Source organism: Cavia porcellus, unplaced genomic scaffold (assembly GCF_034190915.1).
Source record: "Cavia porcellus strain 051 isolate PalLab524CR breed Dunkin Hartley unplaced genomic scaffold, mCavPor4.1 scaffold_4, whole genome shotgun sequence".
NCBI lineage: Eukaryota > Metazoa > Chordata > Mammalia > Rodentia > Caviidae > Cavia > Cavia porcellus.
The window spans coordinates 28,518,917-28,591,005 of record NW_026947487.1 but is presented as its reverse complement, the minus strand read 5'-3'; positions in this window follow the sequence as shown (position 1 = coordinate 28,591,005).

Below are 72,089 nucleotides of genomic sequence, written 5' to 3'. Positions count from 1 at the left end.
AAGGACAGAACTACTGGAATAGGTGAAGAAAAATGGAAGAAAGGAAAAGATTATATGGATTTTGGTAAACATATATAAATCTATATATGTATATGTACGTTAGATACGTAATTGTGCTAGTAATCTCTCTTAGTTCATCAAAAAGAACAATTTGTGCTGTCATTGTTTGATCACTTGTATCTAGATTTGGAACTTGGGAAACTAGCTCTCATATAACAATGTGAAATATATTAGCTAGTGTTAATTCCCTACTTTTTTCTTTTGCTTTTTGAAATTTTATATCATTTCAATCCTTTTTTTCTGTTTTGATTTTTAAAATAATTTTTTAAAAAAATAGCCCTCTATGTATCAAGATAGGATCTTGTTAGATTGTATAGTGTTGGTTCAAACTCGCAATCCTCCAGCTGGTATTATAGGCATGGGAATTTATAGAAGCTTCTATATTTAATAACTTGGATGGTAATCATATTTAGCACATTAGTTGTGAAATTAAGATATTAATAGTATTACAGTTGAACTCAAACACAAAAATATTTAAAATCTGTGACTCCCAAAATCATCATTATGAAATAAGTAAACATGTCTTGCTTACCTCTTAGACCTCTCTCCCTATTGTTCACCATGAAAATTTATAGCTCATTATGTTTACACATTTTAATCATGGTTTATTGTTTAACACTTAAATATTCCTAATAGAAAAAGAAAATAAGGGGAGAAGGAAATTAGAACAGAAAGAAAAATAACAACAAAAACTGTAAAAAAGTGGAAAAAGAAAAAAATTTGAGTGTTGATATTTTTATAACTAACTGTACCATCCACATTAGAAATGTTTGTTTGTAAATAATAAAAAATCCAGTTGGAGATTTTCTACTTCTAGGAAAAGTTTCTGTGTAAGTTTCACCATAAGTCGTTTCTAAAAAGTTGTAGCAAAAGTAACCTTTGGGGAAGCAAAAGATGCTGAGTGGCACTTTTATCTTTTATTGGAGCATTTCCGTACAAACAAAGTAAATTAGAATTTACTCCACAATAATGGATAAAATAGATACATTTCAATCCAGAGGGAGTAGAAGATATACTGCATTATCCCCACATGCTCTTTGGAAACTATATTTCTTACTTTAGTATTCAAACAAAGAGTAATTTATAAAGGTTGCATGCTCTGCAGAGCCATTTTGTCAAATTGCTGAAGCTCCTGATTTCTTCAGGGATTGGCTCAACTGCCATGCCATTCCGGACACATTCAGAAGGCAGCTTATTTGACTGTACTTCAGGGAAACACATTTCTGAGTATCAATTTCCTGTCACTTTACGTGGTAGCTCTGTAAATTATTAAAGCAACTGTAAGAATAGAGAAAGTGATTTTTGAGATGTTTTTACATTTGTGCTTTATTTGACTGTAATAAGTAAAAGACTTCCAACACAAGTAATAATCTATTAAATCTAGTATTATTTGGACTATTTCTTAAAACCTTTCTTATAAATCTCCCCTAGTTTCATTGGGTTTTTCTCCAAAGCATGATATAAAGTCTCACATATTTTTGAATGACTTAATAAAAAAATCAATATTTATTTTGTATCATTTAGACTTGACAGAGGAGAAAACCGCTAAAGAGTTAAATGATTGCTATAATTGCCCAAGTAATTATTCTTTGTGGCAAAGATGAAGTCTTATTTGAATTCCATATTCTCAAAATCTGCTTTTATTAAAATCTAAACCCATTTTTACCACAATGTCATTCAAAATTCTTGAATCCTGGTGATCGAAAAACAAGGGCTTTAAAGTAATTTTACAGAGCAATATTGGTTAGATATTCCAACCTTGACCAAGTGACTTAGCCTGTCTCCATTTTCTCACCTATAAAATTTAAATTTGATATAGATTAATTCATTTAATTAAATAAATTACCAAGAGTTTTAATTTTTAAGTGCATTGTGTGTCCTGTATATCAAACTCAAAATGTCAGTTATTATTATAAGCATTGCATTGCCTATAAAATGTAATGTACTATTCTAGAATTTGCCTGCTTGTAGCAACAAAAATATGTTACTTTATTCATGAACTAGAAACTTGAGGTTATATTAGCAGTGTCTCCATAGTTCTCACAGTCACCTGAGGTGTCTAGGATATGTTTAAATATACTTCTTGAATTGCCTGAAATTTCTGGGATCCTCGCAACTTTCTTTAATTCCTGAAAATTCCTCTTCACAAATATTTTCTTATACTATCACCTCCTCAAATTATCTTATCAGATATATAAATGCCAATCTTTAAGTGTTTTCTGCATTTTTCTAACCCTTATTTTGTTATTTTCATCTCTCTATCACTCTGTTGATTCTGCAGATTATTTTTCTTGTTGCATCTTTTCCTCATCTCTGTAAAAAATTTCCACCAGTTTGTTATCTCATCAATGCTTCATAAGTTTTTTAATCGGCCCCATGAGTAATTTTTGTAACAATATGTTCACTTAACTACTTTTTGTTCAACTTAATGCTTTCTCCACACTTTCTGTTATTAATAATTTCGACTCTCTGTCTTTTTCTGCTTATTGAAATGTGCATGCCCCTTTCACATTGTTTTCTATATTCAAAAGGTTTGAATGATATTGTTATTATAACATGCTAAATATTCCTAATAGCATAAGCTTTTATGTCTTTTGATACTGAGTTCAATTCTGTAAGAGTTGATTTTCCTGTAGAGTACAGCATGTGCTGTATACTGCACTGCTACAAAATTTTGTCTTTTTCAAAGATGTAGTTTTCTCCATTTAGAGAATCAGCTCTCTTGTTATCTTCATACTTTAGAGTTGCATTGAAATGGAAGACATCATGCTATTTCTTATGGTATAGACAACATTTCGTGTAATTTTTTCTCAGTCACATTTTCTTTGCCAGATTACAAGCAAGAGAATGTAAACCTTTCCTAAGTACTAAGCATCTTACTGATAAGTCAACTTTACACAGAAGGCTGGAGGTAGTTCTTTCTTAATTGCAAGCTGATCCATCTCTTAGATAAATGTTATTATCCACTACCACCATTAGCTCCCAAGACGTTAGTTTTCTTGTAGTGTAAAAACATTCTCTGATGTCTGGTGTTGACTTCATCCTATTCACTTACAAATTTGCATTTATACTATTATAATATTAACTCCAGTATATTGTTTTGTACATATGTAAAGGAAAGGAATAGTTTGTCATTTTGTTCAAAAATTTATAAATGTATTTTTATTGCCTACTTTTCTTTCCACAATTAATTTGGGTAGATTTTTAATATTGAAATATATATCCAAAGACATAATACCTTAATGAAGTCAGTGTGAATTAGAGTCTAAATGATCAAAACAATAACTACTAGTTTTGGAACCAGGCAGGATCTGAGTTTGTAAAACACTTCCATGACAAAAAAAATCTTATCTCTTTTGCAATTTCCTTTTTAAGGTATCTTGTCTCATAAGGTAATGACAGTAAAATTTACATTCTATGAATGAATAAAAATGTAAAGCATTGAAATACTAATGATATTTTAGTTCACAGTGAATTAGTGGTACAGTACAAGTTATAGCTGACAATGCTTCTACTTAATGATTATAGTAAGGAAAGATACAAAAATAGAGAAAAAGATACTATTATTAAAAGTTGCTGAAATAATATTTCATGAAATTTTTATTTTTATACTAGCCACATATCAGGCATATTTTGTAATAAAGTTATTTAAATTGTACATCAAAAATTTTAAAGTACTTTGATGAGATCTAAATCTTTTAGAAATGATGTAAAATTACAAATCCATTGGTTTAAAGCAATAGAAATCATTTTTTCTCAGAGTTCTGAGATTTGAAATCCAGAACTGTGCATTGTCCCCGACACCCCACAGGAGGCTTTCTCCCAGGCATTTCTCTTAGCTGCCAGGGTGGCTCACAAAGCGTGGCAGTGTAGATGCTCACTCATCTGTCTTGTGATCACAGGTTGTTTTCCTTTTCTGTCATTGATTTTTGACCTATTATCACAAGGCATTCAACTTTTTTATCATTTTCTCTATCTTCTCTTTGTATGAATATATAAATCATGGTGGATTAAAGATCCACTCTACTGCAGTATGACTTCATCCTAATTTAATCACATCTACAGAAACCCTGCAGTATGACTTCATCCTAATTTAATCACATCTACAGAAACCAAATTTCCAAATCAATTTGCATACTGCTTTTAAAGTTTAGGACCTGTTCATATCTTTTGTAAGATATACAATTTATTCTATATTCCCAGGACATGAGAAATATTATAAATATAAACATCTCTATGCCCACAGATTTCATAGATTAGGCAAAAGAGAACAATTTATTCAAAGACAAAACTGCTGAAGTTTAATCAAGAGTAGAACATCTGAATAACCTTTTATGCAGTAAAAAAAAAATGAGTTATTAAACACTTCCAAACAAGAAAATTCCATCATGTCTTTCAGGAAACAAAGTAACATTTACTTCCCAAATCCCTTTACAAGACTAGCATTACATTAACATCAAACCTAGAAAATGTGGACAAACACTTCTTGTGATCATACAAACATTCTGAAGAAAAATACTTGGCAACTAAAACCCAGAAATATATTAAGTGTTGATGGCACGTGACCAGTGAGGTTTAATTCATAAACACAAGGATGATTCAACAGCCATAAGCAAAATTTATCTTGTTAACAATCTGAATGAAAAAAAACTATGACCATTTCATGGAAAAAATCATTCAAAAAATTCGATACTCAAATAACTAGGAGTGGAAGGAGGTATTAATTTAATAATAAAAACAGGGAAATGTAAATTAATACTATACATTAAATGAAGGGATGCAAACTTTCTAGGAAAACAGGCAAGAATTTTCTCTTCCATAAATTCTCAGTGTTGTGCTGGAGCATTTAGGAAATACAGTTGGTTAGGTTTAAAATATCAATGAGAGCATCAGATATTTCACCTTGGAAGAGTTCTGGTTTTGGGTGTTGTTGTGCACATTTACCTGTGATTCCTTCAGGCTTCCAAGCTAATTTGTTCAGCCTTCCAACAAGGACTCGATTTCCTGGCACAAAATCATACCATAGACTGCAGTGAGCTTCCAAGTCTTTGACCTTCTAGATACTGCTTCTAGATACTCCATCTCTGCAGCATTCCACCTGTGATTCTACCAGTGACAATTAAGACTCCTCCCCTTCTAATCCTGTAAGCCTATCTACAAGCACTTTTATAAGGATACATATATTTTATATTAACTGTTTCTCTACTGAACCTTAATAAGAAGGGAGATGAATTTAAGATTTTTACTAGCAAGAAGCAAATGAATAACTATACATGCATTAGTTGAATAGAATGAAAATTTTGTTTTCCGCCCAACCTACTATAGATGAAAAGTGTAAAGGACATTTCAAATGAAAAACATTTCTGAGATATTCTAATATACATAATATTTAAAGTAAAACGAGAAATAAAGAAGTGTTTTCTGTGTTAATTGCTTTGTCTTGTTTTGTCTTTTGAGACAGGGTTGTGCTATGCAATTCAGGTTGGCCTTAAACTCACTCTATCGCCTCAGATAGCCTCAAAATTGCTTGGATTCTCCTGTCTTAGCATCTCAAGTGTTGAGATTACAAGCACACATCACCACACCCAGCTTTAATATATTTTTGACTTACTGAATTTCTTTTATAAAGATATTGGATCCGTCTCATCCACTTTTGATTCTGCTGTAATTTTTTTTAAATATATCCATAATAATAATAGACTCCAAATGGTTTGTCATGTAAGTTAAAGTTAGTTTCCAACTTGTGAGAAACAGGATGACTGTTATAAGAATAGAAATTTATTTATTATTTATTTATTTATTATTATTATTATTATTTATTTATTTTAGGGTTAGAAATTTAGAAAAATTCCATTCATTTCTCAGCGATCCAATTTCTACAAAATACAATAATAAAACTGAATACTGTTTTCTTTTTACAAAGCTTCCTATTAGTAATTATTTAAATATTGTAACAATTACATGTGGTCATTTTCCTCCATAACAGGGAGTGATAGAGTATTATCTTCTTAAATCTCACATGTGTCTTGTACCATATTTATTAAACAACACAATATGACTGTTAGTTCCCAAAATATTTTAGTTTTAGCTTTATACTATTCATTTGCCCTCTATCCTTAAAAGTTAAGAAATAGTCAAATACATAGTTACTTGTGATTTAGATGAATAAGTAACTGAATTATCATAATAGTTCATATTTTCATACTTGCATGTAATTAAATGACATTGGAGAAAATGGTTCATCAAATTCAGTGTAATTATGAAAGAAGAGAAATAAAAGAAATAATTAAACACAATTATAATGTTGCCATTCTGTCACACATTTATTCTTTCATTATTTTGTACAACTAATATTTATTGTATTTCTTGGTGAAAAGAAGCATTCAAGTAGAAGCTGATAAATCAAAGTTTAAAAAAGGTATTTTAATATTAAGTTGCATTTTAAGCTATTTAAGGTATTTGTAGCTTAAAGCTATTTAAGGTATTTTAATATTAAAACTAGGCTAAATCTTGTAGCTTAAAGCTATTTAAGGTATTTTAATATTAAAACTAGGCTAAATCTTGATCCAAGGAAAGAAGGTATAATCAAGGTCCTATAAACTAGAAAAATATTTCCAGGGCTTGCTGCTGGGACTTTTGCCTTTGGACAATCATTTACAAACTAGTGGCCAACATTTGTTGGTAGAAGTTTAAATATTAGACTCTGAGGCTGGATTGTGTGGCTATGGGTGAATACTGAAACACTCTCTCACTTTAGGAGTAAACCCTATGGCCACTGAAATATTTTTCATAAAGTTCATCATGGGAGTCTGGTGGTACATGCATGTAATCCCAGCACTTGGAAGGCCAAAGAAGGACGATCACTGAGTCTGAGGTCGTCCTGAGGCTACAAATGAGTTTAAGTCCAGCCTGAACTTCATAACAAAAGCTTGTGTCAAAAGAGAGAGAGAGAGAGAGAGAGAGAGAGAGAGACAGAGACAGAGAGACAGAGAGAGACAGAGAGAGACAGAGAGAGAGACAGACAGAGAGAGAGTCAGAGAGAGAGAGAGAGAGAGAGGGAGAGAGAGAGAGAGAGAGAGAGAGAGAGAGAGAGAGAGAGAGAGTTCAAGAATGGGGTGAACTGGCCCAGAAAAGAGATGAACACTTTAATGTAAAAATTTAGAAACCATACAAGTAATGTGGGAGGAAAAGTTTCAGCTTTGGAATTCATAAATGAATAAACAACTTTAGTTTGTAACTGTACCAATATAACCAACCTAGTTTATAACTATACCAATTTTCCAAACCTATTTTATAAATCTATTAATTTCTACTCCTTATATTTCTTTTTTCTTCTACTCATCAAAGGAAGCAAAACTCCAACAAATAAGTAGGAGAAAAAAGTAAGTATAACTACAACAACCATCCCACTATTCTATACTGAAGAATTCACAGTGTGAACAAGTGTAAACTAGGAGAGAAATATTAATCTGCATGAATATTTGGAATATTTTTGCTAAATTGTAGAAGATTTTTAATTTTTACAAAGTCTCAAACACCTATTCATTTTCTTATCCAATAGTTAGGGAGAAATAAGCTCAAAAAGTATATTTGGATGAGAAGGGGTCTCTGATGAGGAAAAATTGTGCATTATATTTTCCATGAAAGCATAAAATGTACACCTTTTATAATAAGCTAATAAGACTACGAAAGTTAATTTATATGTCATTTCAAAATTTATATGCTGATCACAGTCATATGTATTCTAATTACTGATTTACTTAAAAAGTAAATAAATTAAAAGTAAAAATAAAAAGCTTACAAAATTCTAAGAATACATTCATATACACATGCCCAAATCATGCAGGATATTGTCAAATAAATAACAAGGATTATAAAGTTGAAAAACACCCAATAAAATCTAGCCATATTTTGTCTATTACAGTCATATCTAAAACAAGTGAATAAAGAAGTATGGAAAATGAAATTATTAAAGGCCACTTACTAAGCTAATACTAACCAGAGTAAGGAAAATACGTTTAACAAAACAGACTTGAAAAGCATGGCACAGGAAAAAATGATTATGTAGTTGTTCAGAATTATAATGAGATAAAATTTGTCTATTTTTAAAAAAAGAATTACTCTGGGTGTTTAATCTCATCTTTGTCTAATTAAAGGTTACAAAACTTTTCTCTTGTGTTTCCTTCTAAAATTTTATAATTTTAGCTTGAACATTTCAAGTTAATTTTTATAAGCTGTGTATTCTATGGATTAGACATTTTTTTCTCCCTTATATATTTCTAATTCTTTCCAGTACTATGTGTTGAAATGATCTTCTCAACTGCTTTTTGTTAGTATGTATGCATTTATTTTGTGCTCCCTATGATCTATTCATCTTTTGTATCTTCATACCAATACTATGTATCTTAAATGGCTGTAGCTTTATATTAGCTTCTGAAACATTTTTTTTTTCAGACTCCCAATTAATTTTTCCCCAAAACATTTTTGGCTATACTACTTTCTTTGCATTTCTAAGTAAATTTTAGAATTAGCTTGTGACTTGCTATAAAAAAGTCTGCCAAAATTTTTATCGTAATTGCAATGAATCTGTAGAATGATCTGGAAAAACCTGAAGTCTTTGGTCACTACTGTTTCCTCTGATCTCTGATCAAGTTACATCTCTACATGTACATAGTTATTTTATTTTTCTTGTGTATATTTTGTTATTTTCACTGTGGTTTCTTTCAACATTTTTGTCTGGGTTGTCCTTAGTACTATGATTTCATAAATGATATCTCCAAAGAACTACAAATGGAAATCTAATATATCTTATTTTATTGATTTCTACTTTAAATGTGTTAAATAACAATGTGATGATAATATTAACTTCCTGAAATTTATGGACTGAGCTCATAACTCGGCAGCACAGCACCTGCCTGGCAAGCGCAAGATCCTGAATTAGATTTCCAGTACCCCTCCCCAAAAAGAAAAAGAAAAGAAATTTATTGGGCTTTTACTTTTAGCCCAAAATGAAGTTTATCTTGGTAAACATATTCTCTATACTTAGCAGAAAGGAGTGTTTCACAATTGCTGAGACCATGTTCAGTGTCAGTTATTTTGAGGCAACTGTCTGTATAATTAAATTTGCCAGATCGTGGTTCCTCAGTTCCCAGACCATGAAACAGTACCAATGCATGTCCTGTTATGAACCAGTTGCATAATAGGAAGAGAATAGAAGGTAACCGAGAAAAGTTCTGTCCATATTTACAGCAGCACCTCGTCACTGAAATTACCACAATCACTAAGTTCCACCTCCTGCGAAATTAAGTTAAATTCTCATAGGAAATGGACTGCACATTTGAACAATCCAGGTTACATACTCCTCCTGGGAATCTAATACTTGATGATCTGGAATGGAACAGAGGTGGTGATGGTATCACCGGGGAAACACAGATTAAAATTAAACCACAGTTTTGAGTGAATAAAGACCATAATAATATGAGCCTGCTTTACAGACTCACATCAAAACCCTACAAGTGAGAACTGAGATCATTTAAGCTACATGTAGTGGCCAATGAGTTTATATACTTCATTTACAGAGCTTCATCTAATGCCAGCCTTTAAAATACTGTGACACTTATTTTTCCTATGCATGGCAACCTGTTTTTTCTTTATTTCTCCCACCCTCATCTCTTTCCCACACTGCCCACTTGTATTAGTCAAAGCGTTGGCAGGTCTACAAGATAAACCAAGCCAAAATGAGTAAAAACAGCAAGAATTATTAGAGAGTGTATTTTTAATGATGAAAAACACTAAAAATCTAGTCTTTTAGCAGAAAATTATTTAACATTTTACAAAGTTTTCAAATAGACATGCAATTCATTATAACATGTAAATAAAAAGCTCAGTAGGTCAAATAGGTTTCCAGTTTCCAATTTTGAAAATAAACAATAATTATTTTTATTTTACATTTTCAGTTTACTCCAATATCCCAACTCTTTTTATATCTGTATATCATAATATATCTTCCTCTTTTTTCCCAATTTCCTCCTCTTTATTGATCTCTCTTCCTCTCCCTTTTTACAGTTTTGTTTCTATTGCATTCCTTTTTATCCTTTTCCCCTTTTCCCTTCCTTTCTGTCCCCTTTCCCTCCTGCTTTTCCCTAGGTCCTCTTTCCTATTGAATAATTTCTCCCTATTTCACAATATCTATTATACGTTTTGATTTTATTTGCATTCCAGTTTCTCACACCAGGAAAGATAATGTGATGTTTACATGCGTATGTCTGGTTTATTTCACTTAACAGTACTGTCTTAAGGTACATTAATTTACCTAAAAATGTCTCAGGTTTATGGAGAGTGTCTTTGAAAATGGAAAAGAACCCAATGATAAGACAATAAGATGCTCCAAGACAGTCAATAAGGGAAAGCTTCATTTAACAGAAGATACCAAGGGTCTTACTTAAATTGTGAGTTCATTTTAATGGGGATTCACATACTCCCAAGCCACTTTGTGTAATATGTTGTGACCAGCTGTTCAATGAAGTCATAAACCCCTCAAAATTGCGTTGCCAAATGGAGAGAAAGTGCTCTGTCTTTTAAGACAAGATTTTGGAGTTTTTCAAAAGTAAAAAAAAAATCAACTCGAAAGAAGCAGTTATTGAAGCATTATCAAATGTCTATACTGGGAACATCAGTTTTAGTGACTTTCCACATCACTAAACCAAATGGTAAAGTTGATCATGTCTCTTGTTAAAAATGTTTGTCTTGAATTTTAGGAGCTACTATAGTTCAGAAGATGGCATGTATTTCTTTTTGGCTAGCATCATAACTAAATAAAATGATGAAATAGCAGGGGATATTGAGACACATTTTTAGGAGAGGCCTGAAAGCCATGTGGTGTGCAACCCAATTGATGAGTCTACCAGGGTTAACAACAAAGCTATGAATTAGAAACATAACCTTAACCATTATGTCTTCCTGACAAGTTGAATTGAATTTTTATTATAAAATATTCTTCTTAACTATAATTTACCTACAAGCTCTTTTTTCAAGAGTCTAATTTCTCAATATTAAGGTAATTCCTACAGCTTTTTATATTTAATAGTTCTATGGTGTACTATTTATTTATTTATTTATTTAATTTCCAACCTCTGTCTTTATTTTGAAAATTTTCACTTGGAATCAACACATCAAGACATCAGTCATGATTTTGTTATCAATTTCTGATAATTTTTGGCATCTACTAAAAAAGAGTAATACATTTGTGTTTCATAGAAAGATCTACATGGTTGATCTTAATCTATCATTTCATTATATGCTTATCACTATTCCATTTGGTTTTTGTTCTTGTCTTTCCTTTTCTGCCTGAATTTTAGTCAAATCAACATTTTAATATTCAATTTCATCTATTGAAATTTTCAATTCAACTTTTCTTATTTTCTTCATTGCTCTATAGACTAAAATATATCCTCAAGTTTTCATAAATTACTTGGAATCATTACGAAACCACTGCATGCAAATTGAGAAAATCTTACAGCTGTATATTTCTATTTTTTCTTTATAATGTGATAGCAGTCATGGGCACTTCATTTAATACATTATAAATCATAGAGAGTGATATTTGTCTTTAAGTTATATGAATTAAAATAAAGAAGAATGTCTTTTATGTTCACTGAGATACATACAATTACGAAGCTCTTAATGTTTTGTAAATAATCTATTCTCATCTTTTCCTTTTGCCTACCTTGTAATCAAGTCTGTTGGCCTTAAGATTTCAATTGAAATTTAAATTTGTGTGGATCAACTGCACATCTTAATGTTTTGGGTCTTGAAAGAGGGAGTACAAAGCCCTTACTATGAAATAGTATAGTTTTGTTGTGGTGGTGTCATGGTTCTTGCCTAGGTAAGTTCTGTATACTTACATACAGAAATTGTGGTCGCATTCTAAAAAATGTTAGAAGTATAACAAGTAAATTTATTTTCAGATTTCTTCTACTAGATGACTTTGATAAAAGTATCAGTATGTTTCAATTTTAAAGTTTAACATTCAGGGATTGGCTATATTTTCTGGAAGTTTGTTCTCAGTATAAAATAAACTTAAATATTGTATCTGAAATATGTTATGGACCTTAAAAGAATGAAAACATAAATATGATTATTGTATAACCATTACTTATATCACTGAAAGATTCTCCTAATATACTGCAATCACTGATTGCTAAAAAAATCATGATGAATAAATAGAATACAAAACTTACAATGTCTATTTAGACTTTTTATTTCAGCCAAAACATAGAGCTTTATTATTTTGCCTGTAACAAAGTATACACAGATCATATTGAAGCAGTAACTAGCAAATAAAACACATTTCTGCTTACCCAAATAATAATTGGACTTGATGCATCACATTGTTACATTATTTCAAACTTAAGAATTTAATTCAGAGATATTCCATTATATTAAAATAACTTAACCTCTAAATTTAGATAGTTTAAACCTTCTGAAAAATAAATTGACAATGACTATCTCAGTAGTATGAACAAATCACAGAACAGCATTGTAAGTTTGATACATGAACAAAAAATGAATGCAGTGACTGAACAATTTTTTACCTGTATACTCATCCTTTATAGAGCCAAGGTAAGCCTATAAGTATGTCAATAAGATGGATTATTAAGACAATAGTGATCCAAATTTATGTACTTCAGTCATGAAGAAACGATAGAAAAGAAAGATAAACCAAACAAACTAGAGTCAATTCTGGGGACATGCAACCAACTATCAAAGATAAAGACAGAACAGAAAACCAAAATAATAACAAAACCAAAGAAAATAAAGCACAGCATCATACCAGATGGGAGTGGTGAATTGAGAAATTCATTTCAGAACAGAACTTTTGCTAGAGCTTTCCTTTTACATAGTTTCTGACATCTAATGGATAAGGCTATTAGTTTGGATTTTGAAATGTCCTGTATAGAATCACATTTCTGGCTTGAGCAAAAAACACTGTTCACATCTCAACATGTGCAACGTTTTCCAATAAGAATAATTTTATATAGTAGGACAGTATCACATCTTGATGAGTTTAGAAGATTCTCACTTAAGTATAAAATAGACAGAAAAATTCAATAGAAATGTGTAAAATTTATTTTTAGGATATTGATGAAGTATGAGAAGAAATATATTAAAATTATAGATTATAGGGCAACAAAATCAGCAATTATACGAGTCCTTTGTGAAGCAGAAACATAAGAATTTATTCTGAACAAAATGTAGAAAATGTACAAGTTCACTCATGGTAATACATTTTACATAGTTTTAGAAAAACTTTATGGAAAATTATCATTAATAAACAATATGTGGCATATAAACATTATTTCTTCATGCTTTCACCTATAATGAGAATGAGTATTAATTTCCCCACTTAAAGGTAAAGTTATAGCTAGAGGCAAGCCTCTGTTCACGAGGCAATGCCATTCGTAGACTGAGGGGACAGAAAAGTCCACACCAGGAAACAAGCCCAGTCTGGGAAGCAGTGTCATGCCTGGGCTGCTGCTGGACTGGAAACAGCCAGACCACAGCTCCTTCTGGCATGTGGGCTGGCAAACAAGAACTACCAGTCCCCCTCACCCCGACAGATCTCACAAGTGACAGGTTTATCCGGAGAAAAAGAGATCAATGTGAAATGCGATTGGGTACTTGTGGTGTTTTGGTGTTTCACTAACTTTGCAGGTCTATGGCCGGTGGTCTGAGCTTAGCTTCAGAGAATAGTGGTACTCAGTGGTATCTAGGGGGGATCTCCTTCTGAGGGCGTCAGTCTTGTTCAGTCCCTATGTTCTTGTTTTGATGTCCTATATCTTTCCATTGTTTTGTTGGGTTGGGTTTTATTCTCTATTGTTTTGTTTATGTTAAATCGGATGGCAGGAGCAGCTGTTTCAAAGATGCCATGATAATTTACAGGAGCAATTTTGGATTTACTACTGGCTTGTTTTGAGCATCCATTGTCTTGTTTTTATTGTTTTCATTCTATTCCTTTCCGTTTTATTTTTACTATGTCTGAAGTTATCCACAGCTGTTTTGAAGAAATTAAAAGGCATTATGGTAACTATTGTTGATTTGGTAATGTTTTGAAGTCCTGTATCACTTACACTGGTTTGTTTTGATTGGGTTTATTCTGTTTTATCCTCTTTAAAATAATTTTCTTTAAAAAACATAAAGTGGCAGTACTATTTGTTTTCTCAAAACTAGGTGTGGTAAGTAAAGGTACTCATGGTTCAAAGCTTCTATGTGTAATTTTTATAAATTTTTCTTTCCTCTTTGCAGTGATTGGGATAATGCATATCTATCTCCTCAAATATTGTCATTTTATGTGTGATAAACTTATCATTTCATATGATATTGCATTTTTGTGACAAGACCTCATGTTTTACAATAAGTGAGATCATATATTTTCTTTTAATGCATGGTTTGTTTATCCTATCTTCCAGCCCAGCAAGGTTGTGTCATATGGCAGCATCTTTTCTTTGTTATACATGTGTACCACACTTTTTTTATTCATGTGACAATCAAAGGACACTTAGATCTGTTCCGTGTCTTCACCATTGTGAATAATGCTGCAATGAATATGGAGTACAGACAACTTTATGAGATGATGCTTTATTTTCTTATTGGTTTTTACTCAGAAGAAAGGTTGCTGGATAATACGGTAGTTTTATCTTTAATTTCTTCAGGTACCCCACATACTGTTTTCCATCTCTGAATGGCTCTGCCAAACTATCTTCCTGCCAACAGTAGAGTAAGTTTACATCTTCACACTCTTGATAGTATTTGTTGTTTCCCCTTGGGAGTTTTTTATTATTATTGTAACAGTCATGCTACTAGGGCATGAGATAATGTATGATACTGGTTTTAATCAGCCCTTCCCTTATGGTAAGTAATGTTTAAACCATTTCCTTATGCCCATTTTCTATTAATTTGTATTCTCAGGAGAAATCTTCATTTGCTTTAACTTTAAAAATTAGTTTATTTGCTTTTCTGTTGTTAAATTAGAGGATTACATGATATGATTGAATACTAACTGTTATGATATGAGAAGTTTGTAAATATTTTTCCCAGAAAATAAGGTATATATATATATATATATATATATATATATATATATATATATATCTTTTGTATAATAAGGTTTATATAAATATCTTTTATATTTTATTGTTTCCTTTGTCACACCAAAAATCTTTCAGTTTGGGGTAGTCAACATTTTATTTTTGTGTTTGTGGCCTGACCTGTTGATGTTTTTTTTTCCAAAAAAAAAAAAAAATGTATATGTCACTGCCAAGACCAGTGTCAAGAAAATTTTCCTCTATGTTCTCCTCTAAGGGCTTTATAGCTGTCATCCATTAAATGCTATCTTCTGCATTCTATTATTGTGCTTTGTAAAAGACAAGAGTAGTTTTCTGCACACAGCAAGTAAAGGTATATCATCAGTGGACATTTCTGTTATGTTCTTATTCCCATAAATATTAACTTCAGCAAGATCACTTCAAAATAAATTTCTAACATGCATTACATTGTTTATGCTAAGCAGAAAAAATCTAGTGATTCAAATAGAGAGAAGGAAATCAGTCATTATTATTTACATTTCTTATATGCAAGACATTCATGATTCTGGGTGAGTCACTTAACTTCTCAAATGCTGAGGTGTGCAATTAATAAAATGATATCAAGTTACTTTTTTGGTGTAAATGGTTAAGAAGCCAATTAGTTATTTCAAAACGTGATTACTAAAATAAGAGCATTTTAAACATTATCAACTTTTACGCCATTAGGTCAAGAAAGATTTTAAAAACAACTTTGTTTTCCAGCCTGTTTTAAACATGTTCATTTGCAGTATTAATTTTTATTTCTTCATTACTTTTCACACAAGTAAATTATGGTTCTAATTTTACAAGTCAACTGCTGTCAAATTTTCATTGTCCTTTTTTTCTTTTTCACTGTAGAATCAAACATCTTATAATGACAAATTAAAAAACAAACTTCTCCTCTCAAGATGGAGAAATAGAAGCACTCAGGAAGCTGAGGCAGGAAGACCATCATGAGTTCAAGGCCAGCTTGGAAACAGTGATTTTGAGGTCAGCCTTAACTATGTAGTAAGACACTGCCTAAAACTTTAAATAAATGAACAAATAAATAACATATCCTCGAGGTATTCCATTACTTTAAATTCACTGTAAAACATGCATAGTTGCCAAAATAAATTATGTTTATCTTCTATATATGTTATGCTTTCTTCATTTACAATACTTTTCAAAGTTCTGTCTACTCCCAGAGGAAAAAAACTATAATACAAGCTTCTGAAAGATACTACTTTTAGTTGAACCCAGCATCAAAAAGATTTCTTTTTATATTACCTATAAAAATTATAAAAATCTATGGTTGTCTGCCCCTGCTATATGTTCCAACTCAACTATAAATTATACTTTCCTAAGAACAATATTTTTCCTCTTGCTAATACAAAACTCAGGTTGCTCCAAAGCATAATATGTTATTAACAGTACTAATGGAACTGATTCTTAGAAGAAATGAACACAATAATGCCTTCACTGAGTAAGAAATACTGCTAGAGGATGAATCGGAACATGATTTAATTTTCTAAATATCTGTTGCTTTATCTGCAGGGTCCCAGGAGATAACATACTACAGGACTCTATTATTTAAAGTGTATGTAATACGCATATATTTAATATGCATTTCATTTTATTAGTAGATATTTTATAGTAGATATTATATAATCCATTTGAATCCATTTGAAGATTGCAAACATAAATTTAAATGATTAAGTATATTTTTGAGGCATCTGACAATGATATAGAGATTTAAGATAGAATAACCTGATAAAAATTATAATACTGTAAAATAATTTCACTAGTAAATTGTATCTACTTGATATTTATATAATATTTCACCTTATCATAGCAAAATATGTAGCTTTTCCAAGCACCAATGGAAGGCCATATTTTTAGCCATAAAACAGTGTTCAAGAAGAATAAACATTGAGATCATCAAGGTCATATTCCAGTGGAATTAAATTGGAAATAAGGCAAATAGTAGAAAATTCTCTATAATTAGCAACTGAAATTGTACAGTGCTTCTAGAAAATTTCATGAATCAAAAACAAGACATTAAGAAAAAACTAAAAAATTATGGAGGTAAGTGAAAATAGAAATAAAACAAATAAGTTATAGGAAAATATTTACCCAATGCTGAGATAGAAATTAATAGAATTAAATGCTTATGTTAGAAAAAATATGTCAAATAAATAATATAACCTCTGACCTCAAAAAACTAAGAAATAAATTACAAAATAAATCATAATTAACAATAGGAATGAAAATAATAAAATAACAGAAAGCAATAAAATGGAATATAAAAAAACTACAGAAAGTCAGTGAAGCAAGAATCTGGATCCTTGAAAAGTTCAATAAAAATAAAATTGTCTACCAGATTGACAAAAAAATAAAATAAAGACATTTCAAATTATGAAAATGACAAATATAATATCACTATGGACAATGTTGATGTCAAAGATTAAAAACAGAATAAAATGGAAAACTATACAACTACTCAAACAGAAAGCCTCAGGCTTTATTTAGGAAGCCTTCAAAAGACATTAGATGATATGCAAGCAAGAAAACTAGAAGAGTGAGCAAGTGTAGCTCAATAGTGAACAACTCCCTCAAATTCTAAAATGGTTTCAAACCCCAGCAACACAAAAGAAATAAAATGAAATGCACTAGAGGAAAATTTAACCTTGCATAGCACAGATACAGGAAGTATAACCATTGACTAATCAGATAAAAATGAAAGCCCACATTTGCAGAACCTACAAAACAAAATATTGTTTTTTAGATTGGAATATTACTCAAAGTCTAATGTGTTCAGGGGTTGGGCTCTTAAAAAGTATTTGGATCATTGTCAACTTATTCACCCATTGATGATTTTATGTTTGAGTGTGCTATTATGCCTTAAAGTAAAAAACCTTTTGTATTAAAAAATATTTCAAAACCCAGATTTATCAGTAGTCTTCAGCATTGCTTCCACTTCTGTAAACAGGCTTGCTAACCACAAGAAGTACCAGGTACAAGTTTTGGCTAGCCTGTCTGTTTCCCTTTTGTTTCTATATTTGTAAAGTTCCACTCCACTCTGCCTGATAAATGATGTAAAAGTAACTTACTGTACTAGCTCGGGGCTCAGACTTTGGAGTATGCAGCTTCTCTGCGCCCATTGGTATATCAAAGTTGATTCCTTCCACTTCTCAAATGCTGCTTAGTTTCTTTGCTTCCAGAAAACCCAAAATTTATGTAACAGTAGGGCAACAAGTAAAGGTGGATCCATTGGGGAGCAACCTAGAATGGTATATCTCCCTTTCTGCTCTTCTTTTCTCTCTCTCTTTTCAGGCTGCTTTGATAAGACCAGCATTTGTCTCTCATTTCTCTCTGCTATGCCATATCTTTAATGAAGCTGGATAATCCAGAACTGAGACAACTAACCAAAATAAACTTCCCCACCCTGAAATTGTGTGCTTTAGTACTTTTATCTCAATGATGATAAAGTGACTAACACCCTGAGCAAACACAGTAAATTATAATCTAAATAATGAAGTTTGGTTAGTAATAAATAGGCATTGATTCATAATTTACAACCAATGACTATGCAAAAAACAAGATGTTAATAATAGAGGAAACTTGGGGCTGTGGAATTTAGCTCAGTGGCATAAGCACCTGCTTTACAAGCTGGTGGTCGTGAGTTTGATCCCCGGTACCGATAAAAAAAAAAAAAAGAGGAAGAAGAAGAATAGAGGGAACTATAAAGGGTGGGAAAGAGAGAAAATTATAAGAGATTACTTTTTTTAGGAACAAAAATTTCTTTAAAAACCAAATTATCAGTGAAAAGAATGATGAATGTAAACAGTCAAATAATAGTCAATCAGACAATTTTTTCAAAGTAGGTACAGTGAAATAAATATTAAAATGTATGACATAGTCTAGGTTATAGCTCAGCAGTAGAGCACTTGCTTAGCATAAACAGGCCTTAAGTTTGGTCCGCAGTACCGCATAAAAATTATAATAGTCAAATAATTTATAGGCATTAATAAGGAAACAGAAAGCTAAGACAATGATGGAAAGTAAGAATAATTCACATGGAAAAGGAGTCACATTTGCCATCATTTTTTATTTCCTCATTAAATCTTCCAAGCTTACCAGCACTGATGGGTGTCCAAATCTTCTTCGTCTCTTCTGGAGCGGCATTTTGTTTCCTTATGGATGTCTTTACTTAAAATTTCTTCGTCCATTCATTTATAATGGATGATTATGACCACTTGTTTTTTTCTCTCACAGCTAGAGTATCCAATCATCTATCCTCTTTATTGGCAATCCAATTTCCCTGGGCCTTCTTTTCATGAAATGTTTAAAACTTACAAAATACAACTCTTTCCATTGAAACCTATAGGTCATCTTATGAAAAACATCCCTTCATCTGTTTCATTGCTCATAGATGGAGCGAATCATTAGTACTTTCTTTCTCTCTTAGCCCCCTTTCTTGGCTATATTCACACCAAGACTTGTCACTTTTCACCTTTGATTAGCTGTGTGTCACACACAGTCTATACGTCTTCCCAACCATGAACTTCAAGTGAGGTGACATATGTTAAGATTTCAGAACAATGAGTGTAAGTAGCTCAGTTGATCTGAGTTAAACAGAAAGCATTTTTATACATTCCCAGCATCAAGTGTGAGAAAATACAAATAAACTCCAATTGATTTCTCTTAAAAAACTTGCTCTTTTAGCTTTCTCAGTTTAGACCAATTTTATAAACTCTTTAGGATGTTATGCTATAGATTAAAAACTTTGTGGAATAGTAACCTAAATTCTACTTCAAACACATAATTGATTGCATACCCATGTAGCAACTTTGAAAATGTCCCACTTAATATTTTAGTTTTGGCTCAGAGTATAGTTGAAATGTAGTACAATGAGTCATATTAATGTTATAGGTCAGTGGTCAACATTTTTAAAAAATAAAGTTATATAGATAAAAAATTAACCATGTAATTCAAATATTGGGTAGCCTATTTCTGTTTTGTAAAAATATGGTAGACTTTCTTATCTTTTTATTATTACTAGAATGTTCTAAATTTGAGGAAGAGGAGGAGAAAAGAGAGGAGCAACTATTTGGATGAAAGGAAAACAATTGGCCATACATCCGTGGTAACTTGAGGCTTTCTTCTTACCCTACTAATTTCTTCTCCTTATAATGATCAGAAAAAAAGTACCTAAAATCATATATATATATGACATTTTTAACACTCAAATATTTCAGTTATTTTTCAAGGCTTTGTATGATCCTGATCCTCCTCAATTTTTTCTAATGCTTTCATTTCCTAATGTGATGTTTTTATTTAATTTGCATTCTGGAAATAACTCACATTTTTCTTGCCATTATCTTTGCCTGAAGGGACCCATAACTCCATGTATTTTCCATATTTCTCTATTCCTCTTCAGATCTCAGTTCAAATAGTCCTTCTTTAGAGATCTCTACTCTTGAATCCAGTGATAGCAAATCGTAGCACGTGTGCCCTGTGAGCACACAGAACCCTCCCTGTTGGTACATGAATCAAGCAACCCCAGCAGTCAAGCATGTTGTAATGGTTGGTTTTTCTGAACCAAGACCTCTGTATTCAGGTTGAGACAGATAAGTGAGTTTGGGATTGAAGTTTGGCCACTTGATCTATAAAAAGCTTCTCCATGACTGCTCTGGTCTAATTTATTTATTGTGATTGTGTTTGCCCATCAAAGATATGGTATTGTAATTGTATGATAAATTTTCTCACTCTCTACTAGAGTACCAAAGCAGTGTAGGTGGACACTATGCTTATTTTGTTCATTATTTTATCTACTTATATTACAAATATTTTTCCTAAGTAAATATTGGTGTGTGAATGTCACTACAGATATTTAAAGCCTGATTGGCTCTGACTTTGAGTACAGAAAACTATTAAATCTGAAAAGATAATTCTTTTGGTAATTTAAGAAATGAAAACAATATTTTAAAAATAGACTTTAAATATAACTTAGTATTTACTCCCTTCTGTACAGAATCTAGTTGAATTTCTTTTAAAATATTAAAAATAGTTATAATTACTAATAGTTGTTTTAAAATAAATACATTATTTAATTTATTAAATACAGGATATATATCAAGATTCTGGGTTCTTTTTCACCAAAACTTCTAATGAAATAAACTAAATTAATAATATTCTTTAGTGAAGGTCAATAATCTCATAGTAAGAATTATCACACTATGCCATCACATTTTTATTCTTCAGGTAATAGGTTTGGCACCCTGAGGGTTGATTTAGAGTTCAGTCAAGGCTCCTGACTTAAGCCTTCATCCTCCTTTCTAACTTCAATCTCAGTACCATATCCAGAGGCAAACCACTTGCTTTTGCTTTCAGGCATGATGCTAAGGACAGACCACCTGACCCTTCAGAGCATGAGTGACAGAAATTTTTAATCTTTTAGATGTAATTGTATAGAGCCAGAAGGAAGACTAACAACACTCAGGACCAAAGCTTGTGTCTCCTCCCTAGATTCAAATTTGTTCACTTTTCCACCTACTTGCATTTTCTGCTTTATAACAAATGGAAAAATTGATGTTAGTCCACCTCCCTCACATAAATAAAATACTCAGGAGTTTCTGTTTTCATCCATAGAATGTCACTGTCCATGCTCAGCAGCCTACAAAGATGCATTATTTTAATATCAACTGTCAAAGAAATTCTTGTTTGTACCTTTTGAGAGTGCCTCTTGGCCATTCTTAAAGGCTTTTAATGTTTCTTAATGCCACTTAATTCTAGAACTGGCTTACATGTTTTAAAATTGGCTTGCCTGTATTCCTTATAACTCTTTTACCAAACAGTAGGTGAGCTCCTTGAAATTAAAGTGTGCAATGCCTCCTACAATACCAGCATAACAGCTTACATTGATAAAGTTGAGTTTTATAGCTTGTTCTGCCCATATTTTAAGTAAGATGTATAGTCTCTAATTTCCCTTGAACTCAAATATGTATTTGTTTAAAATTATATGCATGTCCTTCTCTGGCAATTTGAACAATGTCTAGACAGTAAAGGACACCTCAGTAGAATGGAAATACTGCTTCCCAGTTCCCTGTGAATATAAATGCCCACCTGACTCCAATTGTGTAAGAACATGTGTCATTCTTTCCTAGTAAACAGCCCCAAGGATCCTGTAGTTTCCTCAAGCTGTTAAAGAATTATTGTACACAATAACTAGTGTGAGAGACTTGCAGAAAATATTTTTCATTGAAAATATAATTGAGCTATTATCAAGAAACCAGGGTTCTGACTTTTTAAGCTTGTTTGTCTTTGTTCTGGTGTATTTATTCACCAATGAGCTTACTCAAAGCCTTCCTAATTGCCGTGGTTGTCTTTTAAATGTAAATAGAGAATGTCAGCGGTTCATACAATTCAAAACAAATTTTTAAAATCTTTTCCTAATTAGAGAACCACATTTTATTATTCTCTTTAGAATTGACGAAAATGAATTGCGAAGGAAAAAGCAAAGAGAGAAAATAAAGCAAACTATTTCTGCTTTCATTTCTCTCCTGGTGTGTCTTATACAAGAGATACCATTGGTATATAATGAGCAAAGGCATCGACAAGATGATCTGAGGGGGAAAAACATTTCTTGAAGTAAATCCATTCGATGTGTTATTTATTTCTTTATTATTTACCAGAGGCCAAGTTGAAAATTTTACTGCATATCCTTATGTATAAAAAATTGTTTTCCTAATGCTATATTTTAGTATCATAGAGCCCCTCTTTGTGCAAATTCTTGTGATTATGTTTGGTTGTTCAGTTCTTCATTAATAATTGCAGTAATTTAATATTTATCTGCTTAGGGAAGCATACTTTAATTTCAAAACTAGAGCTCCCGCAATAGACATGCAGTATAACAGGATTTTGTAAATAATACTAAGCCAAAGAGTTGAATTTCCCTTACTACTTATGGACACTGCTTTAACGTTGCCCTGGATTTTGGTGCACAGCTTATGATTCCATTGATAGCTTAACTCTTCCTAGTTCTTTGTAAACCTCCTTCACTTTCATCTGGTTTGACAATGCCAATGCAGGCCAGGAGGGTACCTCCTCTCCACTGCACGATTACCCACTATGTAAAGACTTCCTAACACAAACAGGCTAGGCTAAAAAACCCCAGTATTTTCCTCTAGAATACAAACTTTCCTGCCTTGGATTTTGAGTACATGAAGCTAGGTTCATATATTAGTTTTTATATCTTCACTGTGTAGTATCACACCTACACTATAGTGGGGATCAATGAACAACAGCGATAAAGCAGGCAAATGACCTCTTGTAAATAAATGAATCAATATGGGATAAATTCAACCTTTAAGTAGTCCATTACTTAGGCAAACATGTACACCTCAAACATTTTTAACATGTATAACAAAGGAAAGTGAGCAAGTGTTAAAAATACAGACACATTTGTTTTTGCTTTTGTACTTTTAAGTTGTTTTACTTAAAAATATGAATTTTAGAATTTAAAGGTCAATCATCATTTCAGTTTTTCAAATGCAATTAAAGTAGTGCTGTCAACTATATACTTAAGAATCTAACTTTCATCCTTGGAATTGCAGAAAAGAGGCAAAAATATTTGTGGATGTGGTAGTGAAACATTCAATAGCAGTGTGGTTAATATGTGAGATGGATCTTAGACTCTGCTATGCATTATCTCTAAAGCCTGGAAAAAATCACCTAATCCTTCTCTGTTTTATCTATTAAATAAAAAACAGAACAATAGAAATACCCACCCAATGTTGTCAGGAAGCTTCAGTAAGTACATATATGTGAATGTATCGGAGAAATGCCTCAGACACAGCAAGCTCTTGAAAAAAGTAGCCATTATTATTTTATAGGTTTGCTTGCAATCAAATGAAAACATTCTAAAATTATTACATACTTACATCTTTAATTTATGGAAAAAAGTATTAATGGTCTGCCTACAAAATGCCTACTTCATAACTTCAACCATGACTCTTACACAGCATATGCTTTGCTTTCTTAAAGTATTTTTGTAAAATAACTGCACAGATATTACCCCAAAATATTTTGTTTTATTTTTGCAAAAGGCAGATTGATTTTATTTACAAATTCATTTTTGTATTTTAGCTTAAAACAACTCTCAAGAATAAAATAGTGCCTTTATTTTAATATATCCCCTAACAATGTAATGATAGAATTATTTTGCCTCTCCAAGGTCCCTTTCATTAACCAACAGGGGTGAAATTATAGAAAAAAGAGAAACAAGCCATATTACGATGCAAGCAAAAGACCCCATGGGGTACTTCATATATTACTGTATGTTATGGTTTAGATCTAAAATGTTCCCTCAAAATTTCGTATGTTCAGAAAGTGACTGGGTCATGGGCACACTCAGAATTCATGCATTCATCCAGCATCTGATTGTGTGATTAGGAGATGGGTTTTCATTGGTGGATCTCCGGGGCATGGCCAGAAAGGTATTCTTTGTCCTCATCACCTCCCTCTACCTTGCCTCATAGCTGCCATGGAGTGAGCGGCTTTCTTCTGCCGTGCCCTTCTATGGCCTACTGCTTCTTCCTTGAAGCCTCCTGACCATGGGCTGAATACTTCAAAACTGTAAGCCAAATTAAACACTTTCTGCTTTAAATGGGGTGTCATCTGTTTGTCCCAATGACAATGAAGGTGACTAACACAATATGTACCTTCCCCTTTACTAAATAAATATATTTTATTACAATTATTTCCCTATGCAAAAACTTGCATGGAGCTACCTCATTGAACAAGTCTAATTTCTGTGTGCACATGTACACAGACATGAATCTAATCAACCCATTCTGTATGTTGCCATTTTATCATGGGCAAGTTTACAGTTTGTTATGTTTTGTGTTGTCTGGTTGCCCTCCCAAAGCACCATGCTGTCATAAAGGTGGCTGAATCTAGATGTGTGTTGCAGGGATCAAAGTTGTGTCATAACTAAATCAGTCTACTGATTGGTTTGCCATGGATCTGGATAGAATTAAGAATGTGAGGACTATGTCTGCCCTAAGTTGGTAGTTGGCATAAAATATAAGGAGTACAAAGAGGGCTAATGTATCCTCATCTGTCTGCTTGCCATGGATTATTTCTCCTCTACCATGCCTCTCTGTCATGTCACTCTGCCTTGGAGCCATCTGGATGAAACCTCTATAAACTTGTGAGCCAAATACACCTTTCCTCCTTTAACATGGGTTTTGGATATTTTGTCTCAGAAATAAGAAAAAAAATGAAGACGTTGAATAAATGTTGATGGTATCTTCATGCTTAACAGAAAATTTGCACTCAAAGTTTTTGTCAAGCTAAACTTAGTTCAAAGAAAACAGAAATGTTATCATGTAAAGAGAGACGTACAGAGATCAAGAATATCTTGATGCACATATAGAGTTAATGAGCCTTGTTGCCTGACTCAAGCATGGCTTCAGACACCAATATCTCTTACTATTCACTTGTGAAATAGCTTTGGGTCCCACAAAACTTCACCTTGACTTCAATGTTCAAATTAATTATAGCATAGTTCAAGCTCAAATCTTTTTATATGTCAAACTCCCAGACATGCTATGACATGCCAAAAATGGAAAAATATATGGGATTAAAAAGGTCATAGACTTCTGATACATAACAGCATTCTCTTTTAGCTCATTTATATTAAAATTAAAATTATAATTCTAAACTATGGTGCACTAACAACTATAAGGAATGACTGCCTTTAAATTATTCCCTGGAGTATCAGTAAAATTTAATCTCTAAATTATATGGGAAATTCACTAAGGGTCAATTTACTAGTTTGCAAAGAGCCTAGATATATTATCATCAAGTGACTTTTCATAACTTTCAATGACTCTAAATCAAATATCAACCTCTGTCTATTTTTTTAAAAGATTAATTGTTCTTTTTTTCATATGTATCATATGAGGCACAGTAAAAGAAAGGAAATAATTAGAGTATAGTATGTCCCCCGGGATTGCTTCTGGAGCTATTTTGCTATATAGATTGCTAACGTTCTTTACTTTCAATTCAATTCAAGGATATTCAAAGTTAAATAAACATAAACTTTCAAAAAATCTGAAAATTTAGTACTTTTTCCTTCACTCTTTCCAAACTCCAAATCATATTTTGTTTTGTTCTAAAATCTCTTGAGTCATTGTAATCATGTGCAATATGTGAAAAACTCACAAATGCTGACTACAGGGAAAAGCTTGATTTCACTTTATATCACACAATTGAATTATTGCTTGAATACAGCACATATGATTAATGATACCTCTTAGCAAAATTTACCAAATTGGAAGTATGCATTCAGCATTTTGTTTACAACAGAGATTCACTTTTAACTGTTAAGGAAAATGATTTTTGTCATTAAAAAAAAAACACTCAGGCACAGATAGTTCTCACATGTGGTGTCAAAGTTCTGCTTTTCAGAATCGCCCTCACAAAGAACACAGTGCCTATATCTCTATTCTCTTTTTTAACCTACATTCATTGGATTCTTGGTATGTAAAGTGTTGCCCATAGTTTGCAGCAGAAAGAAGTAGTTTTTATATGTGGAATATAAAGGGATTTAAGAATTTATTAAAATATTAATAGTCAATGAATTTTCAAGAATTTATACAAGATAAAATATGTGTTATGAACAGTAAAGTTACTTCTCTATATTGAGGAAGTCCTCTATGTAGAAAAAGGAGGGAGACTCAGATAAGTATATTTGTGTTTTTCTTCTCAATTTCATGTTTCGTAAGGTTGACTAAGAGGATGTCACCTTTATTGCTTGAAATCAGCCTTGACTCCAATACTTGTGCTACAGAATTCTCAAGTAGCTTCAAAACAGCTTCAGAGAATGTCAGTGATGAAACTGCAGGTCAAAAGCAGACGCTGTATGAACAAATTTTTTGAAGTTTAATTATGCAGTTACCTAAATCAAACATGAAGAAAAATAAATCTGGTGATAAATATATGCAACTATTTAATTACATTTATAATTCAAATAGAGTTGCTGTATGTTGTTTTCATACAACTGGAATACAGAATTCCATTACATCAAAATGCAAATTGTGTGTGTGTGTGTGTGTGTGTGTGTGTGTATGGGGAGGAGTTGTACTTGTCCTTTATTGAATTCATCCATTTTTGCCTCTTACAGTTATTTGGTGTAGTGCACTAGAAAATTCTAGATTCCTTTCAATGTTTTTGAGTTCTTGTATTTATGCTAGATTTGGAATTAGCACATGAAAGTAATTGCCTAGAAATCTGCATTTTAGCAAGTCTGGATGATTTTATTATCAGAGAGCTTAGTAAAACTCTATTTAAGAAAATACAAGATTGTTTTAATATCTACATCATTTTATTAATTTTTTGGGATGATTATCAGGGATTAAACTAATGATCTCACCTTGCAAGGCAGGCAAACACAAGAATTTTTGCTTTTGGTTCACGACTCAGATGATGCATGACCGAAGTACAGAGCAAACAGATAAAATCTAAGAAGATTTAGAAAATATCTCTTAATATTATCTAATATAGTACAAGTCACGTAGAAGTATGTGGGGAAACATGCTGAAAACTGTCACATTTCTCCTGAGTTAAATATATTTCTGAGTAAAAAAAAAATCATAGAGCAATTGAGTACTGCAAAAGAATTTAGAGTAGGTAAAGACCTAGAACACTTTTATCAGAAGTCTTCAAAGAGTATTTATATTACTTATTATGTTTGTTATAGTTTACCTGCCTTGTGTTTAGAGGCATCATTGTAGTATTTTTAAGAACTTATGTTTTGAAGCAGGACTATTATGTCAACGCATTTTCAAGAGCATTGGATACATTTCTGTAAATATCAGTAACACACTCCTGGGCCCCAAAACTTTCCCTATTATTTCAGGTCACAGTAAAATTGGTCTTCTCAGATGCTCGTAGAAATAAAATCTCTCTACTCTGTATTTCAGCATCAAAGCATATGCCTCAGGGTCTTTTTCCCTTCTGTATGTTTGCCTTACCACATTGCTATATAGAGGCTTTACTCAACAAAAATTGACTAAGAGAATTGAACTAGGCCTGAGGTAAGTTTTCAGTGATAGACTTCCAGTGAAGATCAGCACTTCCTATTCTCTGCCAGAAATAACCTGTGTTACTGAATGACAGAAAAGACAGAGTGGTGTATTTTCAGCTCAGCATTGTATAGAAGTTAGCAAGAATAGTATATATGCAGTGTTCCATGTATATTAGGAAAAAAATCACAAAAATAGCATGTATTTTTCTTGGACATTTCTCAGTATTTTGATATTAACACTTCTTTACGAACTATGTACTTCTTTGACATTTGAATTCAAAGTATGACAATATTTGCCTATTTGTCTTTGAATGCAACTTAGTATTTTCTCTAAACTTCAGCAAATCATTTTAAACACCATTCAATCTTTAGAATCAATTAGTTTTTGATAAATGCAATTTGTGCTTTTGATGAAAAAATAGCAAGTCTTATCTTTAACAAAAGGAAACATTAATTTTAAAAAAGAATAATATCAAATCTTTACTAATGTATTTGTGTGCTAAAATTTATTTTCATAAATTAAGCTAAATATTTGTATAAAATTTTACTTAATAGTGAATTTTAAAAAATATTTTAAAATAAATTTTATTTCAAAAATTTTTCAAAGATCTCTTCATTTTAAAAATTAATTTTATTGTATAAAATTTACATGCTCTAAAGCATAATTACAAAGTTAAAATAATTCTTTTGCCAAGTCTAAACTCCATTAACTTATTATAATTGTTTGCTTTCTTATGTTGGATTTATTTCTATTTCTTTTTTAATGTGCATTGGAATCTACAAGATATGCGTGTGTGTGTGTGTGTGTGTGTGTGTGTGTGTGTATGAACTGATGCAATATTCTAGGCATGCTTCAGTATTTATATGTGAATATTTTATTTTAAAAGATATCATAAATATTTTCTGACCATAGATAGACTTAATAAATATTTTAATGTTTCTATAATATTTCATCATATAAAGTTACTCTTTACCAAGTTCTAAATTTTAAAAATTCATCAATTTCACCATCAATAAATTTGTAAGACGACTGGGGTTAATGATTATTTGGTTTTTATTTTAATTTGTTTCTCTCCTTTTTTTCTCTTTTCACCTCTTATATGCAATTTTGACAATAAAATTTAATTTCCTAATTCTATACGTCCGTGTTTATGCTTTTCCCAGGTGATAATAAACTTTATTTTCCCCTTCTCTTTTAGTCTCTAACTACAGACCATAAATTGCTTGTGAACTTTTACTCTGAGAGATTTGGGCCTCTAGGTAGAATAGCATCCAGGCTCCAAGAAGTTTCCTGACAACAGATATTTAAAAGTATTGCACGGTTACTGTCCAGGTACAGGAAAAAAGATATAATATTCTCAAAGTAAATGAATCTGTTCCTGAATTTTTATTTTTCATGTAAGAGAGAAAATGGAAATTGATATCAGTTCTTCACGAGAAAAAAAGTAAATTAATAGCCATATATACCTTTGAATATTTTCTCTGCTAAAATATATTAATGTGAAAGCTATCCTCCAGTGTATGAATAAGCAGATATAATATTTTAAAGCTCTAATAAAGTCACATGGTCGCTAACCATAGATAACTGATGAGTGAAAAATAAGAATGTAAATCATTCTCTGTTGCAATAAGAAAGTAATTAAATTAAACAATGATTATGAATATCAATGTACATGAATAAATTAAACATTTTTTTAAGTTTCAGTGAAATTAGACAATAAATTTACTCAATATTTGAGTAGTTTAATTATAAAGTAATTAAAATTACCAAATCATGAGGACCATAGAATTTTAGAGCTGGATAGTCCATACAAATCAAACAGTTTAGGTTCTTTCTTTACTAATTTGGAAACCAAGGTTTGACAATCAAATGCTAATTTTTCCCTGAGACTTAAATAATTTAAAGAATAAAGATTTTATCTATTTAAATTAAATAATATCAAGTAACTGCTAAATACTACATTTTCTTTTCCAGTCATCAGTTCCTGGATTTACAGGCTGCTTCCAGGATTTAGGTGATATGAATTGTACTACTATAAACATTGGTATGCATGCATCACTGTAGCACGTTGTTTAAATTCCCTGGGGTAGTGCCTAATGGGGGATAACTGAGTCATATGGAATGTCTAACTTTAGGTCTTTGGGAAATCTCCATACTGTTTTCCATAATGGTTGTACTGGTTTATACTCCCACAACTATGTAGGAGGCTTTTTTTTTTTTTTTTTTTTTTTTTACCAGAACCATGGCAGCATTTCTTATTTTCTGATTCCTTGATGATTCTTTCTGGAGTAAGATGGAATCTTAATGTTGCACTGCAAATGTGTACTAACAAATGAAAAAAGTAGAATCAAAGAACTTTTGAAACTACATGCAGATTTGAAAAGCTGACAAGAATCCTAAGTAAAGTGGATTTTTAAAACATAAGTTACAGATCAGTGTAAATCCTGCTTTTAAGTATATTTGAAGAGTGGCAGAGTCTAAAAAGAGGGATAGACTTTGCGGAGACAGGAATGGGGTCCTGAGATGGTCTGAGATGGGAGGACAGGGATGGAAAGGGAAGTGAAAATGACTAACATGACACGTGTGTATGTACCACTTTCCCAAATCACTGTATTATTGTCTAAGACAAACATACACTAATAAAAAGGAAACTGAAGTATGTCCAGCAAGTAAATGTCTTTAATGCACATATTTACCTTGTTTCTGATACAATGCGTTTAAGTGAAATGTGAAAATTTCAGAGAGAAGTAGGAAATGTCATCATAAGTAGAGTTAGAATACAGATTAGGAACAATTTAACCAGCTAGAAAAGCTAATGGAAAGGTCATGCTACTTACTCACCATAAAGATTTCAATTTTTATGACATTTTGTCTAGAGATGTGAAGTTCACAATCTCCAAAAGAACATTTAGGTTCTACCTCAAAGAACTAAAAGACATTCTTTTTTCACAGTGCATGACCAGCTAATAAGACAAATGATCAGAGAAAAGGCAGTGCTACAAGGAGAGCAAACATAATAAAATCCCTGGCTCTACTTAGGTTAGAAGGGCTACTCTTTCATCAAACCCAAGTGTTCTGGAGGATGTGAGAACAAACCCTGCAGTCTAAAGATGTACTGAAAATTAGATTAAGTCATGATGATGAATAACAGAAAGCAAACAAAAATTTCAGGCTGGTACAGGGGGCCAGGTCTAGTTAATATACTTACTGTCTAACGCAGATTATCTAATTTACTCAGAATCCAGGTTTCTATATTCAGTCAACTAAAACAGTCATTTTAAGTAAAATTATGGCACAAATAAAACTTCTCAGCCCATAAATACTATGCTTTTGAAAATCAGAAACTAGAATATAGGTTGTATAATATTTTATAGGATTTGAATAAATAATTTGGAATGAATTACATAATGGAAACAGAGATAGCACTCTCATCTGTAAATATGTAAAGTTAAAATAATAATACAGAACTTTTGTTACTATAATTAGAATCAAACTCTGCATTTTCAATATTTGAAAGTTTTAAATAAAAGAATTCTCATCTTATTTGTTGAAATGATATATTCCATATGCTGTTTTATTTTTATAATTTGAGAATATAAGTGAACATTTTGCATCCTAGCTCTGTACAATGTCTTCATTTACCATTCAATATGATGCATTCAGTCTTTCTTTGCAATAACATCTATGAAATGGGGATTTGAACAAAGTAGGCGTGCAATAGTACTTTCTATTTCTACAGGGCAGGAAGAACAATTGGCATTTACATAAAATTGCATTTTTATTAATTATGCTGGGAAGAGTTATGGAATTTCTTCCCTCCGGATGAGAAACTCTGAGACTGCAACATCCCATGACAAAAATATTTCATTTAGGGCAATAGTCTCTTGAATATCTACTTTTGCTCAATTAACTTGATAAATATACTAGAGAAATTCTTATAGATTCCCTTCACATTTAATTTCTCTGTTTTCTCTGTTTATTTATCTTCCCCAGAAACTGAGCAACCAAAATGACATATTTGATTTAGAAAGAAAAGGAAAAACAATTTTTTTTGTTAGTAAGATTTTTTTGTTCTTACTATTTATAGTTTCCAAATACTTATCAAGTTAGAAAAGCTCTGCCAGTATTTGTTACAATGAAGATAGTGTTGCTGTCATATTCACAAAATCTATTGTTAATGTATTATGCTTTCTGCATTTATTTTTAGCTCTATATAGGAAAACAAGGAAGATATATATGTTCCCCATAAGATGAAATTCACATATAATATAGTTACAAAATGAAACCACCTCAAAAACTTTTTGTAAGACAGCTAGAAATGCTATACAAACATACTTAAGACAATCAGACTAGCTAATGATGTAAACAGGAAAAGGTTTCTTGGTCCCTAAGTCACTTAATCCAAGATCAAATTCTGCGGAGGACGTAAAGGGAAGCAAGCTGCTTCATGTTAGTGCAGGAGGAAATTCTGAGGAACGGATGTTGTACTTTTTGAAGACTCCACCCATGATGTAGAAGAAAGTCCACTGTAGGTCCACTGAACATCTCTCTTTCATATCAGTTCTCTTGAAGAAAATTCTGCTGCAGCAGGTTGCACTAACTTACCACTAGGAGTTTCTTAGATTCCTTTCATTGTGACTCTAATTCAATTTAGAAGGCTGAAAAATAGAGTATCAGTTTACTCAAGGAGTTAAGATATTCAACATCAAAAGGTTAAATGTGTGTTTAGTTTCGTCAGTGAAAGTAAGTATGTCTGCTCTGTCACTACAAACATGGTCAGAAATATAATACCTATATTACTTTTTAAAAATACTATATTTAGTTGCATCTTAATTGTATTTTTTGGCCAAACTCAAATATGCCTGTTGGAATACATTTTACTTTAAATGCAGAAAGGAAGAAAATAATATTTAACCAACTTGACAAATACAACATAAATTATCAAATGTTTATTACACAAGAAACTTTCTACATTTAGAATACTACCCTGCCATCTATAGGAAGACTGAAAATCTGATGCCCAGTTAGGGAAAATTTTAAACTAGAATGTATTTTTATAATTAGCATATAATATCATGGTAAATAAATAGAGTAAGGGCACCATAGTGAGATATTCCCAAAGCTTATTAACGCATATAATAAAAGTAAAAATTATAAAAAACAGCATTTTAAAAAATAATAGATACACATACAGGCACATATACCAAGCAGCAACATAGAATGTACATTTCTTTTTGTCTTTCTCGTTTTTATCGGTACCAGGGATTGAACTCACGACTGCCTGCTTACAAGGCAGGCACTTATGCCGCTGAGATAAATCCCCAGGCCCAGAATGTACATATATTGATCTCTACATTTTTTGTGTGTGATAGTGGCAGTAACTAAGCTTCCTATAAATTGCACCTGAAAACTATTTATTTTATTTGTTCCTCATTTATAAACCTCTCTGGCTACAAGTCTAAATTTAGTGTCTAATTTATGCTTCTTTCCAGTTGATTGATCTTTCATGTTTAGTGCCATTAATATATTGTGATCTGGTGGAACTCACTGTCTTTCCTATGACCCAAAAGCAAAGCATACTATCTATTCTCTGGTCACAATAATGGAAAATTTGACCATTTTAAACATCTCTAGTCCACTTTTTAATGGAAGTGAAGGAAGTATTGCCTAAAGTATTTTTCTGGTACTAGGTATGGGTTGCTTTCCTAAGAAAATTTATTTATTTTGACTACTTAATAATAATAGACCTTATATCCCTCTTATCATTATGGTTGTCTGTATCTATTAAGCTAAGTAATATCACAATGGAGCAATTAATTATACTCTGTGATTTTTAAGGAAGAATGTAAAGAAAAGTGCATGAAAAATCACCAATATTTTTGATTAAATTTCTGTCAGAGGACAAGAAATACTCACTAGTGTGTACTGAATTCCTGTTGTTCTTTGAAAAATGCAAATTGGCATTTTTATACCAGTTATCTTATGAACAGAACTCAATTCAGTGAAGGTTAATTTGCCACTAAGCAACTGTGAATGAAACACTTAGTTATTAAATTGACTTAATATTTTATGAATGATAAAATAAACCACAATCTAATTAAGAGAAATCTAAACATTTAAAATGACAACTATATATAAGTAAAATGTGTACTATACAAAACAATCAAGTAATGGAGTCTATTCAGTAATCTAATGAATGACTTCAGAAAAACTATCAGCAAAAGGAATGTATAAATATTCCTTTATGTAGTTTTCACATAAAGAAAAATGTTCTCTTTTACTGTATTATTATCTTAATACACTTTTCTAATACTTTTCTGAATATCAAGGCAAGATAGTTAATGTAAAACCATTCCTTATTTTAGAAAATCTTTTCAGATTTAACATAGAACCAAGATGCAAAAGCCTATTAGTAGCAAATATGCAATTAAATGAATTATTGCTTAAATATTCAAATACCTCAAAAAATCAAAAAATATAACTAAATCAGGAACTATAGAAGTCCGTCAGCTTCTGTCTCAGAGTTGTCCTTCCCCAAATAATCCCAATGTCTGATACTTTATTTTCACATCACGATACTTTTTTAACTAAAATATACTTTCCAATTAGTTTTGTCGTATTAATTGTCTTTGCTTTCTTTTAATAAACACATTTCCTCTATTTTTCACATCCGTATAAGAGCTGTGGAAAATCATAAGCATCTGATTTCTAGAGTTTGTCACAGTCTGTATTTCTCTGATGCAAACCTACAATACAGATCTCTGTCACTGTTTGGAGCAAATTGGCACTTAGCTCCAGACTTTTCTCAGACACTCATTTGATCCTTTATGCAAGATAATAAGTACTGTACTTTTTCTTCAGAAGGACATTTTTGTGGTATTATTAATATTTAATTTTCAATACCTAAATCAGTTGTGCCTAGAGAGTAGTAAAGTGAGCACAGTAAACTGAAGGTGAACACCTGCGCCAACTATTATCTGAATCTATCTGGGCTGCTATGTTAAACTACTGTAGACGAGGTTGTTAATAAACAATGAAAATTTAGTTCTCACATGTCTCAAGGAGTTGGAAACAGTAAAGAGCAGGGGAGGTCCAGTGTCTCCTGATGGTTTGTTTTCTTGCTCATGCACATCACCTCCTTGCTGTGTATCTTAAACTGATGGAAGGTTAAAGGTGTCTTTCTCAAACCTCTGTCTGCACACAGAATCCATTTCACAGATTTTACTTCCTAATACCATCAATTTTGGAATGAAGAATTCCAAATATGAATTTGGGGGCATACATAATCAGATTATAATAACTATTATTTAGAATTAAGGGTAAATATTTTATCTTTTTATCTCATTTTAATGATAATGATTTTTTCTTTATTATATTGGAAACTAACTTCATTATTCTTATTATTCTTGTGAAAAGGTAGTTTCAAATACACTTAATTAATTTAAATTTGTCTTAAATATTATCCTTTTTAACATCAAATTCTATTATCTTTAACTGATAGTAATCTCTTCAGAATGGCACCTGAACCCTTTGACATGGACTCAGTTTTTATTGCTTAATAGGATAAATTTCTAGAATTAAACAAAAAAATTATAGGCATAAAAATACCAAGAATAAATCATCCTCATTTAATGGATAAAATTACCAATATAATTAGTATTAGTGAAAAAAGATAATTTTAAATAACAGTTAAAAATCTAGTAGAAAATTATTCAATATGCATGAACCAATGGAAAGGTAAACACTATAAAAATGCTTTCGATGAGCTGTCAATAGATTTAACACAATGGGGAAAAAGCATCAATGAACTTATAGGTAGATATGTACAATTTATTCTATTTGGAATACAAAGAAAAATGATGGGAAATATAAAAGAACAAACACATAATTGATATAAAACAACTGAAAATTTATTTCTGCTAAAAATTATGCACTTAAACATTCATCATACACTCTGTGATACTCTCAAACTGAAAATGAAATGATTGGAATTGTGACATGTTCCCCCAACATTTGTCACCTTGGCGTTTGGGAAAGAAAGCTGTCACTCTCAACTGTGGCTTGGCTTTTTCCCCTGAAGCAGGATAGAGGACCTTCACAAATGATATTTTTTTCTATGGCTGGACAGAAGGAACATCTTTATTCTTGAAAAAAAATAGAAATACCAAGAAAAATCTCATCATTCAGGCCTAAGTTTTTCCAGTTTATTATCATTATCACTATAATATACACCCTACATCCAATCATTCTTCTGCACAAATGCTTGCTTTCCATCCAATTTAACATCAAAATCCACAAGTTTCGGATTTATTAAGGTCTTCATTTCTGAGAAATTCAAGTAAAACAATATTAAATATATTGGCATGCTTTTCCCTTAATCTGTCTTTTATTAAAGAAGTCTTGGGCATGAACCTGTGGAAAGGTTAGGAAAAGATATTACTTCTCTCCATAAGCACAAATGTATACATTGTTAAAAAAAAAAACCTGGGTTTTAATGCACAACCAGTTGAATAATACCCAATATAAAGTAAGAAAGCATTTATATATGCAACAAATAAATGGAGAATAAGGCATTACGCTGAGTGAATAAAAATCCCTTCTCAGAAAGATTTCGTATTTCATGTAATAATATTTTCAAAATGACCATTAGGAAAGAATATCAGTGGCTGATAGGAACGAAGGAAAATCACTGCACAGGGTATTTCCACTTTTGTCCAACTCTTTCTTATTTAAACAGCATTATATGTGCATATATATATATGTATATATATATACATGTATATGTATATAGGTGTGTGTGTGAGTGTGTGTGTGTGTGTGTGTGTGTGCTGATTTTTTGTAGTGTTCCATTATCACACTCACTTCAGCAGGACTTTTATACTTTTTAAATCTTTGGTATATTTTGGTATATTGTGTAGCTCTCACCAATTTTTGAATGAAAATTTTACTTCACTTAATGTTTTACTTTATTTCAGTACTCAGTTTTATGAATTTTCTTTAATGTGTTTTTCTAGATAACTTGTGCAAATTAGAAATTGTTTGGATTTTATAATTTCAAAACTTTTGATAATTGCATATTTAGATTTGAAATGAAAAGTAGACTAACAGTATGTCTTTTTCTTCTCCTCTGTATGAAACTTAGAATATTTTCAGTTGAGTTTAGGTACTTATTTAATTACATAATACTTATAAACTATTGTATTATTTTCATTTTGAATTTTGAATGAAGCCTAAGATATGGTCTATTATCAAGGTTATAATTAGCTAAAGTATATTCTCTATTAGGGATGTCAAATGTCTATGTATACTATGTATATACATTCTGTTTTTTAAAAAAGAATAAAACTAAATGAGAAAAGTAATAAAAGAAATTTAAAAACAAGACAAAGCAAAATGGGAAGGATAGACATAGTACCTAACTTAAAACTACAATACAAGGTGATCTACAATGGTTACCATGATGTTTCTTGCTATCTTCAGTAGAATTGCTCATATCATCAGGTACAATAAAATTGAACATAGCAGTACAGAGTAAAATCAATTAAAAAAACATTGGAGACATTATTGGACTTCAAAAGAGGGTAATAATCAAACCAGAATGGTATTACAGTGAACTTTATTGTCTTCAGAGTAGTTGCCCATACTCTCAGATCTGATACTATCAAACATAACAGATTAGAATAAATTAAGTCAAGACAAGATGACAATTGAACAAGACAGATTCAAATAAAATCAGACAAAACAAAGCAGTGAAAGCAATACAAGGTTTCAGATTAAGTTAATAGGAAGTTAAAATTGTTACCATAGCATACCCTGCTATCTTTGGAATGGCTGTTTATTCCCTCAAATCTAGTACAAGTGGACAAACTGGAACACAATATAACCAAACTAAACAAGAGTGATGAAAGCAATATGGATTTCCAATCCTGATACAAGATTACCAATATCCTCTGCCTTTTCTATTCAGACATTTCCTCCCCTTTCACTTTCCTAGCCATTGTACATTTTGTATCCCACTAATTCCTTTTGTTTTTAGATTAGAGAGGCAACCTGCTATTTACCTAAGTGGTTCTGAACCTTTTTACTCCTGAACTTGATCTCAAGTTGTATCCATTTACCTACAGTAAGAGCCTCAAAGTTTTCCTGCCTTATACCTGAGTAGTTCTTGATTGTAAAAAGTGTCATGTCTTGCCAACCAATCTGTAGATAATGAGTAAGCTACCCCCACATTTATCTGGTTCCCTGTCACAGAGACCATTATTTTCTCATCTTTGCCTTTCAGTCCATAAGTTTTCTTTCAGGTTAAATATATGTGATATATAGAACACCTTAATGGGCCCTATCTCCTGATGCACTCTGTCTGTTTCTTTTATTAGTGTTTCGAGGCTATCTATCCATGTTAGCGGTTATGGGCAGTCTTCTCAGCTTCATCTCTGCCCTGCTATTTTTCTGCCATTGGTTGTCTACTTTTCTCCTTGTTTTCACTGTCTGCTCTGATCAGTGAGCCTCCTCTGTCACTGTTCTTGAAGCCATATTCTTTTTTTCGCTCTCTCTAAAATATCCTTCAGTACTTTTTGTAGAGTGGTCATGGACTTCTCCAGTTCCTCTTTGCCGTGGAAGCATCTTGTATCTCCATTAATTTTGAGAGATAGTTTTTCTGGGTACATCAATCTGAGTTGGAGGTTATTTTCTTTCAGGGCTTGGAATACTTTTCTCCAAGTTCTTCTTGATTTGATGGGTTGTGTCAAGAAGTCTGTCATGATTCTGATATGTTTTCCTTTGTAGGTGATTTGTTTCTTTTCTCTGATAGCTTTTAATATTCTGTCCTTGTGTTGAATTTCTGGAATCTTGATTATTATATGTCTGGGTGCAGATCTATTTTGGCTATAGCTGACTGGAGTTCTGTATGCTTCATATGTCTGCATAATGTTTATTTTTCCTATGCTTGGGAATTTTTTGAAATTATTTCTGTAAATATCCATTGTATTTCATTTGTGCTTACTCCTGCTTCTTCACTCATATTTTTTTAATTCTTAATTATAGACCCTCTTGTCATCTTCTAGCCTTTGTATTGTTACTTCCTGGTTCCTTGTTATTTTTAAGATGTTTTTCTTTCACGATGACACATAGCAAACCTGTCTTCCAGGTTTGATAGTCTATCATTACTTTCTTTCAGCACTTTTGCCATTTTTCAATGGATTTTTAATTTCCTGGTAGTCTCTTTAAATCTGTTTCACATACTCTAGACTTCTTTATATTCTTTATTGGAGGTTTCTCTTCTTTTTCTATGTCCCTCCATTCTTCCATCTGTGTCTTCTTGAGAGGTACTTAGCATTTATTTCATTATTTTTCTTATATTTTCTTTTACTTGTATTAGAATTTCTGTTTTTAGTTCTTTAATAATGTCTTGAAGGTAATTTTTCATGTCAAATGCTGTTTTTTCAGACACCACAGGTGTGCAAACCCTGATCTGTTCTGTGTTTACCTCCTACTGGCCAGTAGTGTTTGTGTTGGGAGCCGGAGATTTCCTTTTGTTTCTTCCTCTTGTCATGTTTCTGGTTTGCTCCAGATGAGTGGACAATGGGGGTTCCCAGGCGCTTCCTGTATTGCCCACAATTACTCTGAAGTGTGCTGGTTAGGGAGTGCTGCCCTCCCCAGTCTGCTGATGACCACTGAAGTACAAGCAGGGGTGGGGCGGTCTGACCCTCCTTTTTGATCTGGTCAAGCTCTGGGAATGTTCACCACATTAGTGTGCCCTGTGAACAGGGCCAGTTAGATACAGTTTCAGGGAGACCTCATCCTTTGCTACTGGATCACACACAGCGGCAGGACTCAGCCCAAGCAATGATCAGTCTGCTCTGCACTAGGAGTGACTGGCTGAAGCCACTGCAGTTCTGGGTCCAGGTTTATTCTGCCTGACTCCACAATGCTGCCTGGCTTCCTCTCCCACTCCCATGGGAGGACTGACTTCCCTGCACTCACTGTGAGCCGTTAAGTATCTCTGAACCAGATCTCCAAGCTAAGAGCTGCCGCTCCCCTCTGTGACCACTCTCTCCTGCCGAGGCCCTGAGACTCACCAACCCTGACTTCACCGTGACCATGTGTCTGCAGATTCAAGAGGCATTTTGAACACAATGGGACCAGCTCCAGTGAGAGTGAGTTTCTGGCTACAGCCTTCCATCCACGATTTTCATTTATTTTTTTTTTCCCTTTAGTTTCTTCCTGGGTTGAGAAGATCCATCTCCCTCCATCTGGTCTTCAGGAAGTTTTACTCCAGCATCTGAGTTATTTCTCTCACAGAGGCTCCCTATTTTGCTACCTAATGATCCGCCATCTTCTGGAACACCCTTTATACACATTCTTTATAAAAGAATAAGGTATTTTTGGCCTCGGCATATCTCTGAAGAATACTATCAACTCATTGATAATGTTACCCAACATTCAACTCTATAAATATACTATTATGTATTTATGATGCTGAAAATAAGTTTCTAATTTTGTGCTATGATTTATAAAGATGATGGCAATTTAAGAAATGTCATTAAGTAATCATATTTGTGTATTACTACTGTACATATGTCTAAGAAAGACATTTCTGGATCACGACTTAGTCTAATGTTTATCTTTAACAAATGTTGACAGAGGTTTTTTCCAAAGTGCTTGAAAAGCTTTTCCTTCCACTATGTTACTAGTCACAAATCTCTTTGCCAGTATTAGATATTTTTTATTTTTCATACAATGACAGCAATAATATTTTGTTATTGCCTGTAAAATGTCTGTTCTTTGATCTATCTTACTGGATTAATAATCCTTTTAAAAACTGATGTAATTAATATTTGTTATTATTCATAGTGAAACTTTCATAACACTTAATAGAATACCTCTAGTATGAGAATCATTTTTCATTTTGGAGTATAAAATTTTTTAAAGTCCAATTTGCAAAGTAGCACTTCTTAAAATTTAAGTACTTTCAGTGTATTTAATTACTTTCCTTATAAGGTTTGAGTCTTTAAAGATGTAAGTATCTTCCTATGTATTCCTCTAAAAGTTTTATTGGTTACCAGTCTACACTTTTTTTTTTTTTTTTTTTTTGAGACAGGATCTCTCTGTGTAGTTCAGGCTGTCCTGGAAGTCACTATATAATCAGCCTAGCCTTGAAATTTTGGCTACCCTCCTTGCTCAGCTTTCTAAAGGCCTACATCACAGGCATGTGCCATCACAATAGACTGCTCTCTACACTTACCTCTTTGACCTACATGAATTTGGCATATTTATCTTGTTAACTGTAGAAAAAAATACATACTTTCTTTAAAAGCTTCCAGGTTGAGAAAAATGGTGTACTTCTCCAATCCCAGCACTTAAGAGGCTGAGGCAGGGAGATCACTGCAAGTTTAAGCTCAATACAAACTACTTAGAGAGTTCAAGGCCTGCCTGAACTACATAGTGAGACCTTGTTCCAAAACAACAACAAAAAAAAACAAATAAATAAAATGAAAGCTTTAGATTTACCCAGAATCGCTTAGTAACAGAATCTTCCTTTGCCACTATATACAGTATATGAATATCTACTTCTAACTATACATAATGGAAAATAATTAATAATTTTCATTATTTAGACCAAAAAACAATGAGAAGAAACTGCATGGGTTCCTGTGTATTATTGTCATCCAACACCTCTACACAATTTCGCCTACAATTCACCTTTTAAAATAGTAAAGTATGTCTGGATCATTAAGGAATAAATACTCATACGTTTTTACTATCTAAATCCCAGAGTTAACATCAGGCTTCAGGTTGTATCCTGTGGGCTTTGACAAATCTATAATTCAGTGGATCTGCAATAGCAGCATGATAACCAACTATTCATCTCTATCAACCTCCCTAGCACCTCTGGCAAGCACTGATCTTTTCAGCCTTCACTGTCTTTTCTGGAATGATGTGGAGTTAGAATCAGGCTTTTCGTATCGGCTCCCTTTATTGAGCAATTCCTATGTAAGTGTCCTCTATGTCATTTTGTGAGTTGATAACTCATTTGTTTGCATCTCTGTATAATATTTCCCTATAAGAGTACCATAATCTGTTTACTCATTCACTTCTTAATTGCAGAGCCATGGCTACCGCAAGGTCCTAGATGAATTTAAAACATTTACCTTTCATGATCATTTTGACTTTTAGGAAAACATGCGGCCAAATTCAGTGCATTTTGTGGCTGAGGACACACTAATGTTTTTAGGAGCCTGTCTTTCCATTGGATGGCACTCAGTATATTTCTGATCATAATTTTAGAAACTACACATTAAAGAGGACTTCCAGAACTGGTCCAGAAAGTGTCAAGAATGAGATAAATGTTGGAAGTAAAGGGGAATATTTTGAGGGAGATAAATAGTAGTATTTCTTTCACTGTAATATATGCTTAATCTTAATACTCACTGTATATTTTGATCAACTCTTCCCATTGACATGTTGCCTGGCTCCAAGTTATGGCACTTAAGAATATACATGCTATGAAATTTCATGTGTCTCTCTCTGTGATGACATACATTTTCAGTGAATACCACCTCAGGTGTGTAAATACCAAGGATTATGATTACTGGATTTCATCATAAAGCTACATTTTAATTTTTCAAAACATTACTCATTATCTTCCAAAATAGCTGTAGCATTTTATTTTCTTGCCAACAGTGAAGAAGTTTATCTGGATTTATATTCTGCTTCAAGTTATATTAAAATTTCCAGTCTTCTTTAATGCTAAGATTGGGCATAATTCAAGCTCTAGTTTGTCCCTTACCCTGTAACAGGATAAAAGGCTAACAACCTGTATTAATTATGAAAATAAAAATTTAGGGTTAAGGAAATGAGAACTTTTATGTTAGATGCTAGCATCTCTCTTCAGTTGCACTATGGTATAAAGCAGATTGATACATTTCCAGTGTTATAACTCTGAAATACCTGCTTTCAAACTGCTTTAAGGACAGAGTTAGAATTTTCTCTTTTACAGTTGGCAACACCAGCATGTTTACATTACAGTTTAGACAGTAATACATGAAATAACTCCTTTCATTAATTGTGTAAATGTTCAGAGACATCTGGCCTTACACATAAACAGACTACAGCAGGTTAAATTGAGGTCGAGTAGAAGCCAGAAAACGTTGACTATGCACAGGTTTTCCAGGCATATGTAACTGTCTGTGGTATTTGTAATATTTCTCAAAATAGATCTCATAATTAGTTTAATAAAAATTTTAATTCATTAGCATTCCAATAAATAATTTGACAGAACTACTATTGAATATATTAATACATTTACTGATATATAAAATAAGTTGGAAAGTGTGATCTCATAAACTTATGAAAAATATGAGAGGGCTATTTAGAAACTCTAATATTTTATGCCCATATAATTTACTGTTTACATCTTAAAGAATTTTCACATGGTATTTAGATTAAACATATATAGTCATTTTAAATATACAATACAGTCATTTTAAACATACATGTTTTGCAGCTCTTCATGTTTGTAAACTATCATATATGAAATAAAAATCATGCTCATGTAGCACTGAAAAAATTAATACTCATAAAAGTTCATATTTTCCATTTTTAAAGAGAATTCAAAGGAAAAATTGTTCAGTTCTGTCTAAAGCAATAGAAGACATCAATGAATCATCATCTTTATTGTGTTAATATCAATGTGTCATATTTTGCAGGAGAATACAGAGAAATTATCCAGTTCTTTTTCATAAAGTTGATAATTTATGTTTTTTTAAATCATTAGACTGAAGTATCATTGCATAAATATTTTTCATTATAATCTGTCCCCACTAAATTCTAGTGATTTAAATTGTACATTTGTTAGGTTCCTGTGACATCATATTTTATGTAATATGTTTTATATATATGAATGTATGCATATACCGTGGATTTAGAGAGGACCTTAAACCTGAGACATCTGAATACTTCCCCCACACTGGGAAGATTTGACTCACATCTCATTAGTAAAGACCCATTCCTTTCAGAGTTGTAGTTTTAAGGAACTGAAACAAGTGGAGCAAAACTCAAAACTTCAAAAGCTCAGAGGAAAGCTCAGTCTTTATCCCTGGCTACATCACCAGGCAGCAATGAGAAGAAAATTAGAAGAAAACATAGGCGAGCAATAAGACATACCTGGAAGAGAAGCACCCATTGCACCATGGGGTCAGGACAGGATGCACGGTTATTCTTCCCATGCTTCTGGACAGCCAGTATGAAAGTTCAACAAACTGCTTTCCTTTTATCTGTTGACATGGATAAAGCATTTCCTCCTTTGAAACATCATTCATATATATATATTTTTGGTTTGGTTTTGAAGTACGCTTTGCCAAAAGCAGATATCAAGTCCATGGCACTAAATACACAGTAAACAGTTTTAAAGACCAAATCTTGAAGCCTGGGGCTATGGCAGGTCTAGATTTTATTTCTAGCCCTATGAAACACGCTATGTAGCTATATATAAACTTTTGCATACCTCATTTTCAAATATAAATAACAAGGATAACAATGGCAGATAAAATTGTGTAATAATTTATGTTAATAGTCTAAGTACACAGTCAAGTCAAGTGGAAATATTCAAGAATATTGAGGGAAATACATTTTATTTTATTTTATTTACTATGAAATAGTTCTAGTAATATTCTCACTTATTTCAGATGGTATAGATTTAATTAAATAATTAGTATTTGATTTAATCAAATAAACCACAAGTTATCTGCTAGACTATACAAATGGGATGTATCTGAATGTGTTAAAGTGATACTACCCTTTTTGATTAACTGTGGGACACTGTGTAATTAAAACATATAATTATAGCTCTACTTATTTTATAAAACATATCTTCGCTGCTTCTCTGACTAACACACATCTTCTCTATAATTATAAAGAGAATAATTTAGGTTGTTCTGGGTTTTTTCATTGATTTGTTTGTTTTATTTTGTTGCTACCATTTTCTTTAAAGCAGGCTGCTGAAGTGCTTGAACTATTAGGTGACTCGGGGCCACATTTCGAATATTCCTTCCCAAATCAAGCAAATGTGGTTCTTTCAGTCTCTGTGTTACGCTTCAAATAAGTTTACAGTGAGTGTCTTGGAAATTATTCACACAAACTTCTCACACCCATCTTCATGTCTTACAAGTTTCAATATAGTGTTTTGTATTAATACAAGCTGACTATAATCCATCACATTTTATATAAATACAGCAAAATAAACATCATGTTTGTAGAACAACCCTTAGTCTTTTAATAATGTTTGATTTCGTTCTCAATATTACAGCAAAAATGTACAACTTAAAAAGTTAAACTCTGATAAGATCAAAGTGTATTTAAGAATACATTTAAAACAAAAATTTTGTGATTTTTGTGGCACTGGAGTTTGAGCCCAGGAATGCTTTATCACTGCATCTACCCCCAGACCTTTATTTTTTGTTTTATTTTGCAATAGATCTCATTTATTTGTCCAGGCTGAGCTCAAATTTGCCATCTTCCTGCTTCATAGATCCCCATAGCTGCATTTACAGCCATGAACCGCCTTGACCATGTTTTTAATTTTATTTGTAAGGTAGGCTTTATCTTTCATTGTTTATTTCATTATTAGAGAATTTTAAAAATGGTTTTAGAGATTACAATCTGTGGTTAAACTTATAATTACCTCATCTTGTGGATGGCAGACAAATGCTGATGAAATTCAGTTTCTCTCAGTTGCTTTACTTAGTAAACTGTTTTACTGGAAAAGGTGAACAATTTAGAAATTCTCCACCAACTGAAGTTAATATTATTATGTATAGCTATATGGATGGATACAACCATTATAATACTTTGCACAGAGAAAAGTTATTTTCCAGACCCAATGGTGCTCTTAATAACTATTTAAATTCTATCACTTTGCTAAAAAAATAATAAAATGAAGTATTCCTATATTTCTACGATAGACTTTGTTTACTTTTTAAAGACTAGAATACAATTTTAAAAATCAAATATACATGGTAGCAAGTAACATTTTGTCTCCACTGATTTGACCTATAATTCATGGGTCATAAAACAAGGCCTATTTCCAAATGATACAGAGTATTTGACCACAGCCACTTTGACGGTCTCACCGAAGTGTCCTCCTACCAACCTTGCTCAGTTGTGTGATCACAGAATGGCTTTCAATAAGAAATCATACAGTGAATGCTTTTTCATTTTATTCGTTTATAACACAACTGCTCCTTTAAGACACTTTTATAATGTATGTTTTTCTAATTTATTTACATAATTTAACATTGGACGCAGATTATTTCATATATGGAGACAATTTGTTGTGGAAAATCACAAAATTGGTTGTATTTGAAATTGAACTAATGTACACACACACACACACACAATGTGCATGCACTTGCACATGCATGCATTTATTTTCCTGCTCTCTTTGTCCAAGTGGAGGGTTTTATTGTGAAGATGCTTAGCCTATTTTATCTGTTCCATTACTTCACTGATAATTATTCTTTTTATTCTCAGATTTTCTGTATTTGCTCATATATGTCAGACCTACTTCTACTGTTTGCTCCTCTTGTTAACTGCTCTTATTAAAAAAAATCACCAAATTTCCTCTGAATTGATGATAATATCTTTACCTCAATTTCTATTTAAATATTGTGGCTGTGTCTTCCTTCACACTATGTTATTTTACTATGATGTTTTTGTTTCTTTCCCAAAAGCATGTTCTCTGAAACTCAATTTGTTCCCTTAATATTGATATTTGTTTCCAGACACTGAAAGCGGAATTTATATATTTTGGATCACAAAAGGTATATATGAAAATATATCTATTTCAAAATTCAACAATCATTTTTATCCACTGAATTATTTAATGCATGTCATGATACCTATTTATCTCTCCTTTTAAAAATTCTTGTAGTAATTTGAACATGTTTTGTCAGATGCACTTGCAAGACCTTTTTCAAATACCTACATTGCAGACAAAGGGAGAAGGAAGACATTTGTGCTTACTTTTTCATGGTGAGTTGCTGAGTTTACCCTAAAATGTGAAGGCTGAATGAATTGTAGGGCAGCAGCTAACTAGGCAGGGGACCCCTGCTTGTCAAGCAGCTTATGAATCCTGTTATCTGTAGATTCTGTGTTATGCTAACGTGGCACCTGCTCTTTTCTCAACACACTTACAAAACAACATCTTAGACTCCTACCACGTTAGAGCTTAACTGATCTCCTGCCAAGTCACTTTCTACAGGGAGAACATGCGGGCAAGACATCAGATTAGGAAACAAGACACCAGTGCTAAAGGTTTAGTTTTGTTTATCTCTGTGTTTTGGTACTCAGGGAGTTGGGGCACGGGTCCCCTTTTCTGAAAGGCACAATTGCCCCTTTACAAAACCCACTGCTTCATTTTATTCAGACTGCACTTCATGCCAGATGAAGGCTGAAGACGAGTTCTGTGCCCAGGACATCTCAGAGGTAGCCCTATTGCTGTTATCTGAACAGCTCACCTTGCTTCTGCCAACAGCCCCACAGCTTCATCTTGATGCCAGCTTCAGCTAGTCAAGCCACCAGGGCATCCTAGTTCTCTCTTTGACCCTCTCATTTACTCTCTTCCCAAAACAAAAAACTTCAGAATGTAAACATGGAAAAATACTTTAATTTTTTTCAATAGTTCTGCCAATTGATTTTCATTTCAAATTGCTACAAGTTTCTGGCATTATTGGCATTTTTCCTCTGATTCAAGATTTTTAGCCTTTACTACATTTCTTTAAAATATTAGTGTTTCATGTATCTAGCCATGTCTCTCAGATATAAAATTTCAAAAAAGAAATTACTATTTAACAACTTTCCAAATAAAATTTGTTTTAATTTGTTCTTAGATATTTTAAACCTGGTGTTCAAATAATTGATTTTGGTATATACACATAAATGAATATAAATATAAAATGTTTAAGCATGGATTGGAGATTTAGCTCAACAGCATAAATGCCTGTCTGGCAAGTGCAAGGTCATGAGTTTGATCCTCGGTACCACAAAATAAATGTATAATAAATAATAAAAAAATGTTTAGACATAATGTATTGTTCCTTAAACACACATAGCCATTTATTTATGAAGTCTTGTTTTTTGTGCCCTTTCATCATCTGTTATCACCTCCCCTATTCACTATAGGTGAGCAGGACTGTGATGTCTGCTTTAACCAACGAAACATACACTTTGATATTGGGTTTGTATTGCTTGCTTTTTCATTAATTATTTTGTTACTAAAAAAAATCCTTCATAACACTACAAATTTTTTTCTCCATTCTATTTTCCTTAAGAATTTATCCAGATTAAAAGACAGGTTGATTTGCATGATATACAATATTATGCATGGAACACATTTTTAATGTAACTGAATGCCAGTTACAGTGTTCATAGTTTTTGCATGTATAAAAAATCACAGCAGAATTTCTAGTATACAAATTTGTTTATTGATACATTTATATTAAGGAGAAACTTAAAGATTATATTGGTTTATTAAAAGATCTCAAGTTTTTAATTTTAAAAATTTTAATATGAAATTTTTTACATGATAGCTATGAGATTTTAATGGTAACTTGAGGACTTTTAATGATGTTTAATCATTTGTGGATTGATATTTGATCAATCTATTGACATAATATCTAGTCCAAATGAGTCAAGTAACTAAAACAAGTCAAGACCTTCTTGTCACAAAGCAAATGGAACATATAAATGGATGGGTGATAAATTAAGGTACTCTTTAAAAGTTTGAAAAATTGATAATATGCAGAGATGTTAAAACATGTGAACTAAACAGACATTGTAAAGATACTAAAATAAGACAAAAGTGTGTTATTTGCACAGAAAGAACTTAAAGCACATAATCTCTTTAAAACTGAATAGAACAATAACAACAATTAAGCAAACCAGTCTGTGTATGTGTTTCTAAAAATGTGTTTTTGTATACAGATTAAAATTCACCCAATTATAACAGCTAATTTCTTCACTACTTACATCTTCTATACCTGGTCAGGTTGAGAAACTGAAGTTTACTACAGAAAACCCTTTATTTAACACATTACATTAGCTTCAAACAGTTTTTCAACATATTTTCTTATCTATTATATGCAATTTTAAAGAGGAGGAAAGAGTAAAAGAATTATAGAGGACAACAGTAGAAGAAAGGGAGGAAAAAGAGAAGATAAAGGTGAAAATTAAATCAAGTCAACAACCTAAACTATAAAATACAATTAGACAAACAGGAATGCATTCAGCTTAATCAGTTTTCTGCTTCTTATCTTGGTTTTTGAGTGGTTATTCTTTCATAATCAGTTCATTTTAGCATACTCCAATGTAACTTTATTAGTTTCCTATCTTTTTGTATTTTCCTTCTGGGTAATTGTATTGATTAAATTCTCTGCAGGAATGAAATCAACAGAAAAAGTATATATCTGATCCAAAAATATGGTGAATATTTTAAACTGAAAAATGTAATACAGTGTAATATACATTGTTGTGAATGCCCCTCAAATTACCCTTCTTTTCTTGGAACACACTCATCCAGTCATTCTTGTAATTTTCTGCTGCACGTCTGAAGTACATTTGTGATTGTCTTTTGTTGCTCTGTTGTGATTCCCCTGATATTCTGAGTTTGTTAAAAACATTTACATGGGAGCTGGGGATTTAGCTCAATGGCATAAGGGCCTGCTTTGCAAGCAGGCAATCGTGAGTTTAGTCCCTGATACCGATAAAAAACAAACAAACAAAAAAAATTTACCTTTCATGGACATTTTGACTTTGGAAAAGAACCAGGTGTTGTACATTGTCTTTCCAGTGAACATGCTAGGTAAGAAAATGCTATAATATTTCACAAGTGTGCCTTTGCATTGGAAGGCACTTAACAGGATCATTTACCGTATTATCTGCAATTCCTTGTATAGAAGACTTCCAGAACTGCTCCCAAAGTGGTAAAAACAATGAAGTAAGTATATTCACTGGGTTAGTATTCAAAAGGAGATTAATGGCAATGTCTCTTTTATCTCATAATAAAAATTTAAACATACACCATATATTTCAAGCACTCCTTGTATATAATTATAAAAGAAGACTTAGTAGACAGTTTTATTGTATAAGATAAGAGCCTGTATAGTCCATAATGTCCATGTGCATACAGAAAAGCAGAGAATTTAGGATCTACCCAGACCAAAAAGCTAGAAGCATGCAGTACCAGTCCAAAGGTAAAAGTCAGAAATTCTCTTGAAGAGTTAGTGATGAGTAAACATTGCACGGTTGAAGGAACTGATGTCTAGTGCCTAAAGCAAAAATGCACCTTCTCCAGCAGAATCAAGCTTGCCAACACAGGTGGACTTCTTCTTTCCTGTATGTCTGCTATTTGGGTTGGAAGCCTGCTGGACTATATTACTCATAATCAAGGCAGATCTTCCCCTCTATTGCTTGGCCAATACACCAACTGTATCTAGAAACAATTCTACTGACACACACAGAATTGTGCTGTACTTCTCTCCTAGATATGACTTGATTCAGTCAGGTTTATTCACAACAATAATATAGATTATTTTGGTTTTTGTATTGATGCAGTGTCTATGTGATTCATGAAATAGTACCAATATATAAATTAACAAGTATAGGCTATATCTGAGTTCACAGTTATTTTTTGAATCTATGTACTTTTTTGGTGTTACAATTTATATTGTTACTACTTATTAAAAGCTTGGATTTCAGAGATGGAGAAAATATGGCATATAGATAACAGCAGCTACAGAGGCTCTTTGAGATAGCCAGCTTAGATTCCAGGAATGGTGCAGCAGGGGAATCCTAAGCAGAGGGAGATAAACCCTGCCAACTCAGAAATGAACAAAGCTGAGAGAAAACAATTGGAAATGCAGTCCTGGTGCTATGATTGGAACAGCTAAAGTCTTGGTACCACCACTTGAACTTGTGGACTGAACTCACTACTGCTGCCGCGCCTGAATTGGCACAGCCAGGATAGCCCACTAATTTCAACTCACTGGAGTTGAAATGAGAATGAGAATGCTCTGAGAATGGGAATCGGTGAAGCAAATTGAGAGCAGAGCTGGTGGGGAACCCTGAATCAACCTGCGGTGAGTGAGAGGAACAGAGACCCTTCCATAGACAAAGAGACTCCAACAGAGGACATTCTGGGACAGGGCAGACTGTCCAGAACAGGGCACTGCAGTGACTTCAGTCACATATGCCCCTCTCAAGTGGGATTGGTGGGGAGCACTTGACCTGGGTGATGCCACGGACTGAGGCCAAATAGGCTAGCCCAAGCCAAGTCCCTGCACCTGGCAGTGCACCCTAATGCAGTGAAGCCTTCAGTAGGTTGACCTGGAGGGGCGGGCCCAACATAGGCTGCCCGGTATCTACCTCCTAGTACACTGCAGTGGGTGGGACCACTTAGCGTGCTTCAGGCAAACTGAAACTGACAAAGAAAAAAACTGGGCCTCCTATAAATGCCTGTATGGAAGGAACAAAAACTATGAGAAGAGGAAGCAACAAGAAAGGGTCCTCAGTCCCCAATCCTGACAACATTGATCCAGGGAAGGTAAATGCAAAGGAGAATGAGGACAGAAAACATGCAATATCAGGCATGGCACCAATAGACATAAGGCAATATCTTTGGGACCTCATAGATGAGTTCAAAAGTGAAGTATTTAACCAAGTAAAGCAAGATATAAATATAATATTAAAGAAATGCTAAACACCTCTCAAGAACAAACAGATGGTAGAATGGAAGAACAAAAAAAAAGTGGAAAATTGTTTTATGGAGAAAATTGAGAAAACATAGAAAACGTGAAGTAGGTTCAAAGAGATTACAAAGAAACTAAAAACTCTATTGAAAGCTGGCATAACAGCTTGAAAGAAACTAAGGATAGATTATTTGAACTGGAAAACAAGTTTGTGATGTAGGAACATGAAAGGAAAAACTTCTTAAAAATAACAAGGAAATAAGCAAAAACAATACAAAAGCTAGAAGATGACAAGAGGATCTATAATTTAAGAATAAAGAATGTAAAGGAAGAAGCAGGGGTACAAACAAAGGAACTGCAAAGGCTATTCACAGAAATAATTAAGGAAAACTTCACAAACATAGGAAAAGGAAGAGATGCTCAGATGTATGAGGCATACAGAAATCCAACCACCTACAATCAAAACAGAACTACACTCAGGCATATAATAACCAAGATTCCAGATATCCAGTATAAGAGCAGAAAATTAAAAGCTGCTAGAGACAAGAAACAGATCACTTACAAGGGAACACTCAGCAGAATTACAGCAGACTTCTTGGCAAAAACCATCAAATCTCTAAGAGTGTGGGGTGAAATAATCCAATCCGTGAAAGACAATAGCCTCCAGCCAAAATTGATATATCCTGCACAACTGTTCCTAGAAATTAATGGAGAAACAAGGTGCTTCCAAGACAAAGAGGAACTGGGGGAATTCGCACCACCAAACAAACTCTACAGAGAATACTCCAGGACATTATAAAGAGAGAGAAAAATACCAGGATTCCAGAAACAGTGGCAGAGAGGCCACAGTGAATGGAGTGGAAAGTGAGATGAAGAAGACAAACAGACAACTAATGACAGAAAAAGAGCACAACAGAATTGAGGCAAAGAATGTTGGATATAATTTCTAATATAGATGGCCTAGATACACTAACTTAAGGGAAAAAAGGACAGAATCACAGGCAGAGTGGATCAAGATGTAGGTCCACCAAGAGGATCTTTATAGGAAATATAATTAGCCTGAAGAAGGTTGTATGGACCAAAATCAAATATGAGAAAATGGAACTCAATGTGATAGGGAACCAGAGAGTAATAGGGGTAAATGGACCAGTATTTATAGACATTTTGAACAGACAAGCTTTAATAAATGAAGAAATATAATTAGAAATCCAGTCCAGGAGTGGGAAAGTTCTGAAACACTTAGTAAATAGCAGGTTGTCCCCCCAATATAAAACCATGAATATTGGGGAGACTCAAAAACACATAGTTCATTCTGAAGAAGTAAAGGCGAGGAATAGTCTTCAAAAAAAAAAAAACAGCAAAGATATAGCTAACAGTGTATCAGGAATTAAAACCCTTATTACTCGCACCATTCTGTTTGATTGGAACTTGTTCCATCCTAGTTTGTATTCAAGCACTGGATCTGAGGGTGCAGACAGCTGTCCCAAAGATATCAGGACATAGCACAGTGGTCATCTTTATTTCCTATTAACTCAATCAGGATCCCTGTATACTGTATACTGTTGTATACAGGATCCCTGTATACGGTTGTATCATGACTGATCTTAGTTAAATATGACTTGTTTGATTGCTGCTCATTATTGACAGATTTTAATCAAAACTGTTAGGTTGCTGGTATCAAATTGAGAAGTATAGACAACTATACTGAAAATGACAATGACTCACCACAGTATCCATTCTGATTTGATTACTACCTGTTTTTGTAGCTCTACACTATCTACAAAGTTGTGTTTCTATTAATTCTGTTACATACTGATATGTTCAATTATACTTTATCTGATGATATAGCCAGTTTTTTTGATGATAACAAACAGCACAGTGACCATGGTAGAACTCTTTATACAGCAGTTTTATGTGTCTTTTTAGTTTTATATGTTTAGTTCTGTCCTGCTTTGTTCTGTTTCTCCCTCTAATTAGAAAGGATAGAAGTACATGTTAAGACTCATGCTTGTGTAAAACCTAAAAAACAGTTTACGAGAAATGATCTGATGACACATGATGAAATGAACAAATACCTTGAAGGAAAGAAAGGGGCACTGCAGTACCCAGTGCTGATTCTGGAGTTTTATGATGTAAAATTCAGCAATATTATTAATCTTGTTCAGAAGGATTTTAATCTAATAAATTTTGTCAACATAAATGAAGATATGGATATATGCATACATGTCTAAGTGTATAGGATTGATAGCTATATTACTTAGTTTTTATTGGAGAGTTGAACAGAACTGTTTGCAGTCTTCCTGGCTGAATTACCATTTATATGTTCCACTTTTGTATCTTGAACAACTATTTGTGGGGGGACAATATGCATACATCAACTAATGATTTATCACTGTTTATTTCTTTTCTTTGAAAGTATGTACTATTTCTGCCTGTTTTCTATTTTGTTTTGTCTTTCTTTAAGTAATAATAAAAAAACTTGGACTTCCAGAATACTTTTTGTAATTTATTGTAAAATCAGTATCTTATACAAATCTGAAAATAGACCCTAATTTTAAATATTATTTCCATGGAAATGATTTTTTAGAAGGCAGAGACTGGGATGGCTATATAATATTCCTTTTGTCCCCTTGCAAATTTCCAGCATTTAAATATTTTTAGGAAATATTAACCTTTTATAAAGAGTCAAAACCTATTGCTTCATATGTGGCTGATTATGACTTTGATGGCTATTAACTTGGTTTATTAATAGAGCTCATCATTTTGCTACTTGAATTTAATGTCGGGGTCGCTCCCGGCCGGCAGGAAAGACACACGACAAAGTCTGGCGGTGTGCAACCTTGCCTTTATTTGTCTCCGCGTGGGCCCCGCGAGGCCTCCTCTCTGCCACCAGCCCTTTCTCGCCGGTGGACTTTCTCTATCTCTCTCTGTGCTTTCTCTCTGTGCTTCCCTTGTGGCGGGAGAGGCATTTACTTTTATAGGGTAACAGTGGCCAATCAGTTCAAAGCGCGCGATGCGGGCTGATTGGCTAACATCAGTTGTTGCTAGGCAGACTATCTTACAGAGCGGGTTGTTTAAGTCGCCAGCGCAATCAGGGGGCAGGAAGCAGGCGCCAACTTGACTCACTCGATGGGAGGGGCAATCTAGCTCAGGCTCCGCTCCCACCCACAGGCCCTACGTCCGCCAAGTAAGGCGACCGGTGTCGGCCGCGGCTCCCAACAATTTAACAAAAAATGCTACTGGGATTTCCCAATAAGTGTCAGTTCCTATTTTTATAAACAAAAAAAAATTTCTCATGGATATACTCTTTTCTAGGAAACATCTACATGTAGAATACAAAAAGATGCACAAAATAATGCTATTTTTAAATGAATGTCCTGTAAATATCCACATTAATTCTTGGTTTCCTAGGTGGTAGTATTTGGAGATGTTATGGACCTTAAAATAGTTTTAGAGAGGGTCTTTATTTAACTGAGGTGCCCCCTCAAGGACCAGATTGAACTCCAATTGTAACTCTTTCATTTGTTTATGGATGATACTCATCTGTTGCTCTCATCAGAAGTAAAACCAATTAAAACCACCTAATTGGATCTGAAATTCCAAAATGTGAATTAACTCTTTAAGAGCTAGATACTTTAGGTATTTTGTTGCAGTAACATGAAGCCAACTAATAAATAATAGTAACAGAAAAAAAAGCAAAGAAATTTTAAGGCTTAATAGTCAGTTATGTTTTAGCTCCTTGGCTTAATAAAGCATTACTTTGTTTCCCACTAAAACCAAAAAAGCAAGCATTTAGTAAACATTTAGCAACTATTATCATCACTCTGACTCACATAAATTCTGTCATTCTCTATCTGGGTCACATTCTCTCTCTCTCTCTCTCTCTCTCTCTCTCTCTCTCTCTCTCTCTCGGTCTCTGTTTCTGTGTGTGTGTGTGCACACACATGTATGTGTTTGTGTTTCTCTTGTTCTGCCTCTCTCTAATAATGTGCATATCTCTTGTAAATATTTTTCAATTAAATTTAAACTACTACTCTGTCTTTGAAAAAAGCATTTGTCTGAAATGCACACTCGTTTAAGGAATAATTCATGCCCTATATTGGTTCACCTTCTGTAACAGGTATGCAAAGTAGTTTGTTAAAAGAAACTAAGATGTGTTACATATGTGTACCAACTTTCCATGATAAATGTAAGTATTGTGTACCAAAAACATGTACTAATAAAATTAAAAATTTTAAATAACATAAATTAACAAAATGTTGAATTATCTGAACAGATTCCTTTATCATTTTTAAGGAGAAGTTTAATTTTCCTTACATTACATCTTTAATGACTGTTTTAAGCTCGAGCCATTATAGATCAAATAATTTTAAGTGATACACAATTGAGACTTGCTAACCTTTGAATATTGTAAATCTTCACACTTTAAAAAATTCTGTTAATTGAAATATAATTTTAATCTCACTAATATATCTATGAAAACAAATTGACCCTTATACTTTATACCGAGAAAAATTAGCAGAAGTTCTTAGTGAAGGCTGTAAGGAGTTCTGAGATTTGTTTTTATATTTTTTTTCCAATTTTGTTGAGTTTTGCTAATGCATTATAAATAATGCTGACAATATCTAAAACAGATATCAGATTTCATGTATCTTGTTTCAATAGTCTTAAGAAAAAGTTCTTCAATTTCTAGGTTAATTACAGTCAACTACAGTTGGAATTTTAAAAAGGCATCCTGGGTTAATCTCATATTTATAAACTGGCTTACACAGTATAAAAATCTATTACCAAGAAGATTGATATATCTAAATAGTTTCAAACAAAGATGAACAGAAATAACATCATGAGTAGTTCAGTTTACTTTTATAGAGTATACTTTTCATTTGCTTTTAGGATATTCATAGTTGCACAAATATCACCAGTATCTAATTTCAGTACAATTCATCATTCCAGAAAGAACCATCAAACTTATCAGTCATTCCCTGCCTTCCTCTTCCGCAGTCCCAGGCAGCTACTAACCTAGTTCCTATCACCCTGGATTGATCTTTTCTGGATAACTCACATAAATCAAATGATTCAATACGTTGTCTTTTTCTTTTTTTTTTTTTTTTTTTTTGTCTTTTAATATGTTGTCTTTTTGTAATTGTTTTTTCATTTAGCTTCATGCTTTCAAGTACATACATTTTATGGTACACATATATCAGTCTTTCCGTGGTCAAGTAATATTCAGAATACATTGTCAGTTGTATACAAATATACAACACTTATTTATCTTTTCATCAGGTGATGCATATTTGAGTTGCTTCTACTAATTTGACTAATACAGAATTTTTTTATTTTCTTGATGGTAATCTTAAAGTTTAAGCATTTTGGTTTTTTTTTTTTTTTTTTTTTTTTTTTGGTCTTTTTTTTTTCATTTTTATCGGTACCAGGGATCGAACTCACGACTGCCTGCTTGCAAGGCAGGTGCTTATGCCGCTGAGCTAGGTCCCCAGCCCCAGCATTTTGTATTTTGATAAAGTCCAGTGTATCCATAGATTTTTTGTTGCTTTAAATTTTGGTGTTATATATAAAAATTGATAGGCCAACCTAAAGCCACAAAGCTATGAACTGTGAATGTAAGGCCAAAGATGCATGGAGATTTTAGAAGTGTGGATAAGAGAGAAATATGGACTGTCAGGAAATTCATACAAAGTAAACAAAATCAGCACAAGAGAAAAGCCATGAGAGCTACAACGACTGGTAGTGCTGTAGGGATGGAGACACAAAAGCTTTTTGACAAGTTCACATCTTGCCATGTATTGCCTCGGATGTTGGAGATGAACTATGGGATTTAATGTTTCTCCTGATGGATTTTAGAACTATTTCTTTCTATCTCCCATTTGTACCTTTCTGGGTGTTTATTTTATGCTATTGTATGTTGGAAGTGCTTAACTTACTTTTAATTTGTACAGAGGCTTGCAGCTAAGAGTTTGTCTTAAATCTCAGAGGAAACTTTGAGCTTAGATTTTTTATTATATTCTTAAAGATGGACTAAATGCCTTTTGCATAAAATGGATGCACATGAATTGAAGGGCAAGGTCAGAATGCTATTGCTTTTATTTAATGTTTCCCCAAAGTCAGATGCACTCATAGGTGGGAGTTTTCGGAGAGGACTTGATCTAGAGTACATGATGCTAGGACTAAAGTCATGTGATTACCAAATTAGTTCACTGATAGGTTTGGCATGGTTCCGGATGTGAATAATGGAAAGACTCTCCTGGGTGCGGGTGGCAGCACCCATGGTTTAGGTACAGTTAAAGGGTTCAAAGGGAAAGGCAGTCTGCTGCTGCTTCACTACGTCACTGCTTTGCTGCCTTCTTCCTGCCATAAACTGTTTCTCCTTCCCCTCTGCCACACCACTCTGCCTCTGAGTCGATTGACTATGTATTGAAACATCTTTAAAGGGAACGAAAATAAACCTTTTCTTCTTTAACATTGGGTGTTGAGTACTTTGGCTCAGCAACAAGAAAAATAACTAAGATAGGCTGTCTCCTTGAAAGAGACATGAATAAGATAATCTGCAAGTGGAAAACACTACTATTATGGTTTTGACAATAGGCAGAATAACCAAATACTGTGAACACTTTCAATCAGTCATTTCTCTTGAAATGGGTACATATTCTCTAGTTTACAATGTGTTATAAATTTAGCAAATCAGGATGGAAAAAAATGGCGGCTTGCTAGCAAGCTGGATAGAGAACCTCTCTGGGGAAAACAGCCCAGATGTTAGAATCTGACAACACAGAGAGGGCCAGGCGATTACAAAATGATTCTCACTAAACCAGGATGAAACGGAAAAAGCCCGACATGCTCATGGAGACCTGTTCTATGCTGTGCATTCATCAGCCTTCATAATCCTCAAGCTTCAGTGAAACGTGAACACTTTGGAACTTAGCATTACCTTAAAACCTCCAACTCAAATTGCCTAAATGTCAGTAACTTTATCTCTGGCAAACAAAAACCAAACTGTTGAAAGCAAGGTCATTTTAAAGTCTTAACTAAAGCCAATCTGTTTCAAGGCAAAATTTCTTCCTGACTTCCTGAAATGAGTGACTTTACCTATTCAATAAAACACCTACTCAAAAGCAATAGCTTGTAATTTCATATATCCTATAGAATTTTTCTTACTTAAAATTTTTGTATAAATTATTATTTTATTTTTGACATGCCTAAGTTCTGACACTAGGCATATGTTTCAAGCAATGAAATTGCTTGATATCTGAGGATATCTGAGAAATTCATCTATATTTGTGCTAAAAGAGCATATATTGCCAATTGTTCATAGAAACTGAGTGTCAGCAACTTTCTGGAATAAATAACTGAAACTGTAAAACAAGTAAAAGTGATAATGGCTTATTTTTATTATCTCCTTTAACAATATTAATATAACTGAATCATAATTTTGTAATATTTTATACAAGTATTTGAAAATTTATTAATTAATTTCTTATTTTATATAGAAATTACAACAGTTGAAGAATATGATACATACATATTTTAAAAGAAAATCTTCCATTTCTTTGTAAACTTTTGAAAGTATTCAGTTACCTTAAGTCTATTCAGCTATAATATGTTGAGGGCAGGATTCATTCCCAATATATACTTTTATTGGCATAAAATATATTGTCTTTCTCATAGTATATGTTTCATAAACGTTTAAGTGAGCAAATGAGTATTAGAATGCAAACAACGTCTCTGAGTTTGAGAGAATATCATGCCTTCTCGGGAAATATTTTTGGTTTAATCATTATTGAAGCAATCAGATCAATAAAGATATGTCTTGACAAGAAAACTTACTTCATTTGTACTTCCTCTCCCATTTTCTCTTATGTTTATGATTCCACACCTGTGGAAGCCTACTAAATTACATCACATATGGGTACCCTTAAACTTAAAAGTATAGTCAGGTTAATATTCCTTGGGGAAATACTTGCTAAAATGTATAAGGCAATAATTTTAGGAAAATACAAGGATGTATTTTAACTAAACATCATGAATGAGAGCTAATATTCACAGAAGGATTCTGCTAAATAGATCATCCTAGCAGTAACTTTCCTTTTTTTCTATTTTACTATTCTAACACTTCATGTATTTTCCCTGTAGTCTCCTATGACAAGAAAATGTCTGTCTACATATCATTATCTCGGTTTTGATTTGTGAGGGAAAAGCAAGCAAAGAGGATATGTTCCAGAAGTGATTCTAGAAAAGAAATATTTAGGGGCTGGGGATTTAGCTCAGTTACTTAACCACCTGCCTGGCAAGTGCAAGGTCATGAGTTCTATACTTGGTACAAAAATAAAAAATCTTAGAAAGAAATATTTAAGACAGGATTCAAAGACAAGACAGACAATATCAAGACTGATATCCATGGTATGAGTGGGGAACTGGCTTTACAAGGGGAAAACTCTACTCTACACAAGCAAAGAAATTAACAGACTGTTAAGAAATGGCTCATGTGTTTTTCAGAAGCATAAGGACTATGTGTGAATCCATACAGAATATGTTGGGTGATAGTAAGACATGAAGTGGATAGAGGAGAATTACTGATATGTAGGTACTCTTCCATGACACAGGATTAATTTCTTGCAAATGACACCAGTCTGGTTTTAAAAGTAACATAATATCTTCTCAAAGCGTGAGCACAAGATTTAGGTATGATAAATTAGAAATGCTAGGACTGTCTCTGCAAGGTGCTGAGAAAAGAATGTGAAGATTCAGAAATATGGGAATACTAGAATATATTTTTACATCACACAACCTAGTCAATGACAATATTCTAACTGTACATTTTAAGATACTCTACTTACTATGGTGATACTTAGTTTACTAATATAGAGTACAGATAGTGCTCAGATACTAGGGAATAACTGGTCCTGTAGAGCCGGCTATTAGAGGTGTTTCCTCTCTAGTATTAATTACACTTGAGAGTATATGTTGATGTCAGAGGTCACAGGTCACAGGTCACATAGAAAACATTAATATTACAGGGAAATCACGCATTATCATGCAAGTTTTAAATGGCAACAAACGTGGCTATATTTGTGAAATATGTGATAAATATATTCCTAATATTTTGCCAAGTAGACTTGTAAAACAAGCTCACACTGGAAAAATCAGAAACAATCACATTTCTGTGGCTTTCTATGAAATCTGAAATAATACAGTAAGTCTCTGGTTTAAGATCAAATTTCATTCTCAGGGAACATCAGTAACTCAAATTTATTTATTAAGTCTTACAAAGTGAGTCTTCTACACTTTTGACACAAATATACAATGTAAAACATAAAAACACACATGCCAAAATACTGTACATAAGCTACTTTTCCTTTTACAGTTACCTTATTCATGGTACAATGGAGTTCATCTGTAAGTAAACTAGTTTTACTTTTACAATTACCTCAAAATGCCACAGGAGACACTTGAGGTACTTCACAATGTGTTTGTATTTATGAATGTTAGCTGTGAAGCCTGTTCCTGTCTGTGAATGTTTACAACTTGAATGTTTGTATGTCAGGGACTTTCTATAATAACATCAGAGGACTAGAAAATCCATTATAACTCCCTAATTCATGTGTGAGTTTTCCAAAAAGCTGAGATTACAGAGTATAAAACACAACCCACAGCTACGTCCTCACTATCTCAGTGCATAATCAGATGTGTACACTTAGCAGCTTTGGTTTTTAATGGTTCACTGACCTGGCAGGTAAGTTCCATATAATAAAAACAACAAGGGACAGCTTCTAAATTCTTTCTTTCCTTCTCTCATCAGATGTATTAAGTTAATATCTATATGGAGTATATGATATTGCAAAAAAGGAATTCAGCAAAGATAAGATATTCTGATACTTCTAGTAAACTAAAATTAAAGATATAAGTAAAAATATAAATAAATTTCCTTAATTTGTTCTCCCTTTCTCCTCACTTTTAAAATAATTCCATGAAAACATTATATTGTTAACAAATAGTAGATACACCTTTTATTATCAAGTGGTTTAGTAAAGAAATGTTTTAAATATGCCTCACTTTTAAGTTCTAATAAGGTAAATATTGATTGATTTCATGGAAATGAATCTCTCTGGAGTCATCATTCTCGATAATCTTTAAATGCATCAAAACTGTCTGACCAGAAAAATTTTTTTAATTAATATTCTAAATCATTCTATGATGCCTCTGTCAAGTAGTTGGGAAAATATTACAACTTGTATACTCGTTAGTAAGAATAATGTAGTGTGATAGCCTGATAGTATTCTAGAAACAACATCTGAGAGCATTGCTTTGACTTATTTGTCCAGCAATTTAAGGGATTACTATATCATAAAGGACCAGAGGACTTTGGAAAAGTTGCAGGCAGTAGCAAAAGCTGCCTAATGCCCAAACTGCAAAATCTAATAATGCAACAATATAAATTAATTGAGAAAAGAATATTGTGCAAATTATGTAAACAGCTGTCAAGTTTAGAATCTCGATTCAGATTCCTAGGTTTTTAAACTAAGACTCTGCCTGCTGTTGCATAGAAAGTCTCAATATCTGGAAACAGTATTTGCAGTGCTAGTGACCCCTGTTGTAAAATTGAACAACCAGATAAATAAATAAATAATGAATTGGCAGAGGTGATTCATTTAGATTGCCATGATGAACTACAGTCTCACTGGACAGCAGTGGGAAAGAAAAGCAGACATGCAAGCTTATTTTCCTTGATTCTCTGGAGCATTTTCTAAACTTTCATATCCAAAAAAGGTAACATTAGCAACCACAACTTTAGCAAAAGTACAAGAAAAAGAGTTTCAATCCTAAGGAAACAGAGGGCTGGAGATTTAGCTCAGCAGGCATGTGCCTTGCCTTGCAAGCATATGGTCATGAGTCTGATCCTGGGTACATAAAAAAAAAAATTTAAAACAATCCTAAGGAAACAAAACTCTGAGCAACTTAAAAAATAATAAAATGCCAGCCTAGAGATAAGTCTGTAGTGGCTGGTGAAATACAACAGAGTGGAAGGTTATTGATGTTAAAGCCTTGGTGGGAGTATTGGTAGTGTCAATAACCCTTTCATATTGAATATTTTTGAAAAGTTTAGTTCTGAGTGTCACTTTGTAAATTATATGAAAATATGCACTTAACATAGGAAATGAGTAGATCTCATTGGTATTTTATTTTATATTCTATCTCATACTTATCAAAGAATAACATAAGGAAATAATTGGAAAGTCATATTCTGTTAAATATTTTATGAGATTCAGTATACAATGTTATTTTCTTTCAACAATACTATAAATGTTCCAATATTAGAAGTCTATGATTCCATTGAAAATGTTATTTTAATTATGTTTTCACACATGTTTTACAATATGTTATTGTATGACAGGTAAAAATCTATTGGAAATATCTAAGTGATAGAGCTTACCTTTTCAAAGATGAAATGACTTTTATAATTGCTTTTACACAGCTTATTAAAGCTAGAAGTTTTATCTTAGCATTGCTTTGAAAATGTTGTTTTAAGTTTCTTCAGAATGTCAGAAATTCTATTAAATTGATCCAAATATATATTAAATGTGATAGTTACATAGAACAAATTCTTGCACTAATAAGGGCTATTCTTCTGTATCTTTAAAGTGGTAAACTATTTCATTATCTAGATCCTGTCTTTAGAAAGTTCTTTCCATTACTTTTATGATAACTAAAGGATATTTAGAGGGAATTCTACCTGACCTTTACCTTGTCTCCAAGAAAAATCAGATTAAGTCCTTTGATAACACCCTCAATTACTGAAGTGAAAAACGAGAGATAAAGCACATAATGAAATACAGAGTTCCCTTTAGAATGCGTAGCAATTTAATGCATTTTAATGAAATCAATCTTTAAATAAAAATATAAAATATTCTATAGAACAGGATTCTAGGACATTATTAAATGTACCAAACTCAAAAACGTACATATTCTTTATACAAACAACAACCTGCACAAAAGCAGGCAGATGCTTCTAACCTGGCACTTTGCATAAACATCCACAAACTCCAAACCAGGGTAACAGACTAACCAACTGATCTAACCCTGAGTGAGGACAATTCCCAGGAAGACACAATGGACATGCCCAGTAACTTTATTTTTTTTTATTTTATTTAAGAGGAAAAAGAGAAAAACACAAAACAAAACAAAGCGGTATAAGGGCACATGTGCCCAGTAACTTTAAGGAACCTGTTTTACCCTGCTAATGTGATTGAGCGAGAGACAACCATGGAGACAGCCATAAAAGGGCCAGACATAGACCCCATTGAGAGATGTAAACATAGAGAGGGAAGAATACCACCCATCCTCTGCAGGGAGCAACCGACTTGGCAAGTGGCAACATTCAGTTCAACCCTGTATTTAAATACCCACCCCATGGCCTACATCCATGAGAGATCAGAGGGCTGATCACCTTTCCCATCTACGAAGACAAACAAGGACATGCCTTGGCTTGGATGATTACCACAGTCTGGGCTAAAAAGAAGGGGGTGGAGTGGGGCCAGGTTGACCACATCAAAACTCATTGGTCCTAAAGACAGGCAAAAAATTATGATGATCTTGATTTCAAGACTGCACATCCAGGAAAGAAACCACTCATTCAAAAACACAGAGAAATTTTTCTTTTGACTCAATTTTTAATTTTTTCTATTTATAATTGATATAATTATTATATCATTATATAATTATAAATATAAATTATAAGTAATTATAATATTTAATTGATCTTTTCCTTTCATTGTTCTACATTTTACTATAGAACTATTTTAGTAATGTCTAGATAGCTAGATCACTTTTTTCTCTTACTATTGAATATTGTGCTATTGTTAGTGAAAGATATTCTGGGTTGTTTGATTTTATTGTCTGTGATGGTATGAACAGCTATTTTGAAGAAAAGAAAACATCATAATAGCTAGTGCTTATTTAATATCATCTTGTTTTGAAGTCCCATCAAGTTTTTGTTCTTCTGTCTCCATCAGTTTTATCATGTTGTTCTTATTGGATTTTATTATACTGTGATAGTACAAACAAAATTTTTAGTACACAAGGAGAATTTAGAAACCATTGTTCATTTTCTGTTAGTTGGTTCTAAATACCCTGCAATACTTTCATTCTCTTGAATGGTTTTACACTGTCCTGATAAGTTTGATGTTATACTATATGAAATTATACTCAAACATTTCAAGGAAAGAGACACTATGGTAACTACTATTATGTCGGTTATCTTGTGGCGAAACACTATTTTGCTTAAATTGTTCTGTTTTAACCTGTGTTGTTTTGTTGTTATGTCCTATTTTGTCTTAATCTCCTTTTTAAATATTTTTAATAAATAAAAAAATTCAAAAAATAAGTAAGTTTGGTAAATATTTAGTAGGTGTTTATTGAAAATAAGTAGTAAGATAATACTTGGTTTGTCTTACTGTTCATACATTATAGTTTCCTTTTTTTTTTTTTTTTTGTCTTTTTCATTTTTATCAGTACCGGGGATCGAACTCATGACCGCCTGCTTGCAAGGCAGGTGCTTATGCCGCTGAGCTAAACACCCAGCCCCTATAGTTTCCTTCTCTATGCTTAAGGATTGTTGCAATTTATATTTAGATGGCCCCTCTGAAAGCCACATGTGATCACTGGTGGGACTTTTGTTCGGGTGATGGAATCAAGGGGCATGATATTCATCAGTGGCTTAGTCAACTAATGATTTTAGAGCTAAATGTGAGGATGGGAGTTAGAGCCTACGCAGAGGAGGTGGATCACCATGGGTGTTTCCTGGAAGGTTTTATCCCCCTCCCTCCTCTGGCGATTTTCTCTCTTTCTGCTGCTTCCATACCATGAGCTGTTTCTCATCCTCAGTACCCTGCTAGGATCTCAGCCTGCCACAGAGACAGCCAACAATGGATACAATCCTTTATAAAGAGTGACTCAAAATAAATCTTTCCTCCTTTAAAAAATAGACATTGAGTATTGTATCCCAGTAACAAAAAGATAACTAACACAAAAGTAATATATTATTAGCATTTAGGGTTTGTCAATATTCAAGTTTAGGGTTTGTCATAACAAAGGGGACAACAATTTTGCTAATAATTGTTTTTACCCAGGATACCAATATCTAGATTGCCTGGAGATCATTAACAATACTAGAACCCATACCTAAATAACTGGATAGTAGGCAAAATACACTGCAAAATTTTTCCCAAGTAAACTGAAGGGATAGGGTCCTAGGCAAGAGGCAAAGTCCAATACTTAGCAACACTGAGAATGAATCTCTGAAAAGCAGACATTAACTAAAGAGATCTCCATTTTAGAAAAAAAAATAATTTTCCATTAAAATCAACCTATAAACTTGAACACCAAAAACAAGCAAACCACAAATCAGAAATAAGAGAAAACAAGTCAGGGGCTGGGGATTTAGCTCAGAGGCATAAGCGCCTGCCTTGCAAGCAGGCAGTCGTGAGTTCGATCCCTGGTACCGATGAAAAGGAAAAAAAAAAAAAAAAAAAAAAAGACAAAAGAGAAAACAAGTCATCAAAATACTTTCAAAATCTCCCACACCTTGAAACCCAATAATTGAGCATCAGAATGGAAAAAACCAAAGATAACGGAAGTATGGACATCAGAGGTCCTAAATATGAGGACAAAGTATTAAAACTGGAAGACAGGACTGTTAAAAGTAATCAACTAATGAAAGACACTTTGAAAACAATAAAAGATCATGAAAAACATTGATTTAAAATCTCCTAGATTATGTGATGAAGATTAATCCGAGACAAATTTTAATTAGTAAAATATCAGAAGATGACCTAAAGACCTCTGTACTGAACTGATATCAGAAAACTTTCCAGATAAGGGAAATGAGTATAACATACTGACAAGTGAGGCATATAGAAGCTGAATTAGTCATGCTCAGGAAAAACAAAACAAAACTATAAGACACATCATAGTCATAATCACAGAAGTCTAACACAAAAATAGAATCTTAGAAACAGAAAAAACTATACATTATTTATAAGTATAAACATATTAGAATGATAGTATTCTTCTCAGTAGAACTTGGAGTTGAAGTGCTTCAAACGAAAAAGAACAATTCCCACTCTGGCTAATATCCTGAAAAAGTATCAGGACTGATGAATAAATAAGATATTTTCATGATAAAGAGTACCTAAAGAAATTCATGATCATCAAACTAGCACTCCAAATATTCTCAGGGATCTCCAACAAAGAGACAATGATGCTGACAACATGTTTAATGGAATGAATGTACCAGATAATGTGAACAGTTAAGTAGAAATGAAAAGCAACACAAAATAAGGCGATGAACATTACAGCAGAAATCAATGTAACTGAGGCCAAGAAAAAAATACAAATAATCAATTAATGGAAGAGTTGGTTCTCAAAAGAACAATAATAATAATGAAGTATACAAATCTTTGGTTTGCATGGCAAACCAATACCTATCAGTAATCACTCTCAGTGGAAGTGGTCTCAGTTCCCCACTCATAAAACTTACATTAGAATGGATCAGAAAACAAAAATTAAAGGTATGCTCTATACTGTACAAGAAACCCATTTAAACCAAAAAGAAACTCATAGCCTGAACTTGAAGGACAAAAAACATTCTTTTATGCTAAGGAACTAAAAAAAGAGATTAACTATTCTGAATTCATACAAATTTAACTTCAAGGTCTAATTGATCAAATGGGGCAAAGAAGTTCATTAATGGGATCATACAACAGGAGGAATGAATAATTATTATATATGCAATGAATAATGGTATACTCAATTTCATAAATTACTACTGGACACAAGTGTTAAGCAAAAGTACAGGGGGGATCTTAATATCTGACTGTCATAAATAGATAGATGAAATAACAAAAAATCATTATAGAAATATCAAGGTTATACAAAATCTTTTGACAAATAAACTTAATACATACCTCCAAACAGCAACACACACTTCCCAATAAAGCAATCTTAACAAATACAAAAAAAATGTCAATAATAGTGCAAGACAGTGGAAATCAAAGGCAAAATAAAACATGGAAATAATGCAAATAAATAGAAACTAAATAACATACTCTCAAATAATCAGTGGGTTATAGAAGAAATCACAGGAAAAGCAAGATAACTTCTGGAACTAAATGATAATACCAGTACAAAATACCAGAATTTATTTGATACAATGAAAGCACTCTTAAGAGCTAAGTTTGCATCTGTGAATGGCCTCATCAAAAAACAGAGCAAGTCCAAAGAAGCAGCTTAATGATACACCTCAAGGACATAGAAATATAGGAACAATTCAAGCATAAAGTTAGTATAAGAAAATTATGAACATTACAGCAGAAATCAATGTAATTGAGAACAAGATAAAATAATACAAATAATCAGTTAATGGAAGAGTTGAGTCTCAAAAGAATAATAATACTAATAAAGTATATAAATCCTTGGTTTGCTTGGCAGGCTAGCCAAACAAATGAGAGAAAAGACTAAAATCAATGCAACTAGAAATGAAAATGGTGAAATCACAACAGACACTGCCAAAAAAATCATTATTAATAACTACTTTGCAAACCTGTATACCAATAAATTGGAGAATTTGGAATACATGAATAGATTCCTAGTTACATATGAGTTATCTAAAATGAACTAAGATTAAAAAGTATGAATAATCCAATAACAGGCAGTGAAATGGGAGCAGAAATAAAAATTCTTCTAACTAAGAAAGGCTCAGGCCTAAATAGATTCATTATAAATTCTACAAAAACTTCAGGGAGGATCTGAAAACAATACTCTTGAGGCTCTTTAATGAAACCATAAATGAAGAGGTACATCTAAAATTATTCCTTAAAACTACTATTACCCTAACTTCAAACTGAGACAAGGATCCAATCAGAAAAATTAATTATAGGCCAATCTCTTTAATGAATATAGACATAAAAATCCTCAGAAACATATAGGCAAAAAAAAAAATGCAGCAAATTTACGACAAATCAAATATCATGACCAAGAAAACAGGCTTTATTCCAGAGATTTAAGAATAGTTCAACATATATAAATCAATAAAAGGAATATGTCACAATCAACAGAATCAAGGTCAAAATCACATGATATTCTCAATACATGCAGAAAAAAAATCTTTGACAAATCTGACATTCTTTCATGATAAAATCATAGAAGAAAATAGCTACACAAAAACCTTATTTCAATCTGGATTTAAGTACTGCTGACATTATACTAAATGGGGAAAAACCAAAAGCTTTCCCTCTAAAATCAGAGACAAGACAAAGATGTCCACTATTACCACTCTTATTTAACACAGCACTTCAAACAGTATCAAAATCAATTAGGGAAGGAAAATAAATAAAAAGTGTATGTACAGGAAAGAAAAAACCAAATTATCATTGTTTCTAGATGAAATGATCCTCTACATAGAAAACTCAGAAAAATCCTTGAAAAATCTCAAAGAATTAATAACCAAATATAGCAGGACAGAAAAGTCACATAGTGAAATTCCTATGTACCAATAGCAAACCTATCAAGAAAGAATTTAAGAAAAAGTAACACTCAAGATAAGCACCAAAAACTTAAATACTTAGAATTAACCAAATTAAAGAGGCAAAAGACAATGAAAATCCTAACACCTTTATAAAGGATACTGAAGAAGACATCTGAAAATGGAAAGATGGCCCCTGTTCCTGGATACACAGAACCAATATAGTCAAAATGGCCATATTTCCAAATGATATACAGATTTAATATAATTCTAATCAAAATTACAAACACATTCTTCAAAGAACTAGAAAAACCTCAATAATTCCTATGGAACCAGAAGAGATCCTGGATAGCAAAAACAATCCTGAATAACAAGAACAAATCTGGAGACATGACAACCGTAAACGTCAAGCTATGCTACCAAGGTATAGTGATAAAAAATGGCATTGCTTTATCACAAAAATAGACATGTGAATCAATGGAACAGAATACGGGATGCAGAAAAAACACCAGGCACATTCAACTATCTGATTTTCATAAAAGGGCCAAAAAGTATAGGAGAAAAATGATGGCAAATCTGTAGCACATGCACTGCACAGGTCTGTCTGTGTCATCGAAAGCTCTAGAATGTTTGCCATCACTTCACTAGAAGAAAAATACCCTCTTTCTCATAAATGGTGCAAGGAAACTATCTGTCCACATGCAGAAGAGTGGATCTAGACTCACATCTCTCACCATGTATTACAATAAAATAAACAAGTTTCAAAGGACTTAATGTTGAAACAAAGTTAATCTGTTGGAAGATACTAGTATAAGTATTGAAGCCATCGCCCTACATAAAGACTTTCTGAGCAGAACACATTTTGCCAGGAAGTAATACCAGGAATCAACAAGTATGATCAGTCATATCAAATTAAAAGAGTCTGCATAGAAAAAGAAACACCCCAAAGAATAAGAAAAAAATTAGTCATCAGTTCCTCAGAGGAGAAATATCTAGAAGATATAAAGATTTTTTTAAAAAATTAAACCTTCCAAATTAAAAGACTCAGTCACAAATGAACAAGCGAAATGAATTAGACATTTCTTGGAAGAAATACAAAGAACTGTGGAATACATAAAAAATTTTTAACATTACTGCACATTAGACAATTGCAAATTAAAGTGATGCTGAGATTCTGTCTCACCCCAGAAAGAATGGCTGTCATCAGAAAAACAAATAACAAATTCTGCTGAGGCTGCAAGGGAAAAGGAGCCTTTCTACACTGTTAGTGAAAAAGAATATTAGTACAAAAAATATATAAATCAGTATAGATAGCATCAAAAAATTAACATACAAATTCCATTTGATTTAGCTATTTTCTCTCCAGGTATGCGACCAGGATTAAAAGGTCGTATTACAGTGATATACGCATGTCCATATTTACAGCATCATCATTCATCATAGCCAACTCTTAAAGGGCACCTACATTTCCATTAACAGATGGAAAACAAGTGGTACTTATGCACAGTGGAACAGGACTTTGCGTAAAGAGTGATAACTCATTTGTAAGAAAATAGATGTTCCTTGAGACCATAATATTAAGTGAAAAAAAAAATAACCACACAAGCTTAAATATTACATTGTATCCTCCATCTGAGAAACCTGAAATATAAATAAAGATCAAAATAAAGATAGATAATAGTAAATAACTAGATTGGTATTTCTCAAATAGGAAAGGGATCAAGAGATTGAGGAAGCTGTGTGGGCAGGGAGGAAAAGTGATTTAAAAAGAAAATGAGATGTGTTACGTAGTTGTACCAACTCCTCATGAAAAGTAAACAAGTACCAATACAAATAAATAAATAAATTGTAAAAAGCATTGAAGATATTTTATTTTATCATCATCTTTCTTTACACAATAAAAATAAGCACACTTGAGTATGAGTGTTTATATTTCACATTGGAACAATAATTTATTTTTACATTTTATTTATATGCAATTCAAACAATCTATCACTAACACATATATTTAAGCAAAATGCGTCCAAATAGTATGAATATCTACACATGGTTAAAGGTTAATTAAATTTTAAATATTCATTATCATTTCTGCTTACTTGCTCAATTTCCTATAGAAAAGCTCACTTTTAATATTGTTGCAAAAACTGAAATTCAGAATATTCACTTAAATGAATTTACCTTGTTTATTGCAGTAATTGATGCAAATAATTATTCTAAATAATTTATAAAATATTTAAAATAATTTATAAAATAATTTATAAAATATTTAAAATAATTTATAAAATAATTTATAAAATAATTTATAAAATATTTTATAAAATAATTTATAAAATATTTAAATTTTTACTCTGCGTACTCTAGTAATTTAACATTCAGAACTCTGCTTCCTGACAGTGGATGAGGTAACAGTGAAGACCGGCACTGGTACAGTGATGACTTCATGGTGTTATGATTTGAATTGTCCTCTAATAATCATATGTTGAAGTCTCGATTCACAGTATCTCAGAATGTGACTGATTTGGAGATAGGTCTTTAACGTGTGAGGCTAAGCCTTAGTCCA